Source organism: Papio anubis, chromosome 19, assembly GCF_008728515.1.
Source record: "Papio anubis isolate 15944 chromosome 19, Panubis1.0, whole genome shotgun sequence".
In the NCBI taxonomy this organism is placed as follows: Eukaryota; Metazoa; Chordata; class Mammalia; order Primates; family Cercopithecidae; genus Papio; species Papio anubis.
This window is the reverse complement of record NC_044994.1, coordinates 68,617,181-68,689,269: the sequence shown is the minus strand read 5'-3', so window position 1 is coordinate 68,689,269 and position 72,089 is coordinate 68,617,181. Positions and strand designations below refer to the sequence as shown.

Genomic DNA, 72,089 nt, shown 5'->3' with positions numbered 1-72,089 from the left:
AGAGTAAGCACAGCAGAATGTGAGTGAGGAGGAAAGAATGCATGAAGATGAGATCTGCTCAAGGCTGGGTGCAGGAGCTCCCGCAGTGGTGGGGACAGTAATTCACCGTCATTAGCTCCTGCTCAGGACTAAGGTGACTTCTCAGGCTACTGTCATGTCGGTGGTGGTGGAGAGTCGTGTTTTTGCAAAACTAGATAGAGAGTGCCTTGTACATGCTAGGCATTCAAGGAGTGATTCACTGAACCTGTGTATCCTAGTTTCTAGGGACTCAACCTTTTTCCATAGTCCTGGGTTTTCTAAAAGCCCACACTCTCTTCCAAAGGTAAAAATCCTCATATGTGGCAGCTCATTAACAAAAACAAATAACCAGATAAGTAATTTAGTGAATGCAGTGAAGCATCCACATGTATTACAGACACAAGAATAAAATACTTTATCATTTTTGCAGAAGAGATACTCAATGTTAAACGAAAGAAAAACAAAAAGAGTAAAAAAAAATGTGTCTCCATTGATCTTCTCTAATTTTTTTTTTTTTTTTTTTTTTTGAGATGGAGTCTTGCTCTGTCGCCCAGGCTGGAGTGCAGTGGCCAGATCTCAGTTCACTGCAAGCTCCGCCTCCCGGGTTTACACCATTCTCCTGCCTCAGCCTCCCGAGTAGCTGGGACTACAGGTGCCCGCTACCTCGCCTGGCTAGTTTTTTGTATTTTTTAGTAGAGACGGGGTTTCACCGTGTGAGCCAGGATGGTCTCGATCTCCTGACCTCGTGATCCGCCCGTCTCAGCCTCCCAAAGTGCTGGGATTACAGGCTTGAGCCACCGTGCCCAGTCGATCTTCTCTAATTGTTTGAGATTTTCAGAGAGGGGGCTGAAGACCGACGCCTTCTCCTTGTGAGCGAAGATGTTTCTTATTAACAGGAGGAGCTGTGAATGGGTTGAGCAGGAGAGCCTCGGAGCAGGCTGAGGGCCGTTTTGCTACATTAGCTAGGGCTGCTGAGTCTGATCACCATCGGTGAAGGAGAGCGGGGACTCCTGAGCACAGCCCGTGGATGGCAAAGCTCTGGATGGCCATGGACTGCGCTGGCTGCTGTTTGTCCCTCTGTGTTATTGCTGGGTCACAATCCCACAGACTGCCACCAAGCAGCCCTTCTGCCCATGGCCACCCCCCGCCCCAGAGGCCCAGGTGGGCACCTCCCAATTCATGAGCCAATGTAAATGCTCACACTGGCTGAGGAGGTGGACGAATGCCCTGTCAACACCCACAACCATGCTGACCACTGCACAAAAGGCCCTCAAGAGGAGTGGCCAGACCGGCAAGATATGTCCCTGAGCCCTGGCAGGCCACCAGTTCCACACCCAGCCACTGATCCAGCAGGAAGCTCCTGATTCCAGCACCTGAGTCCAGTCCCACAGGTCCAGCTGGTGCCTGCTCCGCCTGTCTCAGGTGTCCCACACCAGCAAGGCTCCCTCTGGGGCTGGGGCTGCTCAAGGGAGCCACTTAAATTGCCCCATCCTGTTGGCCGCTGACCACCACCTGCCTGCAGCACCTGCTTTCCCGTGAGCAGCTGGTCAGTGTTCTCTGCTTTCCTCCTGCGTGCAGGAGCACAGGAGGCTGCATGCTCCTCAGCGGCGCTGGCCTGGTGAAGGACAGACAGACGCTTAGGAATCCACGGTTCTGCAATCACAGAGCCAGTCCTAGAGAAATCAGGTAAGTCGGTGAGGTGGACTCCGGCTGCCCCAGCGCTAGCTGGCTGTGTCCTGGCCTTCAGCTGCTTGAGGATCTAAATGCAGCTCCCCCATGAAGACCTGTCCTTAGGAAGAAATCTCCTTTGAAAATTCCTCAGCAACTTGCAGGGAAATGCAATAATAGATGAAGAAAGGATCCAGTGTGAGCCATTTACACCTCAAACGAAGTAAGTCAAAGCATCACATCTTCCAGTAGTGTTTCCAATGGAAAACCAGGTCCCGGAAATGCTTCAGTAGTGAGCAGGTTCCAGAGCTGTTTGGCCAACATGAGCAGGTGTTCCAGGCCTGATCCACCGGCTCCGCCCTAGGCCACCACGCATCACTGTCTCATATGGTGTTTGACTTCTGTACGCAGGTCTTGCCTTCCTAGCTGGATTGGAAGTCCTTGAAAACAGGCCCTCTGCCCTATATCCCCTCCCTGACCCACCTTGCCTGGAACAGAGGCCTCGGACGTGGCAGAGCAATAGAAACCTGCCGCACGAAGAGCGATGCGCGAAGGAGGGAGAGCAAGGGAACCGTGGCGGCGGCGGCCTGCCCTGACGGAGAGGCAGCTATGCCAGCAGCCTTGTGCGCTCTCTGGTTATTCTCCGGGCGCAGCACAGGGAGCCTGGTGAGGAGGGAGGGCTTGGCAGGCTCCTGGGCTCGCCCTTGCCTGGCACCAAGGAGCCCGCTGTTATTTCTGTGTGTCCCAGGCACACGCTCCAGCACCACTAGGGTACATTGTAGAACATTCCGGGGGCAGTTAGCACCTGGTCACCTGGTAGAAAACTAAAAAGGGCCTGAGCATTTCCTAAGCGGGGCCCCTGGGCCTGCCTGAGCGCCTCCTCTCTCCGCCTGGAGGGCGCATGGCCGGGAAGACCCGTCAGGAATCAGCGGCTTCCCCGCCTCACCCCTGTTTTAGAAGCAGGATGGAGACTGGCGGGCGTTTCTCGGGCAGCACCCCTGTAGGTGGGGGGAACCCACCCTTCGTCCCCTCCAGGCCCCCGGTGTGGAGTCAGTCCCGGCGCCAGCACCCCCGGGCGCCCTCAAGCGGGGAAGCCTGCGGGCGGGGCGTCTCCCTCGGCCCCGGGGAGGCAGCACCGCGGAGTCCAACAGCAGCCGCTGTTGGTGCCCGAGTCAGAACCAGCGCGTGGCTCGCTAGGACCAGGGACTGAAGCCGCTCCCAAGCAGCTCAGCCCCACGACTGCTCAGCTGCGAGAAACCAGGGGGAAAGAAAGCAGGTTCGTTGGCCATTTTCCAGTTTTTCTTTTTTGCCCAAAGAAAACCACTAAAAACTTCCACCTTGTGGCACCTGCCCTGAGGTACGTGTTTATTTCTGTCATCTGCAGTGGTGCGGCCTGGATCCCCCGCCAGGGCACCAGGTGGAACCGCGGGGAAGGAGGAAGAGGAGGGGGAGGAGGAGGAAGAGAAAGCCTGGAGCAGAGGCGGGGTCAGCCGCACAGGTAGAGTCTGGAGAAACACGTTATCTCAGGGGTAGAAAAACAACCCTCTTAAATCAGGGGACTCCAGAGAACACACTCACTATTCGATTCCTGAAACCTGTCAGTTATGCATGAAGTTTCTGGAAAGAAAATCTTGGCCCCAAATCTAAGTGGACAGCCTTACAGCCAATTCCCCAGCCCCTGCCTCTTTAAAAGCCCCACTTCTGAGCTGATAAAGGCAGAAATCAACTCGTTTTAGTTACTTATGGCCCTTAAACCAAAGAAACAAAATGTCTGAGTGTCCTGAGTCTCTCTCAGTGTATCTGTGTGTAAAAGACATTTTGGTGGTCAGCAGTTTCAAACCACGGGGATGTGAGATTCACGTGTCAATGTCACCAACACAAAGCCAGATGAGCACGTGGCCGTGGACACTAAAGAACTCTTGCGCAGAACAAGGTATTTTCTGGGTCTCGAAGGAGACTAACTCCAACTTGGAGACACAGCAGCCGCTGCAATATCTCAGGACAAACACAAAAGTTCCATTTTAAAAAAAGAAAGATCTAGAAGGAGGACAAATTCTCCTAGAGTCATTCTCTTGCACCTCACCTTCCTGGCCTTTAGAAGGACATGGAAATGAAGTGATATTCCTGGTTTCTGAAAACCCAGGAACAAATAAAAGGCAAAAGTCACTACTTCTTTACTCTGAGAAGTTCAAGCTCCAAGGCCTTCACCTTGGAAGAGAATTACCTTTTTATTTTAATAAATAGCCCAATTCCATCAAGTTTCCCATGCCCTACCAACTTGTGCCAGAATCATTTTGGCCACTAAGCCAATAGCTGTCATAAAGGTGGAGGAGCTACATGTCTCTTTTATTTTCCTGTTTGTTTGTTTGCTGCTGTTTTTTATAGGAGATGTATAGTATCTGCTGTATCTGGATACTGATAGTTGCAACTATATAACCGGGTTTTCTTGTTTTTTGCAGGCAATAGCTCATTTCATTCTTTTATCTCTAATTACTAGTAAAGTATAGAAGTTATAATTTCTGTTGGACACACTGGTTCACACCTTTAATCCCAGCACTTTGGGAGGCCAAGCTGGGTGGATCACCTGAGGTCAGGAGTTCGAGGTGAAACCCCATCTCTACAAAAAATAAAAAAATTAGTTGGGCACGGTGGCACATGCCTGTAATCCCAGCTATTCAGGAGGCTGAGGCAGGAGAATCACTTGAACCCAGGAGGCGGAGGTTGCAATGAGCTGAGATCGTACCATTGCATTCCAGCCTGGGTGACAAGAGCGAAACTCCATCTCAAAAAAAAAAAAAAAAAGAAAGAAAAGAAGAAAAAAAAATTCCTTCTCCTTAAAAAATATAATATTACAGATAAAGTTCCCTTGACTGCTGTCCAACATTGGTCCTCTCCCCCTTCCCCAGGGGTGTCCCCCCAGCTACCCTTGTGGGCCTTGTCTATTTCCCCATACAATTCTGTGCACCTTGCTCCTTTGTGTTTGTGTGTACATGGGTGCATTATCGCACTCTAAATGGAATTCTCCAACATTATTTTTTATTTTACTTTGGTAATGTTTCAAATTAATAAACTTTATTTTTTAGAGCAGTTTTAGGATCACAGCAAAATTGAGCAGAGGGCACAGAGATTATACACCCTCTCCCCAAGTATGCACAGCCTCCCCCACCATCAAATCCGCCACCAGAGAGTACATTTATTACAACCAATGAACGTCCACTGACCCATCGTGGTCCCCCAAAGTCCATGGTTTACACTGGAGCTCACTCTGCATGTTATACATCCTATGAGTTTGGACAAATGCATAATGACATATATTCACTGTTACAGTACACAGCGTAGTTTCATTGTCCTAAAAATAACCCCTTCCCTCTAACCCGACAACCACTGATTTGTGTTTACTGTCTTCACAGTTTTGCCTTTTCCAGAATGTCCTCTAGTTGGAATCACGCAGTGTGTAGTCTCTTCAGATTGACTCTTTTCACTTAGTAATATGCATTTAAGGTTCGCTCTGTGTCTTTTCATGACTTGGTTGCTCATTTCTTTTTAGTGTTAGATGATATTCCATTGTCTGGATGTACCAGTGTTTATCTCTTCACCTACTGAAATACATCTTGATTGCTTCCAAGTTTTGACAATTAAGAATAAAGCTGCTATAAACATCCAAGTGAAGGTTTTTATGTGGACACAAAAAGTCTCCAGCTCCGTTGGGTAAATCTCAAGGAACATATGGCGAGGGTAGGTTTTTGTTTGTAAGAAACTGCCAAACTGTCTTCCAAAGTGGCTGTACCATTTTGCATCCCACCAGCGATGCATGAGAGTTCCTGTTGCTCCACATCCTTGCCAGCATTTGCTGTTGTCAGTGGTCTGGATGCAGCCATTCTCATAGGTATGTCGTGGTGTCTCACTGTTGCTTTTATTTACATTTTCCTGAGGACATGTAATGTGGAGCTTATCTACCATCCTTCTATATATCTTCTTTGGCAGGGTGTTTGTTAAAGCCTTTTGCTCATTTTCCAGTATGTTTCTTGTTCTCCTGTTATTAACTTCAAGAGTTCTTTGTATATTTTGGATAACAGTCATTTATCAAGTGTATTTTTTACAAATATTTTCTCCCAGTCTGTGGCCTGTCTTTTCATTCTTTTAGCATTGTCTTTCACAGAGCGGAAGTGTTTCATTTTAAAGAAGTTCAGCTTATCAATTATTTATTTTATGGATTGTGCCTCTGGTGCCTCTGGTGTTGTCTCTAAAACGTCCTCACCATACCCATGGTCATCTAGGTTCTCTTCTATGTTATCTTCTAGGAACTTTATAATTTTGCATTTTACATTTATGTATATGGCCTATTTTGAGTTAATCTTTGGGAAGGGTATAAGGTCTGTGTCTAGATTTACTTTTTGGCATGACAATGTCCGCTTGTTCCAGTACCATTTTATCTTAGCTCTATTGTATTGCTTTTGCTCCTTTGTCAAAGATCAGTTGAGTATTTTTATGTGGGTCTATTTCTGGGCTCTCTACTCTGTTCTATCTTTATTTTGCTAATACCACACTACCTTGGTTACTGTAGCATCAGTCTTCCAACTTTGTTCTTCTCCTTCAATACTGAATTGGTTATTTTGGGCCTCTTGTCTCTCCATATGCACTTTAGAATCAGTTGGCCAATATCCACAAAATAACTTTCTGGGATTTTGGTTGGGATTGCATTGAATCTTGGATCAAGTTGGGAAGAACTGATATCTTGACAGTCTTGAGTTTTCCTATCCATGAGCATGGAATATCTCTCCATTTATTTAATTCTTTGATACCTTTCATCAGAGATTTATAGTTTCTGTCATATAGATTTCATTTTTGGGGTGCTAATGTAAATATTATTGTGTTTTTAATTTCAAATCTCACTTGTTCATTGCTGGTATATGGGAAAGCAATTTACTTTCATATATTAACCTTGTATCCTGCAACCTTGCTATAATCACTTATTAGTTCCAGGAATTTTTTTGTTGATTCTTTCAGATTTTCTACATAGATGATCATGTCATATGTGAAAAAGACAGTTTTATTTCTTCCCTCCCGATCTGTATGCCTTTTATTTTCCTTTTCCTGTCTTAATGCGTTAACTAAGACTTACAATTTTGAAAAGCAGTGGTGAGAGGGGATATCTTTGCCTTGTTCCTGATATTAGCAGGAAAGCTTTGAGTTCCTCACCATTACGTGTGATATTAGCTGTTAGGGTTTTTGTAAAGCAAGTTAAGGATGTTCCCCTTCATTCCTAGTTTGCTAGCAGTTATCATGAATGGGTGTTTGATTTTGTCAAATATTTTTCCGCAGCTATTGTTATGATCATGTGATTTTTCTTCTTTAGCCTGTCGATGTGATGGGTTACATGAATTGATTTTTGAAAGTTGATCCAGCCTTGCATACCTGAGGTAAATCCCACCTGTTCATGGTATATAATTCTTTTTATATTTTTTACACATTTTTATACATTTGATTCTTTTTATGTAATTTACAATATTTTGTTGAGGATTTTTGCATTTATATGTTCATGAGAGATACAGTTCTGGAGTTTTCTTTTTTTGTAATGAGCTGCCTCCTACAAAACAGCCCAACTAAAAAGGTATATTATTTCTATTTTCATTCTTTTAGAGAGCACTCAGAAGACACGAGCTATCTTTAAAAGCAAAATAAAACCAGAAAGTACCCTTTAGCTTATTGTTCAGAACTAGTTGCTTAAAATACATTTTCACATTCATAGTAAAATCAGTTGAAGCCAAGTGCACATGATAATGCCTTATTAACAGCAATGTCTTACATCTGAAAAGTATTTCCTAATATCTCACTTCTCTCATTTTATTTTCACAAGTGTGCTGGTGTTATCATGATTCCATTTGCTGACCAGGAAACAGTGACTCAGCAATGACTGTCTTGCCCAAGGTAGAGTGAAGGCTGAACACAAATGTTTTAATTCCTGATCCAGTTCTTCCACCAGGAAGCCAAATTATCTTCTTTCTTTCTTCTTTCTCCTGCTTCTCTCAATCCCAGGTTTTTGGTCCTTTTTCACCAAAGGCCTCCCTACAGAAGCCTCAGCACAATCCAGCCCAGCAAAGGCCAGAGGCATTGCTTCAACCTGCTTTTATTTACTCCCTTCCACCCACCTGGCCAACTCAAATCCACTGGCTTGGGAATCAGGTCATATTCCCAGACGTGTGACTCATAAACTGTTGTCGCTGGGATGCCTTAGCCAGGGCCACCAGGTTTCATGGTGCTCCAGCTATCCTGTCCAGGCCACTTCTGCACAGTGGCCTCAGGCATCTGGGTAGTGAGGAGTAACACACTCACTGTAGCTGCCTGTGGCAGATCTAAAATTAAGATCCAATATGATGTGCTCCCTTGACATCTGGTAAAACTGGGAGGGCTGGGTTGGGCGTGGTGGCTCACGCCTATAATCCCAGCACTTTGGGAGGCTAAGGCAGGCGGATCACGAGGTCTGGAGTTGGAGACCAGTCTGGCCAACTTGGTGAAACCCCATCTCTACTAAAAATACAAAAATTAGCTGGGTGTGGTGGCGAGTACCTGTAATCCCAGCTACTCGGGAGGCTGAGGCAGGAGAATCACTTGAAACTGGAAGACGTAGGTTGCAGTTAGCTGAGATAGCGCCACTGCACTCCAGCCTGCGCAAGAAGAGCGAAACTCTGTCTGAAAAAAAAAAAAAAAAAAAAAAAAAAAGGAGGAAAGAAAAAAAACTGGGAGGGCCTCGAATGACCTAGACACAAGTTCCCATCCCCACCCACTCCTGTGGATAACGTCCCCTGACCGAACAGGCGTCCTTCCCGTGGGGACCAGGCACAGTTCATGTTAATCCTTGAGCGGGGCCAGCCATGGAATTATTCAAACAGGGCAACACACCCCCATAGGAACCAGGGGCCACGCCCCCACCCTCGATACTACAAAGCTACCTCCCCCAGCCCTGCTGATTCACTCTGCTCCCACACACAACCCTGTGTGGCCCCGTGTGGCATGTGGCGTCTTCCTCCCTGGGCTGTGAGGAATAAACTGTTGTCCATTTCATCTGCTCAGTGTCAGTTGCTGTTTGTTGGGACATCCTTGTAGTCCCAGGAAGTGAATCCCTGCCTCCCCAACAGGGAAAGTAGGAAGTGATGGAAACGCCTCTCCACGGTCATCCCTTTGCTGGGATTCATCTTCCACCTTCATGGTTACAGCTCAGTTCTATAGCTTATCTTGTCAATTGCAGGCAAACACAGCCTGTGTTGGACCTGACTCTGCTCTGGGCCCCACACCCTTTAGCAAGGCCCTGTGTATGCCTAGCCCTGGAGCTCCACCTGCCTTGGAAGCTCTAGCTTGCAGACGATGTTCTTGCAGTTCACATAAAAATGACTCTAACCCTCAAGTCCTCAGTAGTCAGCCGCTCTGAAGTTCCCGGTGACCACACCCTGACTCCTGGGTCAGAGGCACTGATGGGACCAGCTTCTGGAGCTGCACCTGCTCACTCTCAGAAGCTTTTCTCTCCCACCTGCATCTCAGCTTCCGTTTCAACCTTAATAGCAGATTTCTGCCCTTGTGTGTCATTTCTCTATTCTGTGACCTAAATAGGTTCCTAGTTAACATTGGAAAATGAAATATTTGAGTTTGTTTGTTTTTAAGCAAGGTCATTTTTATTTGTATTTATTTATTTATTTAAGATAAAGTCTTGCTTTGTCGCCCAGGCTGGAGTGCAGTGGCAAAATCTTGGCTCACTGCAATCTCTACCTCCAGGGTTCAAGTGATTCTCCTGCCTCAGCCTCCCGAATAGCTGGGATTACAGGCACCCACCACCACGCCTGGCTAATTTTTTATATTTTTAGTAGAGACAGGGTTTCACCATGTTGGCCAGGCTGGTGTTGAACTGCTGACCTCAGGTGATCTGCCCATCTTGGCCTCCCAAAGTGCTGGGATTGCAGGCATAAGCCACCGCACCTGGCCATGAAAGGTAATTTTTAGGTAATCCTGAACGTATTAGTACCCACCCACCTCAATGCTATAAAAAAAATTTGTAGGTTCACATTACTTCTCCTGAAATGCATGCCCCTGTATCCTTCCTATGTTTTACCATGGTATTTTTTATTGTGTCGCAGTAGAAATTTCACAATGCACTAAAGCTACTCTAACTCTTTGCCCCACACCTCCCTTCTCCCTCTTTCTCACTGCATGCAAGTATCTAAGCTATTATCAGGGAAACAGGCTACCCAAGGTTAACACCGAGGTGAACGCAGGATGGTTTTCTTTTTTCTTTCTTCCTTTCTTTTTTGAGACAGAGTCTGGCTCTGTCGCCAGGTTGGAGTGCAGTGGTGCGCTCTTGGCCCACTGCAACCTCCGACTCCTGGGTTCAAGCGATTCTCCTGCCTCAGCCTCCCAAGTAGCTGGGACTATAGGCACGTGCCACCATGCCCAGCTAATTTTTGTGTTTTTAGTAGAGAGGGGGTTTCACCATGTTGGCCAGGATGGTCTCCATCTCCTGACCTCATGATCCACCCACCTTGGCCTCCCAAAGTGCTGAGATTACAGGCGTGAACCATCATGCCCCGCCGAATGCGGGATGATTACAGGCGTGAACCATCATGCCCGGCCGAATGCGGGATGGTTACAGGCGTGAACCATCATGCCCGGCCGAATGCGGGATGGTTACAGGCGTGAACCATCATGCCCCGCCGAATGCGGGATGGTTACAGGCGTGAACCATCATGCCCCGCCGAATGCGGGATGATTACAGGCGTGAACCATCATGCCCCGCTGAATGCGGGATGATTACAGGCGTGAACCATCATGCCCCGCCGAATGCGGGATGGTTTTCACCACACTTTGTTGCCATCTGAGGCCTATGGTCTCCTTCATGCCTCCACTTTTATGTATTATTTCTCACAATCTATCTCAATGCCCCAGGTGTTTATTTAGGAATCTTAATGTTTTCAGAAACTGCAGTGCTGTTATTTTACATTTATGCATAATTTGCCATAAATGACAATTTTGTGTTGTCATTTTCTCATTTCTTGATGGAACAACTGAGGAAATGCCAAATTGAAGCTGGGATGGAAATTCCGAGACTTTAGAGATCCCACTCTTTCCATCTGACCTTCCCAAGCCTAGATTTTCTTACCCTCCAGAGCTGACTCGCAGGCGGACGTCGTTCATCTTCAGCAGAAGAAATCTGGCCATCGCTCATTCTTGGGGATGTGACGGCTAATCCTGTCTAGATACTGACTCTTCCTGCAGGATACCAAAACTGAAACTTCCACAGCGTGTCCCACTTTCTTATCTAGATGTGACATCAGGTGAGGCCCTCAGAGGGGACTGAGTTTGACCTAAGACATGGCAGGAGAGGCTGGTGTTGATGTCCTCTCAGGATACATGTTCCCAGGAAAAGGCTATGTAAGGGAAAATCCACTTTAAACAAGAATACAACTTTCATAGTAAATAATGAAAAAAAGGTCAGTTGGTGGTTCTACCTTGAAACCAAATAAAACCTAATTATAAATTTATTTTAGTTTAAACAAAATTTAAGTTATAAGTATGCAATAATCCTTAGATTCAACAAAGAGAAAGGCTCAAGTGCACACTTTTCTAAAGCGTAATTTTTCCAACACAATTCTAAGCCAGCAGGATGACACCCCCCCCCAGGTTTCAGCATACACAAAAGGTCACATCATAAAAACTCTCTTCTTACGTAATGATTAGCTCATTTTTCTCAAAGCGGAATAAAATTGCCACTGCACTCAGCCTGGGTGACAGAGTGAGACCCGTCTCAAAAAGAAAGAAGGAAGAGAGGAAGGAAGGAAGGAAGGAGAAGGGAAGGAGGAGGGAGGGGAGGGAGGAGGAAAGAAGGAAGGAAGGAAGAGAAGAAAAAGAATTATTTGTCTCCCTACTATTCCTAGCTAGGTGCTCCTGAATTCCCGCAGTGTCCCAGCTAGGGAGTGTTTTCTGTGTATAGGCAGTGTGACTGTTTTTGGTCTTCTCTGGGCTGGGGCTGCCTATTCATGGGGTTGAATGGATTTTAGCCATAAGATCAATCGATTACTGCAGTGCAAGCCACCACATCTGGAACAGATCAGTGGTCAAATGCGTGCGAAATATAAAACACGAAACTTTTTTCTGTGTCAAAAATACTTTTAAATAATGGAACGAATCTGATAGCATGTTGAGAAAAACTTTACTACCCACAAAAGCTGGGAAGAAAAAGTCACGTTAGAGTTTCTTCCTTCCTTTTGCCTGAGTTGCATTTTTTCCAGTTTTAGAACATCATTACCTTTGCAAACAAGGATTTTGCTACAAAAGCATTCTCACATATATTTTCCTTTTTGTAGGTACTGATGTCACCTTGAGCCAAAGGAAAACAAGGAGCCATAAATCAGTGTATGAATGAGCAAAGGAATACAATGGCACAGAATATTCATTGTCATTCCGTCTTCCTCAGGTGCAAGCAATCATAGGATGGTTGAGACTTTACAGTCTTCTGACAGCTCTACCCACATGAGTGCCACACGCACATGTGAAACAGCTATCATCAAAACTGCGCTAGCAGCTAAGGAGTAAAAGGAAATCTTAACCAAAGCCGTGACATCCCCCAAAGGATATATTTCACCAACGTGATGGAACTGCTGGAACCTGGGCGGCCAGATGCAAATGACCCGAGCAAAGCCGCCTCCTCATTGGCCAGACCTCTTCTCCTCCCACACTCTGAAATCTGAGACCCGTCCATAAATATCCTCAAGTCAAACTCTAAGTACAAAAACATCTAAGAAATGTTGCCTGCACCAAAGCATTTTTCCTCCAAGAAAGGGAATTTCTGACAAAGTCTGGGAAGACAAAGGGACAATCTGGAACAGGCACAAACTGATTATAAACATGCTTTCTTTAATTAAATGATAAAATGTTAAATAAATCTTCTTTAGCACAAAAATACTGAAAGTCGGTACTCAGCAAACAAAATGAATCAGCAATTTTTTTTTTCAAACCTTCGAGATTAGTGAAATTGACTTATCACTCTGGCTAACATATCTTAGGCTTCCTAATATGTTAAAAAGCTTTGGAAAATTTGGAAGGCAATATTCTAGCTCTCAGGAGGCCAACACCTCCTGACACCTAACATCTAGCTTTGAGAGGCAAGACAAGAAGCCCACAGAGACGTGAGCTCTGCACAGGACCAGACGCCCTGGAGATCCTGTTAGGAGGTTGCACACAGATGATCTCGATCGCTAACCCCCAGCAGGAATCTTGCCAAATCGGTATGAATATGTCCATTTTACGGATGCAGAAATGGAAGGTGAAGAGGCCAAGGGACATGCCCAAGGTAACAGAGCTAGGAAGCAGCTGAGATGGAATTCTAACCCAAGTCTCTTTAACATCAACTGCGTCCACCACTATAGTCTGTAAACCATTCAGTAATGCCATATAAATGGCAAATTGCTTTTTCATTATTCAAGAAATGAATTGACATTATTGTTACTACCTTTAAGAAAGAATTAAGGACAATAGCCATGAATTCTGACTACACATATTGAAGGATAAGGGCCCAATATGTAAATGAGAGAAGTTGAGGGACCTCATGTCCTAGAGATGGACCACTATTGTTTTATTAGAGAATTCACCGATGTGATGTCGTTCAGAGCATTTTGCTGGCACATTTTAGCATTGATCATTGTACAAATCATTTCAAATTGCATATAGCCGATATGAGTCACTTTCTTAGTTTGCAAAAGAGGGAACTCAGGTTTAGACAAGCCAGATGATTCACCTAAGCTCATGCCATTGAAATTCTGAACCAAGATCACCTTACTTGAAATTCCACGATTAAAAAAAAATTAAACCTGGAGAAGGCTACTTCCAGTCTTCTCAGTGACACCTGTTCTAAAGTCTATTCAGAAATTCACATTTTCTAAGGACTTTTGGAAAGTCATCTGGAGAAAATTGTCATTGGATTCTGTAGCCTCTAAAAGTATTATTTTTATGTAGCCATTAATCCTCTAGAAGGGAAATCTTTGGTCCTACCGATACACTGAAGGTGCAAAGGGCCTAATGAGAGGCACCCGCCACAGAAAGCCGGGTCCTCACAGCCGGACAGCTCTTGCCTCTGTCGTGTTCTGCCATTTCTGTCATCCCAGAACCAGTTCCTCACTCACATGTGAGGAAAACCAGTCTTTTATTACAAACACAGGGGATCCAGACAAAGATGACTCAGCTGCCTTCAAAACACTGACATGACTCATGCTAGTTTGATCAGCATTTAATGGTTTTTTTTTTTTTTTTTTTTTTTGATGGAGTCTCGCTCTGTTGCCAGGTTGGAGTGCAGTGATCTTGGCTCACTGCAAGCTCCTCCTCCCGGGTTCAAGTGATTCTCCTGCCTCAGCCTCCCGAGTAGTTGGGACCACAGACGTGTGCCACCACGGTCAGCTAATTTTTGTATTTTTAGTAGAGACGGGGTTTCACCATGTTGGCCAGGATGGTTTCGATCTCTTGACCTCGTGATCCACTCACCTCCACCTCCCAAAGTGCTGGGATTACAGGTGTGAGCCCCCACACCCGGCCGCATTTATTGGTTTTGAGTGCACAGGTACAGCTCCTGCGTCAGTGGGCATGGTCCCCACCACCCCACGGACAGACACCTTCGGGACTCTGGTGTCAGCGGCAGGAGCGCACCTGTCCTGTCTCAGGACGGCCCTGCCCATCTCACCCAGAGTGAGAGATGCTGAACTGGACACCACACAGACGCAGCAGCCACTGGGAGCCGAGCCGCCCCAGGGACCTCAGGAGGCAAAGGGGCGTCCACACAGCATGGACACCGGCGACTGGCATGTCTGCGGGGGAACAGTGGCCTCGCGGAGCATGGGCAGGGCAGACCAAAACCAGGTCTGTTGCAGAATGAACCCACCCCACTGAGGAAGTGGCTGGCTCTGGGGCAGAACAGATGCTGACCCCACAGTGTCCTGATAGAAGCACCATATTCCAGACTTGTCCATCCAGAAACTTGAGTTTGGCTCTGTTGTGGTGGTGATTAGACCATCAGAGCCCACCCCAGCTTACCCAAGCCAGAACTCACTAATCTGTTGACCAGGATTACACAACACTCAGCACATGTATGGAGCATACGCCGTGCATCTAGTGAACAAAACGGACAAAGCTCCGGGTTCCCGTGGAGCAGATTGTACCCCAGGAGAACGTGCTGGGTTTTGATGAGATGTCTCCTCTCTATGATTCTTATATTTACCCTCTTCCCTGTGAGGTATCTGGGACGTTGAAATTCATAATCAGCTGCGTGTTGCTCCACACATTCAGAGAAAAGAGCATCATTTATTCAGCAAGGATGTTTCTCCAGGCCTTGCCCAGGGAGAGTCCCTTCCCCCGGACTGTACGCTCAGGCCCGCGCCCTTTCTCCTGTCCAGTCGCACAGCAGCCAAGCCCTCGGGTGGCCAGGATCGCCCAGCTCGTGCTTGTGCGTCCCGGGTGTCCTCAGCAGGAGCGGCCTGGGGTCATCGCTACAGACGCATCACAGCAACCTGCAAACTCGCCCACAGTCAGCAAAGCGTTCTCCACATCCTACTCGGAAGAGGGTCACAGGTCTCAGAAGTGGCCAAAGCCTGTTCCCTGCATCTGAGACATTTATGCAAGGCCAGTGTGGTGCAGGAGGGCTGGAGCTGGGTCCCAGAGGCTGGAGGACGACGGAGAGGATGGGGCACCACAGTCCCTGCTGAGGGGATGGGCGGGGCACCTGGGGATACCTTCTTTTCTCTTCAGGACTAGCACTTGGATGACAAGCCTGAGAGGCTCCTCAGGAAGCAGCCGAGGGCAGGGGTTCCGACGCTTTCTCTTTCAATCCTCAAGGCCTCCAGTTGTCCCTGAGAGAGGAAAGCTCCAGAATTTTTCACACAGTTCTTCTTCTCACAGGTTAGGATGCTAAGAAAAAGGTTAGGAAACTGGATATTGAAGACAACGATCGTCCCTTGTTAAAAATATATATTTCTTTTTGGGAGGAAACACTAATGCTGCTGTCTGGAGTGTCACCTCCCGTCCTTGAGAAAATAAAAATCAACAAAACAAAAATGCCCTGTGGCCAACAGAATGGACAGGATGAATGCTGGGTCCGTGTAGGGAGAGCCGGCAATGTGGCTGCGGAGAGAGAGAAGGCCCCGTGGGGGCCTCCTCATCCTCCCTAGTACCCAGGAGTGAGGCTACGGCAACCAGCCCAGTACCTGCGGTTACAGAAACGCCGAGTTACACACAAGCAAAATGCGACTTGGTGACACACAGTTTACTTCCCATTCAACTAAACTGTTAACTCTGAACCTGACACCCAGCCCTCTGCCTCTGAGGGGGAACCACCTCCGTACCCCCCACTCCAAGTGCCATCAGGGCATCTCAGTGTTAGGAACCCAGCAGTGTGGACACACACACTGTCAGGGAGCTGCACACACATACACACACACATACATGTACACACGCTCACAGGGCCCATTCATTACACATGGCCAGGACCTTTTACAGTGAGGATAAATCATTGCCTCTTTCTAGTCCCCAACTAATTTAAATGAAGCCATCACTACTCGCTAAGAGAAGGTTTCTTTTAACTTTTAGGTTCAGGAGTACATGTGCAGGTTTGTTGTGTAGGTAAACCGCATGTCATGGGGGTGTGGTGTACAGATGACGTCATCACCCAGGTAATGAGTGGGTCCGTTTCTGATCCTCTCCCTCCTCCCATCCTCCATCATTAAGGAGGCCCCAGTGTCTGTTGTTCCCTTCTTTGTGTTCATGTGCTGGATGTTTACTTCTCACTCATGAGTACATGCAGTATTTCGTTTTCTGTTCCTACATTAGTTCACTTAGTATAATGGCCTCCAGCTCCAACCATGTTCCTGCAAAGGACATTATCTCATTCCTTTTCATGACTGCCTAGTATTCTAGAGTGTCTATGTACCACATTCTCTTTATCCAGTCTACTGGATAAAAGTTACTTTTTTGTAGTATGGTCTTTTTCATTGTTTAATTATGCAATAACTACATAATGAGGAAAAGTTACTTATTTTATTCGGAGTATCTCCTTGACCCACTTTCATTTCATTCATTCCCATGATATTTGACACACAGATGGGCATCTAGGTGGGTTCCACGGCTTTGCTATTGTGAACAGTGCTGTGATGAATATCCACCTGCATGTGTCTTTATGGTAGAATGATTTCTATTCCTTTGGGAGCAATTTTTAAAATCATGTTTCTTTTCAATTTTCTCTGACTCTGTAGTTCCTTTTTAGCTTACTTTGAGACAGGCACTTTGAGCACAAGCTTATCTCAGGGCTATACAGAGATTACCATGACTGACGACCCTTCTGGATGTTGTCACACACACACAATGCACACACACATGCGCACCATGTGCTTTCCAACAGCTCATCTTGTCAAATTGGGATGATAATTGCATTTGTGAAGATGAAAAACAGTAATGAATATAAAGTGTTTAGAGCTGGGCTGGGGCATAGAAAGTGCCTGATGAATGTTAGCTATTATCGTTGTTGTTATATTATCATTTTATTACTCTTTTGTAATATGTTTTTTTCATTGTTTAATTATGCAATGACTACATAATGAGGAAAAGTTGCTCATTTTATTCTGAATATCTCCTTGACCCACTTTCATTTTCATTCAGTCCCATCATATTTGACACACATTTGGAGTGGCATTCACCCCACCAAAGTCTCACACGCTCAGGTGTTCATGCACTTCCTAATTTACATACTTAATGACTTTCTTGTCCACCTACACACCCAGCGCTGTGGTAGGGGCTGGAAAAACCAGCTTGAACAGTTCCCCTGCTGCCCATGAGCAGCTTCCGGTAGGCACACCCATGGGGAGTGACAATGGGACTGTTCATTGCCAATGGGAAGGTGACCTCAGGGCCACGATCATGGGAGGGATGAGAAGGATGACGGCTGGGCAGCCCTCAGAGGCAGCAGCCTGTGCAGAGGTGCAGAGGCCACAGAAGAGCAGCTGGACGTGTGACCGATGAAACCGGTGCAGTGACGGGGCTGCGGCGGGAAAAGGAGGCTGATCATGGCGTGGGCGGCAGCAGGAGGAAGCCCTGCAAGGCTGGGCTTGGTTTCCCAGCAGTGCTTCCAGGGGAAACAGGACCAAGCCCAGTCCACGGGACGCCACTTATCTGGAAGCTGAATATTTGTCCAATGAACTAATGTCAAGACTCAGTGAGAAAATCATCCATCCATGGCATCTCTCTCCTGTAGTGACAGAGGTTGAATGGCAGGTACTCCCCACTCACCTTTCGTGAGGGGAGCTGATCCTCATAGTCAGGAAGTGAGCCCGAGGCACAGAGATGAAGGAAGTCCCTTAAAAGGATAAATGATGAATGACTTCGTAAGGAAAGAATGTGAGAAACCAGGCTATGCTGGCTTAATTCTTGTCATTAAGAAATGAGTTAGCAAACCAGTTCCTTAAACGTTTAGATTATTGTGGAAAAGAAACCATTAGAGGGTTGGAGGGAAATGGAAAGTGCTAGTAAGATACAGTATTTGCTGGCCGGGCGTGGTGGCTCACACCTGTAGTCTCAGCACTTTGGGAGGCGGATCACGAGGTCAGGAGATCAAAACCATCCTGGCCAACATGGTGAAACCCTGTCTCTACAAAAATACAAAAATTGGCCAGGCGTGGTGGCACACACCTATAGTCCCAGCTAGCTACTCGGGAGGCTGAGGCAGGAGAATTGCTTGAACCCAGGAGGCGGAGGTTGCAGTGAGTGGAGATCACGCCATTGCCCTCCAGCCTGGGTGACAAAGTGAGACTCTGTCTCACAAAAAATAAAAATAAAAATAAAAAAGATACAGTATTTGTTGCTAGGGATGATAGAAATGTTCCAAAATTACTGTGGTGAGAGTTGTAGAACTCTGAGTATACCAATCACTGTTGGATTGTACACTTTAAATGGGTGAATTATTTGGTGCACGAATGACTCCAACCACGCCATTACTAGAGACAGGATGTCAGGGGTTTTCCCTGGCGGCCCCCCAGACTGCAGTGACATGTAAGAGGCACCAGTCGGGCTTCTGCTCCTCTCACGGCTCTTGGGGCCACAGGGTCTTGGTGTGTCCTCCCTCCCCTCCCACTACAGACGATGGACGATTCCTCCCCATCCAACCACAGAACCCAAGAGAAGGCGTCCGTGGATAGGACCATCACGGTTGTGCAAGAAGGGGCACGCGGACCACGAGAGGCCGTCAGGGTCCTCTTCAGGATTCTTCAAATTGAAGCCCCAGGGGAAGACATCCCCTTCACGGATCATAAGCTGGGAGCCAGCAGATGTGCTATCCAGAGCAGGGAGAAACTCCGTCTGTGTTCCCCATCACTCCCGGGGGCACTTGACCACATTCTCCCTCCTCTTAACGTAAGCTAGTGCAAATGGAGTTTCTGTCACCTGCAGCCAAAAAGTCCTGAGAGAGATAGTATCATGATGGGCAAAGATCGATTCCAAAGCCAATGCAACACCGGATGTCAAGGTGTCTCGCTTGTCAATTTCTGACTTCAAAACTTATTTATTTATTTATTTATTTAATTTGACAAAATCTCACTCTGTAGCCCAGGCTGGAGTGCAGTGAGGTGATCTTGGCTCACTGCAACCTCCGCCTCCCAGGTTCAAGCAATTCTCCTGCCTCAGCCTTCCAAGTAGCTGGGATTACAGGCGCCCACCACCACGCCCAGCTAATTTTGTATTTTTAGTAGAGACAGGGTTTCACCATATTGGTCAGGCTGGTCTTGAACTCCTGACCTCAAGTGATCCACTCGCCTCGGCCTCCCAAAGTGCTGGGATTACAGGCATGGGCCACCGCACCTGGCTCAAAACTTTTAATATGACAAACTTTCATGTACTGGGAAACTACATTCCGCATTTATTATTTTGATACATTTAAAAATATTGTTGGAATTGAGAACTACATTTTCAAAAACCACAAACGATAACAACATGAAGCCATGAGTAGGCTGAAAGTGAGGTGAAAACAGCTGAAGCGTGAATGGAAAAGTCCAAAGATCAGATTGAGGAATTCTCCCATAAGGCAAAAGGAAAGGATAGGGATAGAAAAGAGAAAAGAAAGGCTAAGGGAAATGAGGATGGAAATGCCAACATCCGGTAGGGTACAGTGACTCACGCCTGTAATCCCAGCTACTCAGGAGGCTGAGGCAGGAGAATCACTTGAACCCAGGAGGCAGAGGCTGCAGTGAACTAAGACTGTGCCACTGCACTCCAGCCTGAGCAACAGTGTGAGACTCCATCCCCAAAAACAAAACAAACAGACAAAAACAAACAAACAAACAAACAAACAAACAAAAACGAAGTGCCAACATTGGGATGATAGGAATCCCAGAAAGAGTGACAAATAAAATCCAAGAGGAGAAAATTTTTTAAACTAATGAAGATATATTTCTGAAGGAAAAAAAGACTGATAGAATCAAAAAGACAGGGCAGGGGGTAAGGAAAAACCCACACCTAGACATGTTGTAGTTAATTTAATATAATCAAATACAAAGAAAATATTCCAAGAGCTTTCATAAGTAAAGAGCAGCTCACCTGCAAAGGAACAAGACCCAGACCGCCATTCGATTTCCGAACAGCCACACTGAATGCAAAACAGTACAGCCATATTTTTAAATAATTGAAGGAAAAGAAATTTTAACCTAGAATATTTTTTCTAGACAAACTGTCATTTGAATTTGAAGGTATAATAAATGTACTCTCTCATAGCTCTCAAATGGTTTGCCATACAAAGACTCATTTTTTGTGAGAAAACATTTTGGGAGAAAGCAATAAAAATAAGAGAAGCACAGCAGGTGTGGTGGCTCACAGCCATAATCCCAGCACTTTGGGAAGTTGAGGTGGGTGGATCAGTTGAGCCTAGGAGTTTGAGACCAGCCTGAGCAACATGATGAAACACAGTCTCTATAAAAAATAAAAAATAATTAGTTGGGCGTGGTGGTGTGTGCCTGTAGTCCCAGCTACCTGGGAGCCGAGGCAGAAGGATCAACCGAGCCTGGGAGGTGGAGGCTACACTGAGCTTTGAGTGTGCCACTGCAATCCAGCCTGGGCTGTAGTAGAATAAGACCCTGCATCAAAAAAGAAAAAGGAGAGAGAAACAGAACCCTGAAAATTGCTATAAGAGATAGAGAATTAGTGAAAACCAAATACTTTGGTAATGTTCATTATTCAAAAGAACCCAGAATTTAAATTCTGGGCAGTATCAAAAGATTAAATTTAGGCAGATGACAATATGACAAAGTACTTTTCCTCTTAGGAGAAAAATGCAGATATTAATAAGTTCAAGAAGTCAATAGGGATAAGTAAACATGAGACTATATCTTAAGATAAGGATAACAAGTATAAAAACAACTTCTGGCCGGGCGCGGGGGCTCAAGCCTGTAATCCCAGCACTTTGGGAGGCCGAGACGGGCGGATCACAAGGTCAGGAGATCGAGACCATCCTGGCTAACACCGTGAAACCCCGTCTCTACTAAAAAAAATACAAAAAACTAGCCGGGCGAGGTGGCGGCGCCTGTAGTCCCAGCTACTCGGGAGGCTGAGGCAGGAGAATGGCGTGAACCCGGGAGGCGGAGCTTGCAGTGAGCCCAGATTGCACCACCGCACTCCAGCCTGGGCGACAGAGCGAGACTCCGTCTCAAACAATAAATAAATAAATAAAATAAAAAAATAAAAATAAAATAAAAACAACTTCTAAACTAGCAGAAGAAAACTTGACCTATACAATCAAAATCAGCAACAAAAACAAAAAGGAAGAAATGAGAAGTTCAGTTAATTAAAAATGTAATAAGCTACCAGAAGTAAGTTTTTAAAATATGAGTAAATATAAGTACAAATAGGTTAAATCCACCAACTGAAAGACAGGTACTGTCAACCTGGAGTTAAAAACAAGAATATTAAAGAAACTCATGGAAGACAAAATGAAAAAAAAATGTTAGAAGTAAAAGAAATGAAAGTTTATATTAAGCAACTATGAACCTAAAGAAAGTTGGTATAGTAATCTTAATGTCAGACAAAGGAGAATATAAGGCTAAAAAATACCATGAGGCCAAAGGATGACATTACATAGTGATGAAGGCAGTCAAAGAGCTAGAAGTGATGTCCTTCATGAACTTCAGTGACAGCCTCAACGCACACTGAGCCACGGGCGACAGTACGGCGGGGAGAAATAGTTAAATCAATAATTGCAGTTGGAGATTTAGTACATCTTTTTCAAAAATGGACAGAGCAAGAAGACAAAAGCTCAGCATGGATGTCAAAGATCCAAACAATATGACTCATATGCTTGAGCTACCAGAGATAAGAAGAACTCCATACCTAAGAGAGTGCACGTGTTTGTGAACACACATGCGAGACATTTGCAGAAATAGGCCACGCGTTAGGCCGCAAAGGATCAGTATCATTCAGATGCGGCTCTCTAACAATACTGCAACAAAAAGAAATTTCTAAAACAGTGATCGTCGTTTAAAAGTCCCTTTGCTTGCAAACAACAAAACAACAAAACATACTACTAAGTAACTCTTGGATTAAAAAGAAAGTTAATTAATGTTTAAAACTAGGTGATAATGAAACCACTATACAACAAAAAAATGTGAGACATCATAAAAGCAGTGCTTCGGAGGGATGGAATTGCTAGCCTCGAATACATTTATGAGAAAATGAAATTACACTTAAATAAGCCAATTATTCAATTTAAGAAGCCGAAAAGGGAACAACACAGCAAAACTAAATAAAAGAGAAAACAATGAAAATGAAGATGTAATTCAATGAAACAGACAACAAAAACACTAGAGGAGATTTAAAAAGCAAAGGCTGGTTATTGAAACAAATTAATGGGTGAGATTTCTAGCCAGACAGAGGAAGACAGGAAGAGAGATGACCCAGAGCTCAAGATGCACAAAGAAATAGGGCAATGTCTTCCGGCCCAACGTATTAAAAACGCCACTGCGAACAACTGCTAATAACTTCGAAAAGCCGTATAAAGAAAAAAAGCCAAATTTCACACAGGGAGAAACACGGGAAATAAATAGACCAAAAGGTGTTTAAAAAATTGAAATGACCGGGCGCGGTGGCTCAAGCCTGTAATCCCAGCACTTTGGGAGGCCGAGACGGGCGGATCACGAGGTCAGGAGATCGAGACCATCCTGGCGAACACGGTGAAACCCCGTCTCTACTAAAAAAATACAAAAAACTAGCCGGGCGAGGCGGCGGGCGCCTGTAGTCCCAGCTACTCGGGAGGCTGAGGCAGGAGAATGGCGTAAACCCGGGAGGCGGAGCTTGCAGTGAGCTGAGATCCGGCCACTGCACTCCAGCCCGGGTGACAGAGCCAGACTCCGTCTCAAAAAAAAAAAAAAAAAAAATTGAAATGAGCATTAAAGATCTCCCCTTTTCAAAACGTCTCAGCCATAGATAGCTTTACAAGGGAGTGCTACCAAACAGTACAGCTCTTATGAGATGTAATTTACATGCCACAAAGTTCGCTCACTTAATGCCTACCACTCAACGGCTGTCATGTATTTCGAGTTGTGCAACTTTAGCAGTCACTTCCCATTTCCCTCCCCAACCTCTCCTCCCCACCCCTAGCCTTGCACAACCACTTATGACTCTTTGTGTCAACAGATTTGTCTATTGTGAACATTTCATACAAATAGTATATTTTATTTGTGTGTGTGCGTGTGTGTGCGCGCGTGTGTGTTTAAGAGACAGGGTCTCACTCTGTCACCGAGGCTGGAGCGCAGTGGTGCAATCACAGCTCACTGCAACATCAAGCTCCCAGGCTCCTGAGTAGCTGGGACTACAGCTGTGTGCCACCCTGTGTGGTTAATTTTGAAACTTTTTGTATGGACGAGGTGTCATTACGTTACCCAGGCTGGTTTCAAACTACCGGACTTAAGCAATTTGCCCTCCTCCGTGTCCCAAAGTGTTGGGATTACAAGTGTAACCCACCACGATGAGCACAATGGGGGTCCTTTGTGTCTGGCTTCTATTACTTGGTGCAGTGTCTTCAAGGTTAGTCCACGTTGTAGCATGTATCAGCAATCCATTCATCTTCATTGCCAAGTAGCATTCCATCATGTGGATACACCACGTTATACGTTCATTGCCCGTTCACTGGGTGATGGACGTTTGGATTCTTTTCACCTTTTGGCTATTATGAACAATGCTTTTATGAATATTTGTGTATAAGTTTTTGTGTGAACATGTTTTTCTTTTTTTTTCTTTTTTTTTTTTAAAAAAATTCTCTTTAGTATATACCTAGGAATACAATTGCTGGGTCATCTAATAACCCTATGTTTAACATTTTGAGAAACTGCTGATGTGTTTTCCACATTGGCTGCACCATTTTTATCCCTCCTAAAATCTTCACATCCTTGCCAACACTCATTATTATCTATTTATTTCATCATAGCCATTCTGGTAGGTGTAAAGGAGTATTTCATTACGGTGGGGTCTTTTGGGTTTGTTTTTGTTTTTAAGTCAGGGTCTCACTGCTGCCCAGGCTGGAGTACAGTGACCCCAATCAGAGCTCACTGCAGCTTTAAACTCCTGGGCTCAAGTCATCCTCTCTCTTCAGTCTCCCAAGTAGCCGGATTTACAGGCGCAAAAACCCATGTCGAGCGAATTCATTATAGTTTTTATTTGCATTTCTCTAGTGACTAATAATGGTCAGCTTCTTTTCATGTACTTGTTGGCTGTTGATACATCTGTCTTAAAGAAATGTCCATGTAGGGCCAGGCGCGGTGGCTCACGCCTGTTATCCCAGCACTTTGGGAGGCCAAGGCCAGAGAATCGCGAGGTCAGGAGATCGAGACCATCCTGGCTAACACGGTGAAACCCCGTCTCTACTAAAAATACAAAAAACTAGCCGGGCGAGGTGGCGCCTGTGGTCCCAGCTACTCGGGAGGCTGAGGCAGGAGAATGGCGGGAACCCGGAGGCGGAGCTTGCAGTGAGCTGAGATCGCGCCACTCACTCCAGCCTGGGCGACAGCGAGACTCCGTCTCAAAAAAAAAAAAAAAAAAAAAAGAAATGTCTATGTATATCCTTTGCCCGCAATGTTTAAATTGGTTGTCTTTCTATTATTGAGTTGTAAGAGTTCTGACTCGGCCCCTGCCTGAGGATGAAGACCCGCTAACGCGACCCTCTGTACAGGGAGAATGGAGAGACACGAACCGTCCGGGCACACCACTGATGGTACAGGTTTTGTGACTTCAGACCACGCATCTTTCTGGGAAGCCTCAGCACATGCTGCACACAGGATTCTCTCAAATCTAAGGATGAACTGCATGAAGCTTTAAGAACAGGTGCCCTTGGCCAGGCATGGTGGCTCAGGCCTGCAATCCCAGCACTTTGGAAGGCCGAGGCAGGTGGATCACCTGAGGTTGGGAGTTCGAGACCAGCTTGACCAACATGGAAAAACCCTGTCTCTACTAAAAAAAAAAAAATTAGCCGGGCTTGGTGGTGCAGCCCTGTAATCCCAGCTACTCGGGAGGCTGAGGCAGGAGAATTGCTTGAACCCGGGAGGCGGAGGTTTTGGTGAGCCGAGATCGCGCCATTGCACTCCAGCCTGGGCAACAGGAGCGAAACTCCATCTCAAAAAAAAAAAAAAGAAGAAAAGAAAAGATGCCCTTTAATGTCTAGGAAACTCCCAGTCTGGGGTTCTACCGGTCTCTTAAGAAACCTCACGGGCCTTGCTCTCTTGGTTACCACGTTAAGCTGCAGCCGGAGTGGTACGGAGGCAGGTCAGAGCTTCACAGCTGGCCTCGCTCACACACACACTCACGGTTTTACCCTTTGTGCACACATGTTGGATGATTTCTTCCATGTACCTGGCTTGATACACATTTACAGTTTCTACCACGCTGTCTCGCTCTGCCTGATTACAGGATATTAGTGAAGTTTTCGTTCACCAGCTATTGAAATCTCAAGTGTATAATTAATAGGGGCTGTAAAGGTTTAAATCGATTTCTATCATATCTATTAGAGGATGAGCTGTATTAGATAATGCATCGCAGACTTCCCAGGCAAATGAGGGGGACTTTGCTCTCTGAGAAATGTCATTCTGAAGAGAGGTCAGAAGAGTGGAGAGCAAACAGCTTGAGAGCTGCTTAGACAGCTGCAAGGATGCATTTCCTAGTCCAGAGGATGGTTACGTCTTTGAGTGAATGACTGAAGGAGACTGTGGGCTCCATTCTTGGAAGAGCCTTGAAGACAGGGGAGTGGAAGAAATAAACGGAGAGACAACCCCGAAGCAGACATCGCTTTCAGAGGCTCTTCTCTCTCGGAGTAGCATTAGGTAATGAAGGCTCAAGAAATGCAGTGGTATGGATGACCCCGGTGAAACGACATTAGAATTATTTTTAATAATTTAAATTCCCTTCTTGTCTGATGCTTTTTATGTTAACATTATGTAGAATTTTGCTGAGGTGTGTTTTCCTAAGGTTTAGAATTCTGGTCAGTCTTTATATGTCAAGATTAATTGCATCGTTATGGGAAGCCTACTTGAGACTCAAGTGCGAGGAGACAGAATAAAATAAAATTCTATACTATCCTGTCTCCTGGTTTGTGCAGCAGCCTCGTAATTATTACCAGTAAACCTTTTTCTCCCTACCCCCTTCCCCTGGTTCATTGTTAGTAATAATGACAGCGTGGAAAACCCCAAACAAAGCTCACCAAAAAAGGAAAAAAAAAAATACGGAAGAATCAGATTGACCCTCGGAGCTCTAAAAAGAAAAAAAGAAACAAAACAGAGCAATGCAACATCCTGGGACAACTCTTCCTGCCTCCTCACATAAGGTAGCCTCACCTCGACCTTTCCTGTCTCTCTCCCAAAATCCAATTATTTGTGACAATTAAGAGAACAAATGCAGAGGCGTGCACTTCCTTACTGCTTGCTCCTTGACTTCCGGCAAGGAAGAGCCAACGTATTAGAAGAGATGGGCATGAAGAAAGTAAGGAGGGAGCATTCTAATCGTTTCCATCTGGAAGATGTTCTTGAAACAGGGATCTGTGTCCCTGGTTCTTGCACATTTTAAAACAGAAGAAAACATGCCTCTTTCTGCCCGTGCAATGTGATCATAGAAAGCAAACAAAGCGAGTCATTTGTGAAATCCATTCTCTTCCCCAGCAGTTTCAGGAGTGGGCAAACCCATGACCCCCTGCCTCCTTTTTTGCTTTTGTGAATACGATTCAGGCTAGTGGGAGATTTGGCTGGTCTTCCCTGCTCTGAAATGGCAGGTTGTGGTCTTGGACCGCAGGCAGGTCACACCTTCAGAGCAGCTCCTAGTCCCAACTGACTGCGCCCCTGTGAGGGCCACACCGATTTCCATAATGAGACGTGACAAGCAGTGCTATTTTAATCCCGCCTTTGAGGTGGGAACGGAATACAAAGCAAAACACACTCTGATTTCCTCACCAGGCCATGGGAAGTGGCTACACGATTTCAGCTTAACCTAGTTCTTTTTATCATGTGCCACAAAAGATGCAATTTGTTGGACATAACAAAGTTAGAAAAACCTACGGATGTGAGGTTGCAAAATGGAAACGGAGCATGTGTGAGTTGTGTGCCTTCTGTGGCAAACAGGCCTGTGTGTTGGAAAGGAGTGCTGGGCTGTTGGACTTGTGTGGGGCATGTTGCGCTGTGGACGTGCCTTGGTTGAGCTGCCCCCAAAGCAGTTTGCAGTGACTGAGGTCTTCCAACAGAGGGGCTGGGACACAACTTGCCAAAACCTGGCACATTACCCCTTATTTCCAGATGCAGGTCTCTTTTTAACTCTCGGGTTGTCATAGCACCATTTATTTCTTTCTTAAAACAGTTTTCTTGAATCACATTTAACTATTCAAAAACATTGCCCTGATACTGATCATTTCCTTAAATATTTAAATAGCCCAACTCACAGTGACTCCCCCTACACACATATGCAGCCGTGTGCACACACACAGATACACATGCATGCACACCCCCACCATGTGCCGCATGCACACCTCCCACACACACACACACACACACGCTTTCCTGCATGCACATGCATGCGTGCGCACGAGCCCCCATCAGCGCCATGGTCTGATCAGCAACTGATGCTGAAGAAAGAACTCAAGAGAGGAAGCTACTGACCTGGCGTCATCCTATTGACTCTTGAGAGAGTCAGGGTTGGTTTGCAAAACCATGCTTTCTACATTTTGCTGTTTTTCAACATTTATTGAGTGTTATGTAGACCGGGCACTGTTAGGCAGCTTATGGGTAATTTCTTCAAGAAGAGTAAGTGGAAAAGCAAAAGTACACACACACACACACACACACACACGCGCACACACACATAAAGGAATCCCCCTGATCTTGGGGGTGGCCGGCGTCTTAGGTCCCAGCTCACCTATCAGAGGCCCCAGGGCAGCTTTCCCAGAAAAGCTAGGAGGAGTTTGTTGGAGCCCCCTTCCCCTCTAAGCTCCTCGCTGCTTCTCTCCAAAGGTCTTTTCCTGACACTTAGCCCACCCAGACCGAAACCCCCCTGCCTCTTCTGCACCAGCCCAGACCCACAGGGCCCTCCAGGCCTGCTCTCAGGGAGCCGCCAGGAGCTGATGAACCAGTTCACACTCAGCTGCTAATGGGTGGTAACGACTTCAGAGGTTTGCCCTGCTCTACCCCTGCAGGGTGCTACATTTCAAAAGCCATGCCAGCCAGGAAGAAGCCTTTTATCCAACCAGATGAATGTTTAATAACGTCATTCCACAAATTGGTGGCAGACGATGCCACTCAAATCATATTACATAAGTCCACCCTGCCTATTCATCAAACAAAGTCCTAGTCGGAGCACATGCACATTCATTCATCCGTTCCCTCATTCCACAAAGTTTCAGTGAATGTCTCCTATGTAATAGGAACAGGGGACCCAAAGAGAAAAAATGCACTCTGCCTGCCCGAAGGAGCCTCCCAGCCAAAGAAATGAAACAGAGCCATATACTCGAAACATGGTCAAATGCTCTAACAAATCAACAGAGCTGTGGGGCCTTGAGGAGGTAGCAGGTAACGAAGGGACTGATTTTCCCAGTCTGTGTGTCTCTGTCATGACCACAGCCGTGATGCCACTTGAAATTCTGCACATAGGCCGGGCACAGTAACTCACGCCTGTAATCCCAGTACTTTGGGACGCCCAGGAGGGTGGATCACCTGAGGTCAGGAGTTCGAGACCAGCCTGGCCAACATGATGAAACTCTGTCTCTACTAAGAATACAAAAATTAGCCAGGTGCTGAGGCAGGTGCCTGTAATCCCAGCTACCTAGGAGGCTGAGACAGGGGAATTGCTTGAACCTGGGAAATGGAGGTTGCAGTGAGCCAAGATCATGCCATTATACTCCAGCCTGGGCGACAAGAGCGAGACTCCATCTCAAAAAAAAAAATTCTGCACATCATGAAGCCAAACCCTCCAAGCCTGACTCCAGCATAACTTCTGTTATTTAACCCTCTGGTCCTCCGGTTTGGGGCCAATCACCCACCCAGTTTAACTCGCCTTGGAGGGTTTCTCCAACTCTGGGAGGACAGAGAACTCACAAAGGTAACCTACCTCAAAGCACGTTAGAAGTCAGCTTAACAGAGCCTGGTGTCCACTGTGCAGAGGATAGCTGTCCCCCAAAACCAGCACATAAATCAGTCCAAGGGGACAGCCCAGCAGTTTGGATTTTGCCTGGGAGTGATGGGTTGCTGACAATTTGGGATTCCCCCTACAAACATAAGAATGAGATCAACATGTTCAGATTTCAATTCAACGACCAGCACTTCCTAAGCTCTGAGTGGCACACACTCACTGTCTCTCCTACACATGTCTTTCCTCCTTGCCTGCAGGAACGTGACTGTGATCAGCCCTAGATGGAAAGTGCACATTATGCAAAAGACCAGGATACATCTTTTTTTTTTTTTTGAGACAGAGTCTTGCTCTGCTGCCCAGGCTGGAGTGCAATGCACAGTCTAGGCTCACTGCAACCTCTGCCTCCCAGGTTCAAGTGATTCTCCTGCCTCAGCCTCCCGAGTAACTGAGACTACAGGCTTATGCCACCATACCTGCTAATTTTTGTATTTTTAGTAGAGACAGGATTTCACCATGTTGGCCAGGCTGGTCTCAAACCCCTGACCTCGTGATCCAGCCACCCTGGCATTACAGGCGTGAGCCACCGCACCTGACCACATCTTTTTTTCCTCACATTTTTGGTGGTGGGGTGGATGGGGCCAAGTTGCTTCAGGGACTTGGGAGGCAGAGTCCCGGGTAGGTACTTGAAGACCATCCATGAAACAGCTGGACCAAATCTCTTGTCATATATATTTGCCCTGAAGTGTAAAGCGGTGAGCAAAAGCATTAAGTACATGTGTAATATTTCAACAGCTAATATTTTCATTTAGGTCTTATTTACGCTATAGTAGAACTGTGAATTCTTAGAATCTTTTTATATGCAAATGTGACAAAACACTAGGGCTCTTGTACAATCAGGCTGTTCCATATGCATGTTGTATAGCGTGGCCGTATAGAATGGGGGGAAAGTACTGAATTGGAAATCAGGAAATATGAGTTCTGGTCCTGGATGTGTGATTAACCTCTTTGAGACTCAATTTCCATATCTTAAAAATAATGTTAGATTAATGATCTCTTAGGTGCTTCTCAGCTCTGAAATGCAATGACATGGAGCATAATCTGACTATTTAAAATTAGTGTAGGCATCAATAATTATTGCAGCTTTGCTTTTATGGCATACTGTTTTAATCATGAACATACCATTTATTTGATGTCAATTTTTTTAAGGAATACAATCTCCAACTAAAACTTTTTTTGAGAAAAATATCCAGACAAACCACACGAAATTGCTTATATTTGACCATTTTTGACTGAACGAGTGGTAATTTTATGTGGCTCAACCTAATAGTATCTTTTAAAAAAGACCTACTTTAAGGCAAGATTTCCAGACATACGGTGATGTTTTAAAAATTATGTGAAAAATCTGCAATGCACACAGAGAAAGAGGATGTGTTATAAAATCTATTCACTGTAATTTTCCACACATTTTATATCTTAAAAATGAATAAAGTTTTTCCTGCTCATATTCTCTTCCTATTAAATAAAATCTTACCACCATTTACAAAGTTCTTCGTAGTTTAAAGCAGCTCTTACGTGCTGGTATTTTATAACGTCCTTAAGAAGTGGGTAACAGCATCGCTCCAATGTCACAAAGAGGAAACTGAGGCTGAAGAAGTTAAGTCATCTGCTCAAGACATCGGAAGGGGGTCTGGACTCCAGCCAAGGTAACAGCGTCCCAGAGGTCTTGCTCTCTCCCCTTCTGCCAGATGTGCAGCCCGTGAATATCAGCACATTAGGAAAGATACAAACATCATCTCCTGATCACCGAACGCACTGAAATGGAGGCTCCTAGTGATGAATGGGATGAACACACATTGAGATGAGAGCTGCCGCCTTCTTCTTTCTCTTAGTGTCACCCCAGAGCCGACAGAGCTGGTGGCTTGTGCTCTCCAAGGCCCGCCCCTTCCTGGGAGTTCTTGGCTCCCCGTAGAGGAGGTGATGTTCCAGGAGTCACCAAAACTTCTGCTTCAGGAGATCTGTCCAGTGGCCACGGAGCCAGGTCTCGCGTGCCACCAAACGGCTTCCTGGAAATGTTCCAATAACATGGATTCTTGCCAAGGGGACGGTAAATTTCTATCAGAAAAAATGTGATACTTTGGCAAAAACCAGACCTTGAGAACACATTGATCAGTTGATTTCCCACAAAAGAGAGTGGTAAAGGGAAACACAGCACTGCCGATATTTACAATTGCTAAAATAGTGAGATGACAATTCACAAATCAATCCATGTAATTAAAGCCAACGTGCTGGCCAGGGTGACCGTCAAGTGAGCATCTGAGCCAGAACCCCATTGTTTACCCGACTGGAACCTGACATGGAAACTAGGGCAAGGGGCTGCGGGGATGACTCAGAAGAACCAGGTCTCTTTAGGAAGCACCTCAACCAACAAATTGACAACAGGGACTGAGACAGGAACCTGTGCACTAATGTTGGAAGTAGCACTAGATTCGTAAGAACCGAAACGTGGAAGGAACACAAATGTCCTCCCTGACGAACCTATAAACAACATGTGATACCCATGTAATGACATATTGATACAGGCTACACCTTGGATGAATCTTGAAAATACTCTGTTCTGTGAACGAAGCTCATCACAAAAGACAAATACTGTCCAATTCCATCTTGTACTAGCTAGGGTTCTCCAGGGACACAGAACCCACGGAATGAAAATATAGAGAGACAGGGATATTTGTTTTTTATTATTTATTTATTTATTTGAGACGGAGTCTCGCTCTGTCACCCAGGTTGGAGTGCAGTGGTGCGACCTTGGCTCACTGCAAGCTCCGCCTCCCGGGTTCACGCCCTTCTCCTGCCTCAGCCTCCCAAGTAGCTGGGACCACAGGCGCCCGCCACCACGCCTGGCTACGTTTTTTGTGTTTTTAGTAGAGACGAGGTTCCACTGTGTTAGCCAAGATGGTCTCGATCTCCTGACCTCGTGATCTGCCCGCCTCGGCCTCCCAAAGTGCTGGGACTACAGGCATGAGACACTGGGCCTGGCCGGGAGATTTGTTTAAGGAATGGGCTCACATGACTGTGGAGGAAGGCAAGGCCATGATTGACTGGGGCAGGTGGACAGGCTGGGGACCCTGGGAAGAGCTGCAGAGGTCCCTCCGGGGAGACCAGCTTTTTCTCTCAAACTATGAACTGATTGGATGAGGCTCATCTGCACTGTGGAGATGAATTTGCTTTACTCCAAGTCTACTAATTGAAATGTTAATCTCATCCAAAAAATACCTTCACGGAAACGTCCACAATAATGTTTACCAAATATCTGGACACTGTGGCCCAACCAAGTTGACACTTAACATTAACCATCACACACAGATGAAACATCTAGAATAGACACATTCATAGCCACAGTAAGTAGATGAGGGTAGATGAGAGGGGCTGAGAGAAGGGAAATTGTGGTGGAATGGTTTTATATCGTACCACAATTTAAAAACAAGCAAGTACATCAATGAATGTTTTTATAAAGTAATCCAAACATGTGTGATAACTTTTTTCTCCAAAAGGCATTTCCTAGCAAAATGCTCACCTTCATTCTATTGGGCTAGGAGGATAGATTTTATCAAAAACACTTGTTAGTATCAACAGCTGTCATTCTTCCAGTGAGGAGTTTTCCTTTTTCTTCAAGTAATAAAGGGAAACCAGTGTATCTCCCTCTCCTGCCTCTCATAAACCCAGTTCTTTTGTGGAGAGCCATCCAGGCAGCCAGAGGACCCCCAAGAAAGCAATACACGCCACTCAGCCCTCCCCTTCCCTGGTCCGAAACAGGGCTCTACGCTTTGGGGAAAGTTTCTCATGGAAAGATGTGTGCACACACACTCATTCACACACACTCATGCACACACTCACGCACACACCCGTGCACACACGCACACACCCGTGCACACACTCATGCACACACCCGTGCACACACACACACACCCGTGCACACACTCATGCACACACCCGTGCACACACGCACACACCTGTGAACACACATGCACACACCTGTGCACACACTCATGCACACTCACGCACACACCCGTGCACACACACTCATGCACACTCACACACACCTGTGCACACACACTCATGCACACACCCAGTCCTCAGCAGCAGGTATTTGCCGAGGGGCTCCACACCAGCTCACACAGTTGCACAATTGCACCCAAGGCGTCACCTCGGGCAGCCAACGCATGGCACTCTCCCTGCCCTGTACATTCAGACTTTTAGGGGACAGCTGTTTGGCCGGATAGGGATGCCAAGAGCTGGAGCAACAGGAAGGAGGCAACGCCGAGTGGTGGAATTTCAAAAGTCCGTGGAGAATCATGGGTTTCGTCTGCATTTTAGAATCCCAACTGTGGTCCTTAGATGATGTATGAATTTTTAAACCATGATGGGGATTTTAGAAAAGTAGTATTTTGTAATAAAAAAGGAAGAGGAAAGGAAGAAAATATTACATTAAGCTCTAAGCCAAATAACATTAAAGATATTTAATGATGAGTATGACCTCCAACCTCTGAGACGAGATGACTGCCTGGTGAGCACCCCTACCCACCTCCACTCCAGGCTGAGTCCCCAGGGGCAGGAGGCAGCTGAATTTGGTAAATACAAATCCTCCTGGTTCAGGGGTGTGGTCCACATGAGAAGCAGCCAGGGACCACTGGCAAGAGTGGGGACCCAGAGTGGCCCCGAGGAAGGGCAGGCCTGGCCAGGCACTGCCTCATCTCTGAGAGGAGCCAGATGTGGGATTTAGATGTAAAATCTTCCATTTAAAGTATTGGTCATTTGTTGAGGTTTGTTTGTAAAAACTGTAGAACAAACACAACTGCAGGCTGTACTGGGTGACCTATGTATGCCTTCCACCACCAGAATGACTTAGATAAAGAAGAGACAATTCATAATAGCTGAAAGGTGGAAGGAACCCAAACGTCCACCCTGAAGAATCTATAAACAATGTGTGATACCCACGTAATGACACATTGATACCGGCTACACCTTGGATGAATCTTGAAAATATTCTGTTCTGTGAACAAAGCTAGTCAGAAAAGACAAATACTGTCCAATTCTACCTTGTACTAGCCAGGGTTCTCCAGGGAAACAGTACCTATGGAATGAAAATATATGGAGAGAGGCAGATTTGTTTTAAGGGATTGGCTCACGTGACGGGAAGCCGGCATCAGGGTCCTGGAGCCTGGTAAGCTTATAGTGGAGAAAAAGTCCTAAATGACCTGTTAATTAGGGTCTGGAAATAGTGAATCCATAGATATTCCCCAACCTCACTTTAATTTCCCTCCCTACCCCGTCTTTAGAAGTGCTAATGGCAAAGAAAACACAGGGGAAAGAGGAGAAGCAAAGGCTGGGTGTGGACGACCTCCCAGGCACTCAGAGCTCAGACATCGTGTGGGATAGGACCCAGGAGGCCGAACAGAGATCACACCTGTCAGGCCAATCAGGGGGACAGGGAAATGCTGTGGAATTGGTGGCAAGAGAATGGTGTATTGAGTCAGCGGGTTTCCAAATAGGCTTTATTCTGGCTTTTAGGTTTCAGGACGTTTTCTAGTGGCCTGCCTTAACCAAAGTAAATATGTATTGAAATAAAGGCACAGAGGCTGGGCGCAGTGGCTCATGCCTATAATCCCAGCACTTTGGGAGGCCGAGGCAGGCGGATCATGAGGTCAAATCGAGACCATCCTGGCTGACACGGTGAAACGCCGTCTCTACTAAAAATACAAAACATTAGCCAGGCATGGTGGCTGGTGTCTGTAGTCCCAGCTACTCGGGAGGCTGAGGCAGGAGAATGGCGTGAACCCGGGAGGTGGAGCTTGCAGTGAGCCGTGATGGCGCCACTGCACTCCAGCCTGGGCGACAGAGCGAGACTCCGTCTCCAAAAAAAAAAAAAAAGAAAAGAAAAGAAAAGAAAACAGGCCGGGCACAGTGGCTCATGCTTGTGATCCGAGCACACTTTGGGAGGCCAAGACGGGCAGATCACCTGAGGTCAGGAGTTTGAGACCAGACTGGTCAACATGGTGAAACCCTGTCTCAACTAAAAATACAAAAATTAGCTGGGTATGGTGGTAGGCACCTGTAATCCCAGCTACTTGGGAGGCTGAGGCAGGAGAATTGCTTGAACCTGGGAGGCGGAGGTTGCAGTCAGCCAAGATTGCACCACTGCACTCCAGCCTGGGTGACAGAGTGAAGACTCCACCTCCAAAATAAATAAAATAAATAAATAAATACAAGAAAACAAATGAGCAAAACGCATACCAGTGAGGTGTCCCTGGAACAAAGGTCCTCAGGTTGGAAGTGGGATTGGAGTAAATACCAGGGAGGAGGAGCGGCGCCCGTCCGGCAGACGGTGTCTCCCGCATGAACGTGACCCAGCTGGGCTGGCAGATAGGGAAGAAGACACAATCGTACCTTCCAGCAGCGCACGGTGGAGTGTAAGGAACCAGTCATCCTAAGACAATGAAATAATTTCTTTACTAAAAGGAAAATAATATGTTATGGGAGCCTAAAGGGTAGCAAGTCTATAAAAGTTGAAGTTAAAATTGTAAAAAGGAAAGAACACCCTGGCGGCTCAGAGTTGCATTCCATCACATCCCTTGCTGCTGGGCCTCACTTTCTGCCTGGCTCCCTCCAGTGCGTTTAAAAATTGCTCTGAACGCAAACTCAGAGAAAACAGAGGCACTCGGCAAGTGGAGATTTTGCTTCAACTGATGAGGACAGCCTCATTCTGCAAGAAATTCTACCGGCTCACCCCGAGGCATCTTCTGACCAGATACCACCAGCGGCAGGGAGTTTCACAGAAGCGACTAGGTCTACGTAAGTAGAAACACTGTTTTTAGAGAATTTTCAAGTGAGATGCTCTCCTCTGCCAATGAAGACTCTGACTTTGCTCTGCCAGTGTTTAGAGCAATAAGATACCAAAATGGTTAAAAGTCAAACCATCTATTCTTCTAAATACACTATACTGAAAAATGACAGATCCATCTATTCATTTTGGGAACTGTATTCTTCATGCACTATTATTTCTTTTCAACTCCTAAATTATATGCTATAGTAGTTCCTAGAAAAGGAGTCAGATGAAAATAGGGGGAACTGGTGACTAAATTTCACTCGACATAGGATGAACACACACGTTATTCATATACTCTAAATCTACACTTGGACAAATTTGTTTGGAAAAACCCTATATGAGATTGCTCATTATTATAATCATCTTGATGTTTCAATGAGTTTTTGGTCTATATTAAAGTTGATTTTAGGATATGGTCATTTCTTGGAGTGGCACACAATTTCATGGAAGCAGGGCAGAGGCGTGTGGGCATATATTTCATGACGGGCACATGGGTGCTGGAGGAAGGAGGTTAAACAAATGATATTTTAATTTTTGGCTGGTTTGCTGAAATTTCAAGAGAGCCTGCCCAGCACATCTGAGGACGAAATGAAATTTTTTGTATACCTATGAAACACACAGCATGTGGCATGGAAGAGACACTTGGTACCTTTATTCATGAATGGGGGCCCCACACCGACTAAAGAAGGGAAGGCATGGGAAGGGGAGAGGAACCGTCCTGGGACAGAAATGAAAGAGAAGGAACTGAGACACCCACCTGCTGGGGCTTTTCTCGGGCTCTGCCTGGCAGAACCCCGTTATCTGTTGCATCTCCACTCAGCGCTCACCTTCTCTTCCCGCCGAGCAACCCGCCAAGCCAGGGAAACAAGTCCTGCCAGCCAAGCTCCCGCACCCCACAGGCCTGCCTTCATGTCATCATCACCATCATCATCATCATCATCATCAATGACATCTGTAGCTACAGTCACTGGGACTCAGCCGCCTGACTAACCCGAGCGTCTTTCTGCCTCGGTTTCTGCACAGCTCCTCCTCTTCCTGGAGCTTACAGGATGGCGTTCCTCAGCCTCCTATGTGTGTCTGTCACCTCTCCTGAATGGGCGGCTCTTTGAAAGGGGGATGCTATTCCCATTTACTGTGCATTCCCACCCGCAACGCTGAGTAAATGCGGCCTCAGTCCTTGGTGAGTAGTTGAATCTTTACTGCCTTTGGGCATATTTGTTGAACATCATAGTGTAACCATTGTAGACAGTTCCATCTATAATGCCAATTAGAATGTCACACTGATTGCATCCCAGCAGGGACCCCTAACAGGTGAACCAGTCACCAAAACCAATATCCGTGGCCAATGTGACGACACAGATATTGCTCTAAAAACCTTCATTTGGGGGCCAAGCACTGTGGCTCACACCTGTAATCCCAGCACTTTGGGAGGCCAAGACGGGCGGATGACTTGAGGTCAGGAGTTTGAGACCAGCCTGGCCAAAAACATGGTGAAATCCAATCTCTATTAAAAATACAAAAAATTAGCTGGTGTGGTGGCACGCACCTGTAATCCCCTCTACTAGCGAGGCTGAGGTGGGAGAACTGCTGGAACCCAGGAAGAGGAGGTTACAGTGAGTTGAGATCGTGCCATTACACTCCAGCATGTGAGACAGAGTGAGATTCTGTCTCAAAAAACAAACAAACAAACAAACAAAAAACAGAAAAAGCAAAACCCATCATTTGGGATGGTTTACATTAAATTTTAATGTTGCTTTTTTGTGGATTTTACAAAGGTCACAAATGTACACTTAGATATTTGTGTTCTCCCGCAAGATATTATGAATCTTTAATATTATAAATGTATCGGCCGGGCGCGGTGGCTCACGCCTGTAATCCCAGCACTTTGGGAGGCTGAGACGGGTGGATCACGAGGTCAGGAGATGCAGACCATCCCGGTGAACAGGGTGAAACCCCATCTCTACTAAAAATACAAAAAATTAGCCAGGCATGGAGGCTGGTGCCTGTAGTCCCAGCTACTCAGGAGGCTGAGGCAGGAGAATGGCATGAACCAAGGAGGTGGAGCTTGCAGTGAGCTGAGATCGTGCCACTGCACTCCAGCCTGGGTGACAGAGTGAGACTCCGTCCAAAAAAAAAAAAAAAAAAAAAAAGAAAAAAGAAGAAAAAATATTATAAATGCATTCAATCCAATATCACAAATTAACTAAGATGGGAGCAACATTGATCATCCCACTGTAAAAACTCCATGGCTCCAGCAACAATTGTATGCCATTAAAATAATGTACATTCTGGAACACTATCAATTGGGATGGGAAAAAACAGGTTCTGCAAGCTACTCAATGTCATACAAATGCCCTGCTTTCTAAACAAGCACATGGCTTACGGTGATGGGAGAAGAGAGGTTCTGGAAAGGGTTAAAACCCTGTGCCTGCGGACACTGCCTGTACCTGCAGACCACCTCCATCTGAAGGTAGCTGCAAAGCCATTTGAAGCCATCTCACTTTCACCAGGGCAGAGGGATGTGGTTTGAATACGAATGTCCTTTCCAATTTGCAATATTGTGTATTAGTTCCATTGTAGTCTGCTTACCTTCCTTGCTATGTTTTTTTTTATTTTTATTTTTTTGTTTGTTTGTTTTGAGATGGAGTCTCCCTCTGTCGCCCAGGCTGGAGTGCAGTGGCACGATCTCAGCTCACTGCAAGCTCCGCCTCCTGGGTTCACACCATTCTCCTGCCTCAGCCTCCCGAGTAGCTGGGAGTACAGGAACCCGCCACCACACCTGGCTAATTTTTTTTGTATTTTCAGTAGAGACGGGGTTTCACCATGTTAGCCAGGATAATCTTGATCTCCAGACCTCATGATCCGCCTGCCTCAGTCTCCCAAAGTGCTGGGATTGCAAATGTGAGCCACCGTGCCCGGCCCCTTGCTAAGTTTTTAGGGAGCAAATGACCTCTGGGCAACCCCTTTCAACTACAAAGTTCCATTATCAGAGCAGTATAATATTCTTTAAAGAACACCAACAAATACACAGGCATGCTTTCAGTAACTGCAACTCTATGCCCAGTTCACAGTTAAATATGCTGACATGGCAGGATGCAATGATTTTCCCACATCACAGATCAAGTTATTAGATCAGTTTTTGATTCTTTTCAAAGTGCTTTCTCATATGTCTTTCAACCAAATCTATTTACTGAATCTCCATGTAGCACTTATTTTGTATCATGCTCTATTCCACATGCTTTAAAAATATGAACTCACTTAAGCCTCACACAGCCTGCGAAGTAGGTCCTGCCACTCTCCCTATTTGCAGAGGAGAAAACTGTGGCCCGGCCACTGGTCCTGCAGTTGGGAAGCAGTAGAGGCAGTGTTCAAACACAGGCAGCCTGGCCAGAGCACACGGTTCCAACAACCACACTGTGCTGCCTCTAACAAACTGTGAGCATCCACTTCCCAAGCTTTGTTCTTTTGTCTTGTGTGGGGAAGGTTTTATTTTAATCAACTGTATACACCAGGCTTTGAAAAGCAATTTGTCTCAAACCATAAAAGGATGAAACTTGGATGACAATTGTAAGCCTCTCCATTCCCCTTCCCCCTCAGCCCTTCTAAAGGCCTGTCATCTGTGGGCCCACCTGCCCAGAATCCACCTGGCCGAGACCCACCTGTCTAAAACTCCCCTGCCCAGGACCCACCTGCCCAAGACCCACCTGTCTAACACTCACCTGGCCAGAACTCCCCTGCCTAGGACACACCTACCCATAATCTACCTGCCCAGAATCCACCTTCCCAGAATCCACCTACCTAAGAGCCATCTGCCTGGAACTCACCTGCCCAGGACCCATTCACCCAAGACCCACCTGCCCAGGACCCCACCTGTCCAAAACTTACCTGACCAGAATCCACCTGCCCATGACCCGCCTGCCCAGGACCCACCTGCCCAGAATCTAGCTTCCCTGAACCCACCTTCTCAGAATCTGGCTGCTGAGAATCCACCTGCCCAGAACCCACCTATTCCAGAATCCACCTGCCCGGACCCACCTGCCCAGGACCCACCTGCCTAGGACCCATCTATTCCAGAATCCAACCACCCAGAACCCACCTGCCCAGAACCCACCCCTCCTGCCCAGAAGAACCCACCTACCCAGGATGTACCTGCTGAAGACCCACTCCACCTGCCCAAGACCTACTCCACTTACTCAGGAGCCATCTGCCCAGGACCCAACTGCCCAGGCCCTCACCCACAGAGAGCCAGGTATGGCCACACCTGAGTCCTTTCCTCATCAAATGACTTCTGATGTCCACCTCCTTGGGGCTAAGTCTTGGAGCTGCCATTTGCTGCCTTTGTGAGTTTGGGTGAGTTACACTGGGGGACAGAACCCTCCAAGCAGTGTGAACTCCAAAGAGCCAGCACTCCCAGCGAACTCACCCACACCAAATCTGGAAGAGCAGCCATGTCTTGTGACCTTCCAGGCACACCAACTGCAGCCCAAAGTCATCCCCAGACATTTCCCAAGCCAGGAACAAGTGACACCCAAGGCATGCTGCCTGGCCACAGAAGCAGGTCTTTTGCCTTTCACCCTTAACCGTTTTGAAGTCAGTGATGTCCCCAAAGGGGCAGGTCTTTGGCCTTTTATCCTTAAGCATTTGGAAGTCAGTGATGTCCCCAAGAGGGTTATTGCTTCCCCAGGGAATCACAGTTTAGTGGCAGATCCTTTCCAACCCACAACAGCTGTCATGCCTGAGACAGTTCAAGCAAGCTTGAGGGACATAGGAAGAGAGCATCCCAGGCCCGTTCTGATCAGTGGGAATCTAAGATCTCCTGGGGAAGGCGAGATTTGAATGTGTCCTGGAGAGCAGGTAGGCATTGGTGGTGGACACTGTAGTGGGCCACCCAGAGTCCCCCTCAACCAAGCGCTGTCCCGCCAGCTGCAGAAAGGGTCGACTATTGACAGCCCCTATCTGGGGACTCTCCAGGAACTGCCCTTCTTGAAGGGAAGCTCACCCAAGCACTGGACACACCCTCCCTGGACACAGCCTATCCCCAGCGAGGACCAGTTGCAACACCTGGCCTCCTGCCTCAGGTGGAACGACTCTCAGGGCTCCCAGATTCAGAGCCCTCCGTGGGGTCGGCCGAGGCCTCTGTTGCAACTATTCCTCAGTTCACCTTCTTCTTCTGCCCACCCTGGGTCCTGCCATTCTTCAAGTGTGGCTCCTGAGAGCACTGGCCTGTGTGCCCCTGCATGCAAATCACAGCTGACCGTGTGAGCACTCACCGCAGGGGAACAGCTTTCCACCGCCTCCACCTTTGCCTCTTGACCAAGCCCTCTAGCAGCACCAGGCCTCAGCTTCCTCATCTGTAAGACAGGGGTCAAAATGGTCTTAATTCTCAGAATGTCATAAGCATGAAATGAGCACGTGCACAGAAAGCCCTTACTCAGGCTTGGTGTGTAGTGAACAAACAACAGAAGTGCTTGGTGTGCAGTGAATACACAATACAAGCGGTGATATGTGGCCGGGCGCAGTGGCTCACCCCTGTAATCCCAGCACTTTGGGAGGCCGAGGCGGGCCGATCACAAGGTCAGGATATCGAGACCATCCTGGCTAACACCGTGAAACCCCATCTGTACTAAAAATACAAAAAAGTAGCCGGGCGAGGTGGCGGCGCCTGTAGTCCCAGTTACTCGGGAGGCTGAGGCAGGAGAATGGCGGGAACCCGGGAGGCGGAGCTTGCAGTGGGCCAAGATGGCGCCGCTCACTCCAGCCTGGGCGACAGAGCGAGACTCTAAAAAAAAAAGAAAAAGAAAAAGAAAAAAAGAAGTAGCGATATGTATGATGATGTTCTTCGTCACAGAAAGCATGGAAAATACAGAAAGACACAGAGAAGACAGTAAATTCACCCATGCGTCTACTTCCGGGAAACAGGTCGTACCACGATTTCGGGGGGGGGGTGCACGCGCATGCGTACCAACACGCGGGCCTTAGGAAAATCAACTCGGGATCCCAGCGTGGACCCACACACGCGGCTGCCATTCTCACCCGCTTTTCTGCTTTAATTTTCTCCTTAAATTGGTCATTTGCTGTGAAATGCACATTCCACTTCTGGGTAGTGTGCACCGCCCTTCTCCCCCACGGAGTGCAGGAAGGTGGCAACGCGGCTGTGCTCCAGGCCGAGGCCACGCAGCTGGGGGGTGGGGGCGCACGCGGGGGCGGCCCTGGTGCACGAGGCCTTTCATTTGTTGGTTACAGCTGGAAGAATTCGGATATAGTTGTTGACCGAGAGAAGAATCCAAAACTGAGGAGCGGAAAATAACGAAGAATGAAGAAAGGAAACAGGAAGAGGTTGACCTTATGGATGGAAAGGGAGCTCCTCTTTCTCCAAAGCCAGAAGGAAAAGGAAGATTTAGAGCAGAGGAGGGTAAGTTTCCCCCGGATAATATGGATCCAGTTGCATAATGCGGCCAGGATGTTATCTGCAAAGAAGCTGTGGGGAGGAGAAGGCAGAGCAAGGAGAGCAGGGCTGAGGTTGTGGGAGATTCAGCCGGAAATGACAAAACAGAAACAAAACGTGACCAAGGCCATTTGGGGTCCAGCTGAAGTTCAGTGGCTTAGATGTGTAGCAAGTCCCATGAGCACTGTTGTACGACTTGCCCACAGCTGTTCACATATGGACTTTGCAGCTCTCATTCACTCCAGCCGTGGCGGGAGAGCCAGAGAGCCAGGCAGGTGCGTGGGAAGGGAGAGAAGAAAGGGAGGACGCGCTGCGGATTCCGTATTTACCCTAGTAGTCATCCAGACACGCTTCCCTCTCCAATCCCCAAAAAGGAAGAGGCAGAAACTGTCTACCAGTTAGACGAGAGGTGTCAGTGCCCCTGGAGGCTGTGGCCATTGCCAGGGAGACCCCACTCTGCACAGCTCACAAACACACCGTGTGTGTGTGTGCGTGTGTGCAGGGTCCTCACCCGCCCTGGGCAGCAGGTGGGGAGTTCTACGTCCACTTTGTCACGCAGACAATGAAGGGGACCGCAGAAGGGGCTTCCCCAAGGACACAGAGCCAGTGGCCGCCTCACTGTGTGCCCCTCAGCAGGCGTTTCCACACTGCCTGGCAACTTTGAGAACAGCCGCTCTTGCTCGGTCTCCAGTGAAACTTGAAACCATTTGCATCTGCAAGTACTTTACTTATTCCATTTGAAAGGCATGCACATTTTTAAAGGGACACTGTTTTTAGCTCCTGCGTCCCTGAGTCATCCCGCATAATCTGACTTTATGAGACAGGGTCCCCTAAGGAGTGTCCTTGTCTTGACAGTCCTGTCTTGAAAGCTGTGCAGACCAAGTGGTGCCATATATATTGTTTTAAACTTATGGACTACCTAGAAAAAAGGTGCAATAGTAAAAAAAGCAAAACTTTTACTATTCAATGACAAACACAGACAGAAAATATGGAAAAATTAAATGTTAATGTGTTGGGATGACTGGGTTTTGAACACATTTTATTTATTGAATTGATATGAAGTTTATGGAACAGGGATAAGTAGAGCTTGTTTCATACGATTATATATTTAGGTATTTGCTGACATATATCTGTATACATAAACTTGTATGTATCGCTGTGTTTACATATAGACACACATAACATGTATGCATAAAACACATATATTGGTACCAAATGACTAAACCAGAAATTGTGTCGCTCATCCTACTCTATTATATGAAACATCAGGCAACAGTAGGTATTGGAAAAGGCCAAGTCTGCTGGATCCCGGCAAGGGCAGATCCTGCCACTGGAGTTCTGGAATGCATCTCTCCCCACTTGGCAAAGATGCAGGGTGCAGAGGGGGTGTTAGCAGAGGGGCTGGGTGCAGAGGGGTTGCAGACCTACCACAGGAGGACTTTATCAAGAGATGTGGGTTTTCTGGACATCCAGGACACCCACAATGGGGTGACAGAATTGCCTGTGGAGTGGAGTCTTAGTATTGAACTTGGCAGCTGCTACCGGATGCTCTTCTGGCACCTATGTTTTCAGAAAAGCAGGAGCTGGCCAAGAGTATTTGCCAGATTTCTCCCTGGACTGGACTGATTCTGCACCCAGCCCAGCTTTTTTTTTTTTTTTTTTCCGAGACAGGTCTCGCTGTGTCACCCAGGCTGGAGTGCAGTGGTGTAAGCTTGGCTCACTGCAACCTCCACTTCCCCAGTTCAAGCGATTCTTCTGCCTCAGCTTCCTGAGTAGCTGGGACTACAGGCGCCCGCCACCACGCCCGGCTAGTTTTTGTATTTTTAGTAGAGACGGGGTTTCACCTTGTTAGTCAGGCTGGTCTCGAACTCCTGACCTCAGGTGATCTGCCCACCTTGACCTCCCAAAAGTGCTGGGATTACAGGCGTGAGCCACTGTGCCCAACCTCAAACCAGCTTTAATCTGAGGGACGTGCATGCTCTCCACAGGCCCCACCAGTCTTTCTAGGGTCCTTGGCCCTTACGTGCATTTCCTCTCTGAAGAAGTCCTTCCTCCACCATGTTGTCTCAGCCTGAAATTGTCCCTCATTATGGAGACTTGAGAGGTGTCTCCCACTGACTCCTCTCTCAAGGGGTGAGGGTTTGCCTGACCAGACACCAGAGCTGGGGCACACCCCCTCCAGTTCACCCTGATGAGCTCCTTAGGCCACCACAGGGTCAAAATCAGGTTTAATAGCAGCAGCATTCACAGTAGCCACAATATGGAAACAACGCAAGCATCCCTCCGCGGGTGAATGGATAAGTAAAGTGTGCTGTATCTCCACAATGGAATATTATTCACTCATGAAAAGGAGGGAACACTGGCATATGCCACAACGTGGATAAACCTCGAAAGCCTTATGCTGAGTGGAGGATGTCAGGCACAAAATAACCATAGATTGTTATGAGCCCAGTTGTATGAAATGTCCAGAACAGGCAGATCCATAGAGACAGAAAGCAGATCTGAAGTGACCAGGGTCTGGAGGAGTCAGGGATGGGGAATGGTTGCTAACGGGTCCGAGAGGGCTTTCCTTTCTGCATGAGGACAGTGTTTTGAAACTAGAGGTGATGGTTACATAACACTGTGAATGCGTTAAATGCCACTGAATTGTACACTTTTTATTTTATGCTATGTGAGTTTCACTTCAGTTAAAAAAATAGATGTAAGGTTCAGAGAGATTTAGGGGTTGGAGGGTAGGGATTTAGGATTCAAAGGAGCTTGACTAAGGAGCTGAGAATCTTAAATATATTTCCAGTGTCACTGGGTTACTGGCTGACCTCTGTGTGTTACCTTGGTACCCAACCCCAATCGACTGCTTTGTTCTATGAGAAAAAGCACTCTGAGCTTCAAGTAACTGAAGTAACTGACTTAGAAACAAACCTTTGGAATATAATCTTTTTCTTTTTAATTGTTGGGGACTATCTGTAATTTAGTCTCTAAAATATAGTTCATCTTTGGCTCTTGCTCTGAATTAATCAATAAAAAAGACATCATAGTAGTAATCTTTGGGGAAGTGAAATTCAATTTAATCCATTTTTTCTATTTGTTAGCTCCTCTGGTAATTGGTTTGATGGGGAAGAAGTTTGAAGTTATTGGTTAAATAGAGGTTTTTGGATTATCTGTGAATTTCAATTATCCATGCTTCACCTGGCCCCAATTAGCACTAATAATCGAGTTAACTGAATAGAAGTCATTTCCCATCATATCAGTTTTGCTATAGGCTTATTAATTGTTTCACTAATGGGCCCCCCAAAAGACAAAGCCCCTTTCTCCATCAGGCACTCACACCCCTATACCACAATTTGTCAAACTAGTGCTATATTGTTAATGGTATGAAACAAATGCTCTTAGTAACAAAACATATGTAGCTGAGGAGTGAAACCAGAAATGTCTAAAGTGCATTTATAGTCAGAAGGTATTACAAGACATTTCTAAAGTCTAGTTAGAAATCTTAATCAACGTTTTCAAGTGATTTGTATTTTCAATTTCAATTGAGGTTGTCACTGTCTTAATTTATCCTGATTTAAATTAAGACGGCTTTTAAAAGTGCCTGTTAATTTTAGCAATCTACCCATTTTCAGATGTGTTATTTATGTTTACCAATCACAATCTACATGCCTTTTAAGGTTTCAATTTCTCTTCTTGGACACATTTGTATTTATATTAAACACAATAAATATCTCCCATTCCAAGAGCCCAGTTTTGACCACCTTTGATCTCTGAGTCCCAACATCCCTTAACTTGACATATAAATTAGCCCAGCCCCTCCCGGGAGGCTGGCACCTGAGGGTAGTGTTTCCTCCACTCCCTCGCCCCCTTTTGAATCTCCAGCATCATGTTTTTCCATTGCCATGGAGATGCAGCTATGTACACAGAGTGCAACAAACCCAGCGAATGGGAAAAGTCCCGGCCGAGATAGAATTACTAACCAAACAAATGCTATTGGTAACAGGGTGCCAGGGAGGGATACCCAAGTTCTCCTTTTCTCCCCACAATCAGATTACAGGTAAAAGTGCAAACAGCTAGATGAAAGCTGACACAGTGGTTCTTTTAAAGACACAGCGGACATATTACTCTCAGGAAAACACGGCGTTGGCTGCAGATCAGATCGACAGGAGAGCTGTGCAGATGTGGGAGGTTTAGTGCGCCTTTTGTAAAAATATTGCTGTCCTAAACCCCAGATCATGGTCTTATGGCTAAATAAAGAAAACAGCAAACAACTGAGAGTCCAGCAGCAGCAAGGACTCGGTGAAAAGCCCTGGCGTTCTCTCCGATAGCACTCTCCATATTGTCATGTGTGGGGCGAATAATAATTGGTGCCTCACTGGCACTGGCACACAGCTACTCGCTGGGGCAGTTTCACTCAAGAATTAATAAATTAATTAACACACCGTTCTTTTTATGGTTTCTAAAATAAGAAAATTGCCTATTCAATCCTCTGACTACCCGATAAATAGGCTTCTATGTTTTGCTTTTGTAGGTATCATTTATGTCCTTTATTTTTATTTATTTTTAATGGTATATTTGATCTTGGTTAAAGAACCACAGATAAATTAGAAAACACAACTATGTGATGAAGAAGTAAATGGAAATTTTCATTTAAACAAAGTCTAATTTTTTTTTTTAGGTAGGCAGTTTACAAACATTTTCTAAATGCAAAAATCATATGGAAACATATAAAGCGTTCATTATTTTGTGACTTTGGTAAATAGAAACTGACCACGGTCCAATGTGTGAACTATGACGTTAATTGTGAAATTGTATCTATCTTCCTTGCCTACTTTTTGTGACTCAGTCACTTTTCTTGCAAAACATAATTGAACTCAGCCGTGTGTGTGTGTGTGTGTGTGTGTGTGTGTGTGTGTGTGTGTGTATGTGTGTATTTCTGTGTGTCTGTCAACTTTTCAATTCTACTTGATTTAAGGTTTGAAAACCCCAAAGCTGTCTTGAACAACCTCACAGCAACAGCATGCTGGTGGAATAGTTTCAGGTGCCTTTTATCAGGCTTTTCAGTTAGTTTAAAAATATTATTAATTTGCCAGTTAGTCTCGACAATCTCTGAATGTTTTTGATAGTTATTCAATAGAGTTATAAATAGTGTAGTTTTTTTGTTTAAATAGCATTTTTCTCATTCCTGAAGATTGTTTTCTACCCCCATTTTCCACTTAACTTTAAACAAACTAAAGTGTTTTAACTTCCCTTAGAAGTTATTTCCAGGTAACAAAAATCAGTTAAGAAAATGTTAAAGTCAACTTAATTTTCCTTTTCTAATTTTAAAATATTTAGTTCATTCTTTCAAGCAAATCTTTCCTTCTCAGTATGAAGACTTTGTGGGTTTGTCCTGATCGACATCCTCAACCCAGATTTCAAACCTGGGTATTGTCTGAAAGAAATGGCCTTTTAAAAATATTAACCTCCCCAAGCATTATGGGGCTTTCGATAGTGCAAAATTGGCACCCCTGGAGATGTATTTAGAAAAGAAACTTCAGTAGAAAATGCTCTGCATGGTTGTGATGAGACACCATAATGTTAGGGCAGGTGGGCATCAGCTGGAGCTTGGGAAGTCAGATTCCAAAGGGATTGCTGAAGTTACCAATATTTGCCAAATAGTCCTCTACACAACATTGCACAATTTAAACACCTGTTTCTTAGCAACCTGATAAACTAGGTAAATCCCATCGCTACTTTAGTTTTCTTATATAAGATATGAACTATAGAAAATAAGAATACCCCCAGCCTGACCAATATGGTCAAACCCTGTCTCTATTAAAAATACAAAAACTGGGGAGCCGGGCATGGTGGCTCATGCCTGTAATCCCAACACTTTGGGAGGCCGAGGTGGGTGGATCACAAGGTCAGGAGATTGAGACATCCTGGCTAACACAGTGAAACCCTGTCTCTACTAAAAATACAAAAAATTAGCCAGGCGTGGTGGCGGGTACCTGTAGTCCCAGCTACTTGGGAGGCTGAGGCAGGAGAATGGCATGAACCTGGGAGGCGGAGCTTGCAGTGAGCCGAGATTGTGCCACTGCACTCCAGCCTGGGCAACAGAGCGAGACTCCATCTCAAAACAAAACAAAAACAAAAAACAAACAAACAAAAAAAATTAGCCAGGCGTGGTGGCATGCGGCCTGTAGTCCCAGCTACTCAGGAGGCTGAGACAAGAGAATTGCTTGAACCAGGGAGGCGGAGGTTGCAGTGAGCTGAGATTGCGCGACTGCACTCCAGCGTGGGTGATAGAGCGAGACTCTGTCTCAAAAAAGAAAAAAAGAAAAGAAAAATACCAGCCTGGTACAGTGGCTCACTCCTATAATCCCAGGACTTTGGGAGGTCAAGGTAGGAGGATAACTTGAGTCCAGAGTTTGAGACCAGTCTGGGCAACATAGCAAGACTCTATCTCTGCAAAAAAAATTTGTTTTAATTAGCCGGGTGTGTTGCTGTGTATCTGCAGTTGCAGCTGCTTAGGAGACTGAGGTGGGAAGATCGCTTGAGCCCAGGAGTTCAAGGCTGCCGTAACCCCTAATTAGGCCACTGCACTTCAGCCTGGGTGACAGAGTGAGACTTCATCTCAGAAAATAAAAAGAAAAGGAAGAAATAAAGAATGAAAGAAAGAAGAAAAGAGAGAGAAAGAAAGAAAAAAGAAAAAGAAAAAGAGACAAGAAAGGAAGGAAGAAAAGAAAGAAGAGGAGGAAAAAAAAGAAAGGAAGAAAGGAAAGAGAGAGAAAAAAAGAATGAAGAAAGGAAGCAAGCAAGAGAGAGAAGGAAAATAAATGCTTCGTAACTGCCAGTTTTTGTCATTATGGATGTTACAATTATTTGTATTATTGTAAATAATGCAATTTTTAAATGGTCTTTATCGAATGAGCAAGGATTTCTCTGAAGCGCTTTATTTATGATGTGGTCTCTTGGATGTGGCCTGTGATGCCAGCTCCCAGGCTCCTAGGCACAGCATTTCAGGAATGGCTGCTTTGCTTACTTTCAGAACAAACGGGAACACGTAGTGGCGGAGAAGCACACAGACCTCCCTAGGCCGGCCCAGGAGCACCTCGCTGCTGCTGTGCGGGGAACGAAGTTCCCACTTAGTCACAGACGGTTCTGTGTCTGAAGAGGCGGCTCATTTAGTATGAAAGGAGGTGGCTGCAGCAGGGTGAGGAGGCCCGGCCTTCTGTGCGCACAGTACTCACCCTAACCTTCACTCAACCTCTCCACGCTCCCACTCCCCCAAATCTCCCTGCCCCGTGATAAACACAGGGAGCTCTGGCTGAATGCTCATTTAAAAGAGTTTAGTCTTTGTTAAAAAGTTTCCTAGGATTTTCACTGGTTGAAATCAAGGATGTTGTCTGAAAGCCCGTGTGTGCGTCATAATGTTTATAGTCTTCTTTACTCTTTGCGAGGCCGTGTTCATTTAAAACCCGCTTCTCTCCAAAACCTCTGCTTCCCATGGCTATCTAAATGCACGGAAAATAAAATCTGTAAGGTTCATTTATATGTGGTTTAAGTTTCTCAAAGGGTCTTAGCAATATATTGCTTTGGATTGTTTAGAAATCAGAGGTATTCTTTTAAATTGGCATTGTTATTGAAATAACAAAAGAAATCTCCCAGAGCCATTTAGAAGCAGTTTGTTAGGACCAAGGTTCCCAAGTAGTTGAACTGTACTTTTCCGGTTCGCCTGCATACTATGATATAAAGAATGATGGAGAAGCCTTGTGAGTTGCTGAAGTGGAGAGCGTGCATGACAGTGTGCCTTTCATGAACGCACCCATGGCAAGTGTGAGCCACGCTCTTACTTCTGCTCTTACTTCTGTGTGTGGCTCTTGAAGGCCTCCGTGAGGGCTGCTGTTCCGGGATGCGTGTGTCCAGTCAACCTGTGTGACTGAGACCGAAGAATAATTTCAAACGTGATACCAATGAAAAATAAAGCCTCGCCAATCAATCTTGTATGCTGTAATAAATCAGTCAACTCCCAAAACCTAAAACCCACCAAAATGGCAGGAAGGAGGTTATTTGAAAATGAAAAAAATTTATAAATAAAGAGACTTCATTTAGCTGGAGAAATGTCAGTCCTGAAACTTGTTATTGCCATGCAGATAACTGTTGCAAATTAAATGTCCCCCCTTGTGGCATAGACAATAGAAAAGTCTTTTAAACATTATATTTTAAAATGCTTTTTCTAGTTACGAAAATATGCAATGGTTTTTAACCATATAATTTGGTGCATATAAGTAGCCTCTAAATAGGTTGCCATGAGTGAAGACTGACAAAGAACATTATTAAGCCTTTAAAGAAGGCAGACAGCTATGCCGTAGTTTTCAGAAAAAAAGCACCTTTCCCAGTTTTGCTGAGAACAAGACGACGATTTTCTCTTACGAGAACATGAAAGCCGTAAATTTCCCCTTTTCTCCCCATTTAAGTGGATAGGACTCAACAGGGAGGAGGAAGCTCTGCTCAGCTGTCAGCTTTTTTATTTTTTAGGTTGAGATTCAGGCCTTGCAGTTTTTAAAGTTAATCGTTAACTGCTCTGAAATCTTGATGGCATTTCAGTGGAAATATAAATATGCTACTTTCCACAGTATTCTTCCTTGTTTTTTTTTTTTTATTTTACCCTAAAAGTCTAGAAGTTTTGTACCAGTGTGATTCCTGCCGGCTGAGGTGGAAACTCTACCTGCACTTATTTCAACAGGGAATTTGGGATAAATAAGATGGGTAACAGGAAGGCTGAATACTCTCAGACTGAATACCTAATTTGCACATTAAAAGCTGATCATTAATCCTATATTTTAATCGTACAAATGTCAGGAGCTATTATTTCCTAGGGCATATGACGGTGCTAGGAATAAACTGGACTGTGTTTTGTTACAAAGCCCGTGAATAAACATAAGAACAGTTGCTGTATCAAACCCAAAGGCCATTAAATACTACTTTAGGAATCCATTTGTTATCACATTACCACTAAGGGTAGGAATCCTACAGCACATGATAACCAAAGAAGAATCATAACTGGAAGAGAATGTTATTAAAATCCAACTATAGCTACAAATACAACATCTATAAATACATACATACACATTCACACATATTATGGTACTGCAATGCGTGCCTGAAGTTTCATGTTATTTAAGGGAAATAAAGAATAAGGCTTCAAGTAGCCAAAGGACCATTGATTTTTTTCAGTGTTTGAGAAAAACCCAGAAACAGACCAAGCTAAGATGTTTAAAGCGTAGCTGGCCCAATGATGTTTTCCAGTGATGCTAACAGAAATCAGTAGGACCAGCAATAGTTTACCTAAATTCTGAGAAATCAGCAAATCAAATAAATAAAAAGGCTGCCTTTGGACCAAATTGTAGTTTCTAACAAGGCTGCCTCCTGAGTGGGATGTGCTTGTTCATTAAGCTTTTTAAGCTGGGATTCACTAATGCCACTTGAAAAGGGTGGGCACCTTGCAATCCAGACACCGAACAATGCTGCCCCGAAGCTTATTAAGTTTAAGTTTTATACAAATAGCTACTTAGAATGATTTGCTCAAAAATGTGCACACTGATTTCAGAATAACAGTTCTTCTTACAGTCAAACAAAAAAAAGCAAAGGAAAAATGAAGCTGAAACAGTGACAAGAAATTAGGTTGCTCTTGATTTTGTTTTGAAATGGTACGTTTGAATCACTTTCTCTAATTTTAACATGACTTTTAAAATGTGTAGGTCTTAAATAAAGTTCACAAACTAATGAATGAATATATGCAAATTGTCAGCCTGAAAAACATAAAAGCAAAATGCAGTACATTTTCCCCCACACATCTGAGTTTATATCCTTTTACATTTTGTCAAATTCGAGATCGTTCTGAGAAACTTTAAGGAGAATGTGTTATTTGTTTAAGCTAGAGCTACATTCATTGTGTAAAAATAGGAGCTCGCAATTACTATGTGGCATTGGTTGTAGAGATAAAGCATCACGAGGCTCCGGATCATTTTAGAAGCAGAAAATGGAACCTATCTGCTCCCGTCCACCAGAAGGAGGGGGAGGGAGCCGAGGAGCTTTCACCGCAGGAACGACTCATTCTTTTCTGGCGTTTAGAGCCAGCTCAGAAACTAATGGGAACGCTCCACACTCTTCTTCGAACTCCTCTCCATTTCCCATCCCAGAGCTCAGCGTTGCATTTGAAACCATTAAAGGGGCTGCTTTACTATGCGAGCAATGGGGAGTCTCATTTTCAATGTTGTCAATAAAATGAATAATTGTTATAATCTCTCCTAAAACGCCATTGTACTATATCTTAACCGGTTTATTTTATGAACACAAGAGTTGAGAAGCTAAGTCCTTGGGGTGTGACAAACATGTTTTCTACTCTAAATCAAAATTCTTTTTTTTACTACCCAACGTAGGAAAATGTATAGATTTTTAAAATCTTAAATGCAAAATACAACCAAGGAAATGTGAAGGGGCGAACAACAGCAAAAAATGCTCAGCTGGGAACAGGGGGTGCCGAAGGAGCTCTCTCCACAGTTCTCTGCCGAGTGGGGGGCGTGAGCCCTGCACCCGGGGCTGCAGTTTGGGCCGGACACCGGCGGCCGTGTGCCCGGAAAGAGGATCCCTCTCCTGTGTGCACAGAGCTTCTGATCAGCATCAAGCCCCGCGGAGCCCAGGCAGGAACAATGCACCAGGGAATAGACAGAGGACATCGATCCCACCTCTCTTCCTCTGACCGTGCAAGACAAGATTTTAGTTTTCTGAAAGAAACACAAATAAAGCAGAGAGCTCCATAATTAAAGTCTGCTGTTCCAGGCCCAAGCGCCTGTGATTCACCGGAGAATATTTATGCAGCGCTGCCATGCTGCTTTGGAAATATTGAGAGTGTTTCTCCCAGAGAAAATGTGGTACTGTTGAACATTTTCAGAAAGCTGAATGTATATGAACTCCCCAAACACCAGGCACATCGGCTTGTCTGACACTCAATACTGTTGTCACGTTTTGTATAACTCACTTCCTGTCTTTATACGTACACAACAGGATATTTAAATAACAAAGACAAGACGCCAGGCAAAAAAAAGGGGTGCTCCTAACACAACATATGCATCTCCAATTCCATCTCTGTTGGTTATTTCGAGTTGCAGAAATAACCAACATGCTTAGAGTCCTGTTGCTTGCCTCTAATTGTGCAGGGTAACAGGCAAAGGGACGAGTGTTTATCTTGGTCGCCTTCACACTGGAAGGGGCAGTTTGTTTCCTAGAGTAAAAGCCAGCCACAGCCACATTTATTTGCTCAGGGGGTTCTGAGGTCCACCATGACCTCCAGATCCCTTTCCAGTCATAACAAGCAAATACCTGGAGGGACGCATGTGGATGGATTTTTGAGGTCCCCCCAAAACCCACCCTCATATGTAAGATCTTCCACTATGTTTGTATTCACTTTTTAACATACATGACCTTTGTTTCGTGCTCATAGAGATACAATGCCACTTCAAATATATTCACTAAAATTACTTCAGTTAAAGAAAGGCTTTTTTTTTTTTTTAATTTAATCGAAATGCTCTTGTAAATCTTACCTTCCCAGTTTGGAATCCTAAAATAAAAAGAAAGTTTTCACCGTTCTATCACCTCCTTCATAGAAAAATTACTGATTGCATGGTATAACTTACCATACCTTTCGTCTTGTTCTCAGTCCAGACTCACTGTAAGTGACGGAGTTTTGCATATGAAATTGCGAGATTCAGTATTTTTCCATTTCCCTTTTATTGGGAAAGAGGCACCAGAGGCCCCCTCACTACCTTGATGTCTACAGTGAGTTAACTTAGCACATGCACATACATTATACAAATCAAAACTATGTGTCAAGGACCACATTCAATTTGAAAACAAAGATCACCTTTAAACAGAGAACTTCATTCATATGGAAGAATCCCAGTTGTGGCCGGGCATGGTGGCTCACACCTGTAATCTCAGCACTTTGGGAGGCCGAGCTGGGCCAATCACGAGGTCAGGAGTTCAAGACCAGCCTGGCCAATGTGGTGAAACCCCGTCTCTACTAAAACACAGAAAAATTAGCCAGGAGTGGTGTTGGGCGCCTATAGCCCCAGCTACTCGGAAGGCTGAGGCAGGAGAATCCCTTGAACCAGGGAGGCGGAGGCTGCAGTGTGAGTTGAGATTGCGCCACTGCACTCCAGTCTGGGCAGCAGAGTGAGACTCCGTCCAAAAACAAAAACAAAAAAATCCCAATTTTAAAAACACGGAGGGATTTCAAGTATCTCCATATATCACAGGGGAATTACAAATGTCTCACATCTGTATTTATAGATTTAACAGGCTTGTATTTCTATCAAGCTATCACATTTTAACCTATGCAATACAACACTGTTTTTTGGTTTTTATAAGGCTTTTCCAAGTATAACATAAAATATGCTTGCTATGAAAGAATTAGGAAGCGTGTAAGGATAAAAACAAAACCCGAAACACCCATCATATAAGACAGCCACAATTTATATATTGTTATAGATCTTAAAAATAAATAGGGACAATATGTACTATTTTCATAGTTATGTTCCTATTTCCATATGAGCAGATACAGCTCCACTTTAAACCTAGATCATAGAACTCTTATATGGTCTTATATGGGAGGATTTATTTAGTTCCAGCCTCTCATTTTCCAGATGAGCTATCTAAAGCCCAGAGAGGTTAAAGAACTTACGAAAAATCACACAGCTGGTAAATGGCAAAGTCAGGGCAAGAAGCCAACCCTTCCATTTCTCTCCTCCTGGGTATCTGGGAAGATACACTGTCTTTCCGACTACTTGACGTGTGTGTGTGTGTGTGTGTGTGTGTGTATTTAACAGCCCTGTCATTTAAAACAAGTAACAGCTTTTTTAAGGTATAACTACCTACCATAGAGTGCACCCATTGGAAGTGTACAATTCAATGGCTTTTTGCGTATACACAATATCGTGTAACCATGGCCTCTCTCCAGTACCAAAATATTTTCAACACCCCGAAAAGAAACCCCATATCCATCAGTTGTCACTCTCATTTCCCCGCCAAAGGTCCTCAACTCCAGTTCACCACGAATCCACTTTCTGGCCCCTCTGGATCTGCCTGTTCAGGACATTTCATATGAACGGACTCAGACACGACACGTTCTTTCATGCCTGGCTTCTTCCACTCAGCATACTGTTCTTAGAAGCTCATCCGTGTGGTGGCGTGTGTCCTTTACCCCTTTTCATGGCTGAGTAGTGTTCCATCAATTACACCACATTTTCTTTATCTGTTCATCAGTGGATGGACATTTGACTTGTTTTCACTTTTTGGCTATTATGAATCATGCTGCTGTGAACATCTGTGTACCAGTTTTGTTTTGTTTTGTTTTGTTTTCTGAGACAGAGTCTCGCTCTGTTGCCCAGGCTGGAGTGCAGTGGCGCCATCTCGGCTGACTGTAAGCTCCGCCTCCTGGGTTCACGCCATTCTCCTGCCTCAGCCTCCCAAGTAGCTGGGACTACAGGCGCCCGCCACCACGCCTGGCTATTTTTTTATATTTTTAGTAGAGACAGGGTTTCACCTTGTTAGCCAGGATGGTCTCAATCTCCTGACCTTGTGATCCGCCCATGTGGGCCTCCCGAAGTGCTGGGATTACGGGCGTGAGCCACCACGCCCCACCCTGTGTACCAGTTTTTGTGTGAATGCGTGTTTTCATTTATATTAGGTGTATACCTAGAAGCAGAATTTCTGGGTCACCTGATAACTCCATGTTGAACCTTTTGGGGACCCTGTCTGACTGTCTTCCAAGTGGCTGCATCATTTTCCATCCCCACCAGCAGTATATGAGGCTTCCCATTTCACCACATCCTTGCCAATCCTTGTTATTATCTGCCTTTTGACTCCAGCCAGCCCAGTGGGTGTGAAGTGGTATCTCATTGTGGTTTTTATTTGTATCTCCCTGAAGGCTAATGCTTTTGAGCATGTATTATAAGCTTGTTGGCCATTTGCATATTTCCTTTGGAAAATATCTAGTCAGATACTGGGCCAGGCGTGGTGGCTCACATCTGTAATCCCAGCACTCTGGGAGGCTGAGGCGGGTGGATCACTTGAGGTCAGGAGTTCAAGACCAGGCTGGCTAACATGGTGAAACCCCATCTCTACTAAAAATACAAAAATTTAGCTGGGCATGATGGCGGGCGCCTGTAATCCCAGCTACTCAGGAGGCTGAGACAGGAGAATCTCTTGAACCCGGGAGTTGAAAGTTGCAGTGAGCTGAGATTACGCCATTGTACTCCAGCCTGGGCAACAAGAGTGAAACTCCGTCTCAAAAAGAAAAAAAAATTGTCTATACATGTTATTTCACTGAAGCAAGGGAAAAACCGAAGCTAAATATTCTACAGTGTATGACAGAACATTCATACAATTCAGTACTATAAATCTATCATATTTTAGTATGGCATGACATCATTGTATGTGGTTAAAGTGAAAAAGTTGCAAAGCAAAATGTCACAAGATCCATTTTTGTAAATTTTCTGTAGATACATATAGTTTCACACCCACAGTAAAAGATCTGTAGTTCATAGTCCCAGGCATCGGGATTAGGATGAAGCAGGGGGTGAGGCATTCTCTCTGTGTTGTCTACATGCAGGTAATACTTGTTTTATTGCACTTTGCTGTGTTTTTGTTTTTACAAATGGAGGCTTGTGGCAATCCTGCATGAGCAAGTCTATCAGCGCCATTTTTCTAACAGAGGTGCTCACTTTTGTGTCTCTGTGTCACATTTTGGTAATTCTCACAGTATTTCAAACTTTTGCATTCTATTATGTCCGTTATTATGGTCACTTGTGATCAGTGAGGTTTGTGATTATGGTCATTGTTTAGGGGCTCCACAAACCATGCCCATATAGGACGGCAAACGTGAGGGATAGATGTTGGGTTTGCTCTGACCGCTCCACTGGCAGGCCCGTGCCGCCACTCCTCTGGCCTCCCTATTCTCCGAAACACAACAATATTGAACTTAGGCCAATTAGTAACCCTGCAGTGGCCTCTGAGTGTTCAAGTGATCACGTAAATATTTTTACTGACTATGTATTTACTTTTTTGAGACATGGTGTCACTGTGTTTCCCAGACTGGAGTACAGTGGCACGATCCCAGCTCACGGCAGCCTCAATCTCCTGGGCTCAAGCAATCCTTGCACCTCAGTCTTCTTAGTAGCTGGGACTACAGGCGGTGACCACCATGTCTGGCTAATTAAATTTTTTTTTCTTTTTTTTTTTTTTGTAGAGGCAGAGTCTTGCCATGTTGCCCAGGCTGGTCTCAAACTCCTGGTTTCAAGTGATCCTCCTGCCTCAGCCTCCCAAAGTGCTGGGATTACAGGCATGAACCACTGCACCTGGCTACGTCTCTGCTTTTAAATCAGAAGCTAGGAATGATTACACTTAGTAAGAAAGGCATGTCCAAAGCCCAGAAAGATCTAAAGGTAGGCCTGTAGTGCTGAATGGTTAGACAAATCGTGAATGCAAAGGAAAAATTCTTGCAGCAAATTTAAAGTGCGACTCCAGTAAACACATGAATGATAGGAAAGCAGACTCATTGCTGATACGGAGAAAGTTTTTGTGGTCTAGATAGAACATCAAGCCAGCCAGAACATTCCCTTAAGCTAAAGCCTGTTACAGAGCAAGGACCTAACTGTGTTCACCTCTGCGAAGGCTGAGAGAGGTGAGGAGGCTGCAGAATAAAAGCTGGAAGCCTGCAGAGATTGGTTCACTAGGGTTAAGGAAAGAGGCCACCTCCGCAAGGCGAAGCAGCACTTGCGGATGGAGAAGCTGCAGCAAGTTACCCAGAAGATCTGGCTGAGATAATTTATGAAAGTGGCTCCACTAAACAACAGATTTTCAGTGTGGACAAAACAGCCTTATATTGAAAAAAGATGGGCCGGGCACGGTGGCTCATGCCTGTAATCCCAGCACTTTGGGAGGCTGAGGTGGGTGGATCACGAGGTCAAGAGATCGAGACCATCCTTGCTAACATGGTGAAACCTTGTCTTTACTAAAAATACAAACAATTAGCTGGGCGCGGTGGCGGGCGCCTGTAGTCCCAGCTACTTGGGAGGCTGAGGCAGGAGAATGGCATGAACCTGGGAGGTGGAGCTTGCAGTGAGCAGAGATCGCGCCACTGCACTCCAGCCTGGGTGACAAAAAAAAGAAAAGAAGGAAAAGAAGAAAGATGCCATGTGGGACATTCATAGCTAAAGAGGAGAAGTCAATACCTGGCATCAAAGCTTTGAAGGACAGGCTGACTCTCTTAGTAGGGCCAATGCAGCTGCTGACTTTCAGTTGAAGCCAGTGCTCATTTACCATCCTGAAAACCCTAGGGCCCCTAAGAACCATGGGAAATCTACTGTGCCTGTGCTCTAGAAATGGAACAACAAAGCCTGGATGACAGCACATCTGTTTACAGTATCATTTACTGAATATTTTAAGCCCACTGTTAAGATTTACCGCTCAGAAAAAAAGATTTATTTCAATATATTACTGTTCATTGACAATGTACCTGGTCACCAAAGAGCTCTGATGGTGATGTACAAAGAGACTAATGTTGTTCTCATGCCTGCTGACATGCATTCATTCTGTAGCTCATGGATCAAGGAGTAATTTCAACTTTCAATTCTTGTTATTTAAGAAATACATTCTGGGGGCCAGGTGTGGTGGCTCACGCCTGTAATCCCAGCACTTTGGGAGGCCAAGGCAGACGGATCACAAGGTCAGGAGATCAAGACCATCCTGGCTAACATGGTGAAACCCCGTCTCTACTAAAAATACAAAAAATTATCTGGGTGTGGTGGCGGGTGCCTGTGGTTCCAGCTACTCGGGAGGCTGAGGCAGGAGAATGGTGGGAACCCAGGAGACGCAGCTTGCGGTGAGCAGAGATCACGCCACTGCACTCCAGCCTGGGCGACAGAGCGATACTCCGTCTCAGAAAAAAAAAAGAAAGAAATACATAAGGCCATAGCTGCCATTGATAGTAATATATCTGATGGATTTGGGCAAGGTAATTTGAAAACCTTCTGGAAAGGATTCCCCATTCTAGAATACTCGTGATTCATGGAAGGAGGTCAAAATATTAACAGAAGTTTGGAAGAAGTTAATTCCCACCCTCATGCATGACTTGGAGGGTGGGAATTAACTTCAGGTTCAAGACTTCAGTGGAGGAAGTAACTACAGACATGGTAGAAATAACGAGAGAACCCCAATGAGAAGTGGAACCTGAAGCTGGGACGGAATTGCTGCCATCTCATGGTATAAATTAAACAGATAAGGAGTTGCTTCTTTTGAATGAACAAAGAAGATGATTTCTTGAGATGGAATCTACTTCTGCTGAAGATGCCATGAAATTGTTGAAATAACAACAAAGGATTTAGAATATTCCAGAAACTTAGTTGATAAAGCTGGGTCAGAGTTTGAGAAAATTGACTTAATTTTGAAAGTAGTTCTAGGTGGGTAAAATACTATCAAACAGCATTGCATGCTACAGAGAAGTCCTTCACGAAAGGAAGAGTCAATTTATGTGGCAAACTTCATTGTTGTCTTATTTTAAGAAATTGTCACAGCCATCCCAACCTTCGGCAACTGCCACCCTGATCAGTCAGCTGCCGTCAGCCTCCAGGCAAGACTCTCTACCAGCAAAAAGATCATGACTCACTGAAAGTTCAGATGATTGTTAGCACTTTTTAGTAACAAAGTAATTTTTAATTAAAATATGTACATTAGTTTTTCAGACACTATGCTATTGCATACTTAATAGACTACACTATAGTGTAAACATAACTTTATATGCACTGGGAACTAAAAACATTTGCGTGATTCATTTTATTTTGATATTTGCCTTATTAGGATGGTCCAGAGATGAGGTATGCTTTTACTTACGTATGTTTGCATTAATTAATTACGTATGTTTGCATTACGTTTCTGAGGAATGCTTTTACTTACGTATGTTTGCATTAATTAAAATGGGCATGTATTATTTCTATAATTTAAAAAAGTTTAAATTATCCAACTGCATACAATCATTTAATCTGGTGTCTTTTGAAATTCAGGACCTAACTATGTTTTCTTTTTTTTTCTTTTCTTTTTTTTTTTTTTTTTTTTTTTTTTTGAGACGGAGTCTCGCTCTGTCGCCCAGGCTAGAGTGCAGTGGCCGGATCTCAGCTCACTGCAAGCTCCGCCTCCCGGGTTTACGCCATTCTCCTGCCTCAGCCTCCCAAGTAGCTGGGATTACAGGCGCCCACCACCTCGCCCGGCTAGTTTTTTGTATTTTTTAGTAGAGACGGGGTTTCACCGGGTTAGCCAGGATGGTCTCGATCTCCTGACCTCGTGATCCGCCCGTCTCGGCCTCCCAAAGTGCTGGGATTACAGGCTTGAGCCACCGCGCCCGGCCTTTTTTTCTTTTCTTGAGAGACAGAGTCTCACTCTTGTCACCCAGGCTGGAGTGCAATGGCACGATCTTTCCTCACTGCAATCTCTGCCTCCCTGGTTCAAGTGATTGATTCTCCTGCCTCAGCCTCCCAACTAGATGGGACTACAGGTGCATATCACCACACCCGGCTAATTTTTGTATTTTTAGTAGAGGTGGGGTTTCACCATGTTGGCCAGGCTGGTGTCAAACTCCTGACCTCAAATGATGCACCCACCTCAGCCTCCCAAAGTGCTGGGATTACAGGCTTGAGCCACCATGCCTGGCCAGACCTAACTAGATTTTCAATTTTTTTCCCATAATTATTGGTTTACTTAAGGTCATTATTATTATTATCTTTTTTTTTTTTTTTGAGACGGAGTCTGGCTCTGTCGTCCAGGCTGGAGTGCAGTGGCGCGATCTTGGCTCACTGCAAGCTCCACCTCCCAGGTTCACACCTTTCTCCTGCCTCAGCCTCCCGAGTAGCTGGGACTACAGGCGCCCGCCACCATGCCTGGCTAATTTTTTTTGTATTTTTAGTAGAGACGGGGTTTCACCATGTTAGCCAGGGTGGTCTCGATCTCCTGACCTCATGATCCACCCGCCTTGGCCTCCCAAAGTGCTGGGATTACAGGCTTGAGCCACTGCGCCAGGCCTTTTTTTTTTTTTTTTAAGATGTAGTCTTGCTCTGTCGCCCAGGCTGGAGCGCAGTGGCGCTATCTCGGCTCACTGCAACCTCTGACTCCCAGGTTCAAGTGATTCTCCCGGCCTCAGCCTCCTGAGTAGCTGGGATTATAGGCATCCACTACCACACCCAGCTAATTTTTGTATTTTAGTAGAGATGGGGTTTTAGCATGTTGGCCAGGCTGGTCTCTTGAACTCCTGACCTCAAGTGATCAACTCGCCTCAGCCTCCCAAAGTGCTGGGATGACAAGTGTGAGCCACTGAGCCCAGCCTTATTCTTCAAGTCAATTTTGGTAGTTTATCTTCCTTCCTTTCCTTCCTTTCCTTCGTTCCTTCCTTCTTTCCCTCCCTCCTTCCTTCCTTTCTTCCTTCCTTTGATGGAGTCTTGCTCTGTCGCCAGGCTGGAGTGCAGTGGCACGATCTCAGCTCACTGCAACCTCTACCTCCCGGGTTCAAGTGATTCCCCTGCCTCAGCCTCCCAAGTAGCTGGGATTACAGGCATGCACCACCACACCCAGCTAATTTTTTGTGTTTTGGTAGAGACTGGGTTTCACTATGTTGGCCGAGATGGTCTCGATTTCCTGACCTCGTGATCCACCCGCCTTGGCCTCCCAAAGTGCTGGGATTATAGGCATGAGCCACCACGCCCAGCCAGTAGTTTATATTTCTTAAAATAATTTTAGAAACATTTGTTTTTAAGTGTATTGGTATAAATTCGTTATTCTTTTATAATATAAAAATATTTTTGTATTATTTATTCCTACTGATTTATTATGTTTATTCTATTTTGTTCAATTGTTTAGACTTGGCAAAGTTTATCTGATAATTTACTTATTAAAATAAATAGCTTTAGATTTTATTGTTCAACTGAATGATTATTATTTCTATTTATTTCATTAAATTGTGTTTGAAAATAAATGTGGCCAGGCGCGGTGGCTCAAGCCTGTAATCCCAGCACTTTGGGAGGCTGAGGCGGGTGGATCACGAGGTCAGGAGATCGAGACTATCCTGGCTAACACGGTGAAACCCCGTCTCTACTAAAAATACAAAAAACTAGCTGGGCGAGGTGGCGGGCGCCTGTAGTCTCAGCTACTTGGGAGGCTGAAGCGGGAGAATGGCGTGAACCCGGGAGGCGGAGCTTGCAGTGAGCCGAGATCACGCCCCTGCACTCCAGCCTGGGAGCACAGCGAGACTCCGTCTCAAAAAAAAAAAAAAAAAAAAAAAAAAGAAAGAAAATAAATGTGGATAACTGTTGATAACTTCTGTTGACATCAACTTCTGTGATTAACTTCCTGAGTTGAAACCCTCATTCATGAATTTTATAATGAATTTTTGTTGAAGACTTTTCTGGGTTTTGCTTTGGCAGACCCCATATATTTGATACCTAGATCCCTCATTTATTTTTTCTCTAAATACTTTCTAATTTCTGATCATTTTTTTTCCTCTTAAAATCTTTAAATTTGTGGGTAAATAGGTATTTTCAAAAGTAAGGTATTTTAAGTTTTTGCTCTGTTTTTTTCTTTCCACTTTTTATTTCAGGTTCAGGGCATCAATTTTTTAATTACTCTCTTTTTAGTGAAAGGTTTGCTATTTTCTTATTGTTAATTCCTAGTTATTTGTCTTGTGGTTTAGAACAATGCCTTCACGGTTTCTGCACCTGGGAATTTGTCAGTAAGTTCTCAGGGTCTTCATTTAAGTAACTGCTTCATAAGTATTTGCAAGGAGGCTGTATTCTCTCTTCATTAGCAATAGTATTCTGTGTCTTATTAGCTGAAGCTTACTCATTGTTATTCCCACCTATTTTTGCATACTTGATCCATTATTTCTGTTAGATGTGAAAGTCCATTAATATAATTGATGATTTGTCCACTTTTTTCTTGATATTTATTAGCTTTATATGGTTTTGTTTTGGGGTTTTTTGAGACAGGTTTCATTCTGTTGCCTAAGCTGGCGTGTGGTGGTGTGATCACGGCTTACTGCAGCCTCAAACTCCCAGGGTGATCCTCCCGCCTTAGCTTCTCAAGTAGCTGGGACCACAGGCACGTGCCACCATGCCTAGCTAAGTTTTATATTTTTTATATTTTTTGGGATTTTGCCACATTGCCCAGGCTGGTCTTGAACTCCTGGGCTCAACCGATCCACCCCACTTGGCCTCACAAAGTGCTGGGATTACAGGTTAAGCCATGGTGCCTGGTCTCTACATGCTTTGAAGCTATAATATTAGCTAAATAAATGGACATAACTTTAATCTTCTTTTAATTTCATCAACATGAGCTGTCTTACTTCTTTTCATCACGAATTCTGTTTTGCCTGTGGTTTATACTATTACGTTTTCTTTGTATTTGTTAATATTGCCTGGTGTCTCTCCTTTCGTATTCACCCTTCTTGTTTTGTTTCAGGGTTGTCTCTCGTGCAGAGCATATAACTAGATTTTAAAGCCAGTCTTAGAGCCTTCTCATTTATCACCAATGTGCTTTAACTTATTCTGCAACGCTTCTATTTGCCATGCTTCCTTCAAGTTTTTAACAAACTTTTCTTCTTATTTTTCCTAGCTGTTACTCATAATTTTTAAACTCATATATTCGGATTTTCTGTCAATGTCCAGTATTAACAAACTTTTCCTGTTTTCCATCCAACAAAGATAAAAAATCTTATTGTGTCTTTTCTTTCTCTTCTTGTTTTCAGACTGTGGGGGATTGCCATCCTAAATAGTTATGATTCTATTTTCACAGCCAACACCTATTTAAATGGGGCAATATGTTTTCCTGGTTTGTTTCCTCACTACTGGTTTTTTCTATCTGTTTTCTTTTTTTTAAATATATAAGTTATTCCCAGTTTCCTCTAGTCTGGAGTTCAGAAGAACTCTAGGCCCTGAGGTTGCTCAAACAATACTTGGCCAAAGGAAAGGAAACTGTTGCAATCCTGCACCTTGAGGGGGTTTCCCTCCTCCAGGCGGCAGGTATGGAGGGGCCGCTAGTGTCTGGAATGGCATGCAGACCAGTCTCAGGCCTGCAAGGACAGAAGGATGGTTGCTAGGACAGGTCCCTGCAGCAGAGCAAGGGCAAGTTCACTTCTGCTTCCACAGTGTTCAGAACGGGCCTTTCAAGGAAGGATCCTATGAACGGAGGAGACACCTGCTCATGGCGGGGGAGCCTGGCTCACCCAAACACTGGCCAGTGCTCTCTGAAAACTCACTCATGGGAGCGACATCGGCTCCTCGCCCCATGAGTCATAGTGTTTTGCACACTGTGGTCAGTCAAGTGGCTCCGCCAAGGAGGAGCAAGAAGAGCTGAGTGTGGGGATCCAGGGGTCTCGCTACCGTCTGCAGTGCTGTCTTCGTTCTCTAAAATCATCCGTCTTCTTCATCTCTGCTGATGCCTTTGCGTCTGTGTTCAAGATGCTCCCGTCTCTCCCATCTTAAAACAACCATGATAGGAGACAGAAGTCCATCATCCCAAGACCCTTGGAAGTATAGCTCTGAGGGTCCGTGACCCCACCACCCGCTTTCTCCATGGCAGGGCTCTGGTGGCTGCTGTGTTTGAAGCTCCCTTTGAAGCTACTCGCCTGCAGCCCCTGCCATGTCCTTGGTGAATTGAACAGAAGCGCCACTGTCCACTCCCCAACTGCCCCGTCTGTGGCATCTGACACTCGTGGGCATGTCTTCCAAGGTCTTCGAGGAAAAGGCGGTAAGAGTCAGGTCTCCCGATGAGCGTCTCTCTCGACCTCCCTGATTCCCAGCGTCTCTTCCTTGTGCCTCCCCAGTCTCCTCCAGAGACACAGCCTTTTCTCCACCTGTCCGTGAGACAACTCAGGATTTTAATCTGCAGGTTGATTATCTGACTTCCTGACTCTCTGCCACCACACCCTCCTCCTCAGTGAGAGGAGAAAGCAATTGTTACAACATATCTGTTTCAAAGGACAGAGCAATCTTTAAAAACACATCTGTCTGTGTCTTCTCTTGCTCAGAGGCCATCTGTGGCCACTGGCCATGCTTCCGGCCGTGTTGCCTCTTCACTGTCAGCCCTAGCTCCTCGGTGATCTGACCTCGGCTCCCTCTGACCATCGCACACTGCCCTCTCCGCCTGCACTGTCCCTGCCACTCACTGGGTTCACAGACTGGTGAGGAAGAGAGCAAAGCAAACCACCATTTCAGCACAGGTTTAGGTTGTTTTCAAAGAAAAGAAATGGAAATCCATGAATAAAATGGCTAAAACAATAAGGAAAATTCGTTAAAGTCCAATGGAGGTTTTCTGTTCCAAGCTGGGTGACATTGGTGGCTTCAGAACCACATTTTCCTCCCCTCTTTTCCCTCTGCCTCCTGGCTGGCTCCCCGGGCTCCCCTCTCCCCTGGGGTGGCACAGCCACTGGCGTCCTGCTCCCACATTACTGCTACTCCTGGTGACCCGCCCCAGGACTAGCCAGTCACCATTTCCCCATGTGGGATTCCTTTTCTCCACAAGAAGACCCCTTGCTAGAAGCCCCCTGTCCCACCCCAGCCAATTCTCCCTGCTGTCCCATTGCCATAATTACATCATGTGGACGTATCTACTCCAGATGCCGGCAGGGCAAGGGCTGGGAGTCCAGGGCTGGGACACCGCATTGGCTTAGATCAATCTTGCCTCCTCCTTTTGCAGGCTGGGACTTTAGTCCACATTCCTGCAGCCATTGGCCATGCACAGTGGACACCATGCAGAATGGAGGAAGGAGCGACCCACAGGGTCCACAGCAGATATTTCAGCCAATAGGACAGGGGCAGGGACAGTGCTGTGGGACCTGTGCCTGGGGTTCCAGTCAGAATCCAATGCTTGGCAAAGTCCCCTGGCCTAGTACAAAATCTATGCAGGCCTGGTAAACTTCTTGCGGGCTGAGACACTGTCTGCACTGAAGAAGACTCGGGCCTAGCGCCACGACTCGCAGGAAATGTGAATTCAACAAATACTCATATCCGTTGAATGAATGAACAACTGGTTCTCTGCTCATCTTATGTGTCTAATATTATCATTGTGATAATGCCAAGTGCCATGACCATATCAAAATTAACACTAGGTTATATGACTGGTGGTTTTACTGGCACTACGCACAATGTTCCTTGTGTTCCCTTAGCCTCTTAAATATTGTTTAGCATGATTCATTATTTGGAGACTGTTAAAGTTATAATCATGCATGCAATTGACGTTGGTCGATTAAGATGAGTCCATCCAGGAATTGTCACAGATTTGCAGTTTATCACTGATACGTTTCACAAGAAAATCTTGGTTAGAGAATCATCATTCTTACTAAAATTTCTCAGTGTCCATTATATCGGGGGTTTAGAAATTATGCATCATTGCTGAAGACACTGTTCTGCCTTGATTTCATCATACAGCAGGGTGAAGCTCATAAAGCCTGTAGGAAAGCTGCTTATAGTACATCGTGGGGGAAGATAGATTTTAAGAACTATATGCTGAGACATAATTTTTAAAAACATGTATGGATTCAAAACCATTCAAAACCAATTGACTGTGACATGTGAGAAACAGAACTTTGCCGTGAGTTTTAAACTTGTAAATGGTGTGAATAATTCTGAACCATTCCGTTTTGCTGTTGTGAGCAGAGTTAAAGAGAATGAATGAGAAAACACTTCAGAATAGCACATGTGATTATTATGAGTCCATAAAATAGACCCTCCTTTGCTATTTCAGAAGGAATATTGTGGTCACCTGTTCTGCACAGCAGGTATGAGGACACATAAACTCACAAACACCACTACTCCGGTCGCTGGAAGATTAGACATTTCAAAAATTTATCACTCATTTTTTTTTTGTCTTGTAAATAATCATTGATAATTTATTGTTCCCACCTTCACATCTATGGCACTGTCTGCATATTATCTTTGAAAATGGGCATCTTCATACATGAAAGAGAGAAACAATTGTGTAGATGTATAACTCTGTCCTTATGTGGACATCGCATTTTGGAAATCACTTTTTGGTGCAGTATTTTAAACATTTTCAATCAGAATTTGTTTTTTACTTGGTTTCTCTCTATATATATTTTTTAGCACGCTAGATAACCAGGCCTTTTCCAGTCCCGTTATATGGATGAGCAGTATCAGCTTTATTCTCTGCCTAGGTTCGTCAAGAGCAAAGGGGTACTGAAATGAATAGGATATTCCCACTATTAAACTGCCTTGCAATTTTGGACAACAAGGAAGGGTGACGTAATATTGCACAATAACGTCTCATGGTGGGAAAGAAGGACATTATATAAAATGAAAATAATATTGTTACGGGTCCTTACAAAGCCAACTTCAGTTTTTGAAGTTCTTTTTGTGGCATTGGTAATTTGAAACAAAGTTTCATCAAAGGTTTTAATATAGGAGTATGTGTGCACACTATTGTATTTAAAAATAAGATGAAATTTCCTAGCATTGAAAAGGTGAGAATAGTTTAGCAATTGTCTATATAATACTTCACAAATATGGCCTTTTTATTAGACTTTTTGTATTGCTCCAAAGAAATGTTTTCTACAAGTGGAAATATTGGTAAAATCGTATTATCAAAGAAGATTTCCTAAAGAATACAAGACGTAGAATTTTCTTATAGAAGTTTATTATTAGTTTGCCTAAAATTTCTTCTCTGCTCCATTGAGGCGAAGCCCCAATATAAAAAAACCGGATAAGCTCGATTGCAAGTTCAAAAAAAAAAAAAAAATTGAGATGGGGGGGGGGGGGGGGGTGGTGAGATGTGGGGGAGGGGTGGGGCGGTGGAATATTGTTTTCCCCACCATGTAAGGATGGGGTAATTGATTTTCTGGAAATAAAGAAACGTATAGAAAATTAGCTGTGCTTAAGGATTCCTTTTCACTTTTGCTAATACCCTGAATTTACCGAGGTGTTAGAACTCAGAATCGAACGAGAGGGAAGAAGAAAAACAACGGTCCTGCAGCTCTTTCTGTTGGCCCACTTTCCCAAACAGCCTGCCCAGCGCTACAGGGAGATCCCGGGGTGAGTGGCAGCCCCTCCTCTTTGGATTTCCTTGCTTTTGTAAATTTGTCAGTCCATCCATGAACTTTGTTTGAACAGAGTTTGGTACTTAATGGATGATTGTATTGTATTGTAACTCACAATGTAACACATCTTTTCTGTATTTATTTTAAAGAAAGGCTTTCTAGAAGCCAAAGGGCTTAAGCTGTAGGAAATAAAGAAGTGAGACTGCCCATCCAGGTCCTGCACACGCTGCATCTCACTCAAATGCCTTGAAGTCCACACCCCAGAAGTTTCTGCACACCAAGGAGCCTGTCCAGAGGCCTCCCGCTCACTTCCAGAGGTGCAGGGCTTTGGAATTTAACGGGGAAAAAGCAAAGTGCTGACGAGTTCTGTACCAGGAAGCCTCTGGGCTCATGTCTGTTGAAACCCAAGCACTGGCCTACAGGGGCCCTGCCTCGGAGTAGACAGGGTGCCTTGGGAGGAGGAGGCAGGCTGCAGTCACAGGGGAAGAGCATGACTGGGTCTTGAGTGAAAACAGTTTGTAAACATTCACACTTTGAGGTGTGAATCTCAGATTCCGCTAGGCATGACCATACCAAGGACATTCTGAAAACAAACACAATTTTAAAATCTGCGGGAGAAAGGAACGGTTCTAGAAATGACTTCCATTTCAAGAGTATTAGCACAGAGATAACTTTTTTATGCCTTCAGATACTTTAAAACATCTTAAATTAACATATAGTTTTATGCTATTGATTACATCAACAGCTGTTTGGGAAGGGGACCTGTGCTATTAAGAAAATAACTTACATTTGCTCATATAGTATAGTACGAAAACAGTTTTAAGTGATTTTCACATTTAAATTTTTCTCATTAAAAATAACTCTGTGTGATTCTCACTTTGCAGATAAAGTAATTGCTATAAATTCTCATTACATTATGGGTTGATAGTTTTTGTCTCCAAATCATTGTGCGGCACACTCTCAGAATTTATTTGGTGACACTATGGTTGTGAACACAGTCTGTTACACTCTCGTTTCACAGACAGCACAAATCTTGTAAAGATAGTGCTTTCCTCTTTGCTTTGGGTACTAGGAAGCTCAGGGGAAAATTCTGCCGCTTCTGACAATTCAAAGGGTGACTAGACATGTATCCACGTGTGCTGGTGTTAAGACTGATTGAGCTGAAATTGATCCTGATTTTTCTGTTTTTCCACTCTTATTATTCCTGACCTCGTTCCTCCCACTGCTGAAGCTTTGCTTTTGTATCTTATATATTTTTAAAAGCCAGCTCCACTCCTTTGAGAAACCAAATGAAACATTTTCATGGAGATTCTGTCTCCACCAGCTAGTGAGTAGGTATTCTTGCACAAATATGTAACATATTAGGTGTGTGGAAGACTAACAACACTCCGTGATGTGGCAAATGCCAAAGTGCCTGATGACATAAACAGAACCAGAAGTTGCGTAGCTTACACAAGTGCAAATGACCAATAAGCAGAACGAGAACTGGACATGAGAGTGTGTGACAAGTTCCTAAACATTGTGAGAAAACACGTATTTGGCTCTGTCCATCTATAAAATTATCTTTAAAATAGCCAGGGCTGTGGTGTCTCGGCTGCGTACAGCCCAGTCTAGGTGGATGTATGGGTTGGCGTCATGGTCAAGGCTGTTTCTAAATCCATGGCTGACGTTCGCCAGCTCTGTGAGGTGGGCGGGGCTGTGAACTCTGGGTCTCTCCTTCAGCATCTGCCAAATGGGACAATAGTGGCACCTACCTCATGGGTTATTGTGATATATTAAGTGACATAAAATGTAAGCTCTTAGGAAGATTCCCTCCATAATAAGCACGTAATACATACTGCTTTTAAAATGAGCACTTGATGTAGTGCCTGGCTTACATAGTAAATGTGGAATAAATAAGTAAATGCACAGATGTGAAAAATTAAGATGTGGAAGTTTCTTAAACTTTTGTCATTTTGTAACTGATGACTGCCTGCCTGAAATGCTTTTTTTAGATTTTCAGTGTATAAAATGTCTTAGCCGTCTCGTATCACTTCCTCACATTTTCCTTTTGTCACTACAATGCTGCCATGAAAAACAAAAGTGCGGCCGGGCGCGGTGGCTGAAGCCTGTAATCCCAGCACTTTGGGAGGCCGAAGACGGTGGATCACTACAGTCAGAGATCGAGACCATCCTGGCTAACATGGTGAAACCCTGCCTTCACTAAAAATACAAAAACTGTCGACGCAGGTGACAGGCGCTGTAGTCCCAGTGCCAGGAGGCTGAGGCAGGAGAATGGCGGTGAACCCGGGAGGTAGAGAGCTGCAGTGAGCTGAGATCTGGTTACTGCACTCAGTGCCTGGGGCTTACAGAGCAAGACCCGCCTCAAAAAAAAAAAAAAAAAAAAAAAAGAAAAAAAGTGCACAAAAGCGTGAGAATCTGTACAATTTACTCAATTAGCGTGATCAAACTATTTGTCTCTTTACAAAAATTCCATTTTGATCCCCCAAGTTTAACTTAATGTCATTGATTTAACATCTGTTTGAGGCACACCAAAACACCTCCATCTATTCTAAAATGGAATGCTTCAGTCATGCCCAGAGACCCACACCTGTCCTAGTTCAGTCCCCACAAAGATAAATTTTCTTAATGAAGGTTTTTCCTTAGGGCCAGGAAGCTTGGGGGTGTGTTAGCGCTCGGCCACGTTCATGAACCCATCTCAAGTGCCTGACCTGTCAACCATTCTGTTTCTTTGTATTGATTATAATTTTGGTTTTCTGATTTTTAGTATGCCTGGGCGTTACATCTTTCCTCCTCCTTTTTTTTTTTTTTTTTTTTTGAGATGGAGCCTTGCTCTGTCATCCAGGCTGGAGTGCAGTGGTGTGATCTCGCTCACTGCAACCTCCGTCTCCCTGGTTCAAGCAATTCTCCTGCCTCAGCCTCCCAAGTAGCTGGGACTACAGGTGCCTGCCACCACGCCTGGCTAATTTTTGTATTTTGGTAGAGATGGGGTTTCACAGTGTTGGCCAGGATGGTCTCGAACTCCTGACCTCAGGTGATCCACCCACCTCGGCCTCCCAAAGTGTTGGGATTACAGGTGTGAGCCACTGTGCCCGGCCCCTCCTTTCTTTTTTTTCCTTAAAGTCATCTGCTTGTAAGTCGTAAATAAGCTCTGAAAATACTAACCAGAAAGAATGTAACACCAATTTGGCCATAGGGTGGCTTCATGTTGTTACAGTTTCAATTTGGGAAGGCGGTAAGGCTTTCTGTCATATTGCTTTTGAAGCTTACAAGGTGAGAAAAGACAAAGACAGCCAAATAAGGAAATC

At 45.1% G+C, this 72,089-nt stretch overlaps 1 long non-coding RNA gene across 2 annotated transcripts; it reads right to left on the bottom strand.

Annotated features, from left to right (window-relative positions):
• Nucleotides 1-17,303: 17,303 nt before the first annotated feature.
• LOC116271497 lies at nucleotides 17,304-42,347 on the bottom strand. Of its 2 annotated transcripts, XR_004180114.1 has the most exons (4): nucleotides 42,248-42,347; nucleotides 41,485-41,565; nucleotides 29,311-29,467; nucleotides 17,304-18,058 (listed from the first exon to the last, which is right to left on the bottom strand). It is a non-coding gene; the product is annotated as an uncharacterized LOC116271497 (long non-coding RNA). The 2 variants fall into 2 exon arrangements; XR_004180113.1 differs by lacking the exon at nucleotides 42,248-42,347 and having other exon boundaries at nucleotides 41,485-41,813.
• Nucleotides 42,348-72,089: the final 29,742 nt, after the last annotated feature.